Raw genomic sequence first — 69776 nt, 5'->3', positions numbered from 1 at the left:
TGTCACTTAAAAATTGACTAATGCATCACCACCAAATGCAAAAAAATAGACTAAATACATACTACTATTACAGAAACTCAAGACTAGAAGAAACTAAGAAAAAACTCTACACATCCTTCATTAGTAATTCACCCTCTACCTGCACACATCACAAGTTTCTTCACGCTACCACACGAAATTTACAAGAACTCATATCCCAATTCTTCTACACTCAACCGAATCAAATTAAATGTCAATGTCGCGGCCAAGAAAAAAAAAACTAAAAACTATAAGAATTAAGAAATCTTTTACAGCGAATCTAAAAGGTAAATAAAAACTTGAAAATGAAGTACTCCTACCTAGAAGATCAAGTGTAAACAACATAAAGCACAAGCACTGAACAATAAATTATGTAGACAAAAACGGTTATACTGTAGACTTTGAACAATTAACAGTAGCCAAATTCATGTATGTGAATAAAAATGGAGCAATATGGGGAGAGAAGTCACCGAGTAGGAGCAGACGGAGAGAAGAAGTGGATCGGTTGGAATTTGGAAAGAGAAAGATGAACTGCGTAGTTTGTCTCACTTATTGTAGAGTAACACGATAACACAGAGCGGTGGTGGAAAGATGAATTAATAGGGGCCCATTTATATATGTGTATTTTGTATTTAAAAATTCCAATTTCACTTTAAATAATTACTCAATTAGCTGCTGACTCGATTGACGTCATCTATTTAGTATAACTGATTGTTTCAATTAGGGTGTCCACTATAAGGTGGACACGCCCAATAGCCCCGCCCCAGTTTTTTGTCCATAGCCCCGGATTTTTGTCCATAGCCCCAAAATTCTATTTCCGCCACTATAGTGGACACCTCCAATAGCCCCCAAATTTTATAATCAATTTTCATTTTAAAAATAAAAAATTTTGCATGCGTCGACCGCCGCGCCGGAAGCTGCGGTCACTATGACCGCCGCGCCTATAGGCGCGCCTCACCCCCACCAGCCGCGTCCTCGCCCCGCACGCGGCGAAGCCGTTTCCGCCCCCCCCCCCCGTCCTCAGGCGCCGCGGCCACCCCAGCCACTATGACCGCCGCGCCTCCCGCCTCGCCCCACACCCCTCTTCGGCGACCGCCGAGCCGCTCCCATAGTGGACACCCTTACGATTTTAGTTATGTTTATTCTTTTTTTGACACTAACTGACAACTGTTTGATGTTAGATCGAATGACAAAGCGTTGTTTTAACTATTTAATTAAGTAGTGTTCACCTGATCAATTAAATTAAACTCACTCAGTTTGCCTTAAATGGACTAATCTGAACATAGTTTGAACCTCTTGAAACTCTAACATGCCCTCTCATCAAACGCCATCATTCTCGGACATCTCTCACATTAATTTGCACTATTTATTGTTTTAGTTGTGAAATTGAAATACAATACAAAAAAGACTTCTTTGAAAATTAAATAAAACTACAAATTCAAAAAATTACTAAAACATTAAAAATACTTTACAAAAATTTAATACTAAAAAGAATTCAGAAATACATTAAAAGATCTGCTCTTCGCGCATAGACGCATGACGGGCTGCGAGCTTGCGAAATTTTGGTAGCACCTTGAGTTTGGGATGCTTACCACAGTCGATCTATGGACACTCGATTCATCTTATAACACCATAACGATTTTTAAAAATAGTTATATAAATATTTTATTATTATTATTTGTTTGTTGGATCTCACCCTCACGATTTTATTTTCTGAATCCATCACTTCACGTCGGACGGGATATAGAAAAATTAGATATAACTGGATCTAAGATCCCATGAATTACAGAATTAAGAATTAAAAGTAGCTACTCTATGTTTATTTGATTATTAGGACTATTGTTTTGCTTCTGTAGGGGATCACACTTCCATTAGATTTTGAGTTGTTATATCCGGTGAGATTTTCAACTTTAGGTTTATCCTTAAGATATGATGATTAATCATACTATATGTTAGTACTACAACCTAAGCTAAGTTACATGCCAACCCCTGATCAAATACGACTAAATATGCAATTTTAAATCATGTTTCCCATTAATAAATTATATAATTATTTTTAATCGAGGATGACTAAGTTAACTTTGTTATGTAGAGTTGATATGACTCTTGAAAAATAGAATTATGCTCCCTATTTGGTCAGAGATTAATAAACGTAACAAATTGTAAGGTGGGACTAATTAAGGAGTACTAGTAATTACTACTTATATAGATTAAAGTGAAAGGTGTGTTGGCTGTGAGGAGCTTAAGTTAGTAGTAGTACTATGGTGTGGGGTACTAGAACATGTGCGAGCTTATCATGACAAAATCACATGCAATGGATCCCTAAAATCTTATACTCCAATATTATATAAAAAAAACCTAACAACTTAATTAAATCTGTAATCGGATTCAAAATTTCTAAATTGGGCTAGTTTGAAATTCCAAAATCGGATCAGCTGAAATCATAGACATTGATAATTATAAACAATATAAGTAATAAGATTTTGTAATCTAAATCGTCTTGTATTATCCTAGTGAAACAATAAGTAGAGCCATGATAAGTAAAAGGGAGTACTATATTATCTTAATGGTATGCGTAATTCTCAGCTACATCTCAGCCTTGATTTTTCGTTTAGTTGAATGAATCAAGTATGACTCTTGAGTGAGTCTTCAATCTTTAGTCTCTTTAACCAGACCAGAGATGGTTGGATTATCGACTTATTGTAGAACTCGTATTTTTTCATAACAATTGAGAACACTCATTGAATGTATTAAATAACCACATTGAACAAGAATGTTGAATATCGATGAGGATTTTCATACATTGACCTCTTTATAAGTGTTTTACTTCAAACTCTATAATTGAAGAAGCATTTAATTAACTGTATTGTTTGGATGTTTCTTCTCAACTACACTCACGCTGACTAAATTAATTCAATTTACTTTGTTTTGGATTTTTACTAAGTTCGTATACTTGACATTTGTTGTTAAAAAAGTCTATCACGGAATTCTTACAGGCGGTGATTTTTTAATATTATCAACTTTTATTCCTTACTAAATTTTGTCATACACCAACCAAGCTGATACCCTTAACCCAATTAGCAATTTTTTTCTTTCAATGTAAATGGGCTATATGTTTATTTGAAATTTTAGGCTTTGAAGATTCTTTTTCCTTTTAATTTAAACTTTTAATTATCGGATGGATGCGGCCGCCGAAATATGATGGTGTCGGTCGTGCATATAATTAGCAATTAGCATGGAGTAAAAGAGCATCCCCTCGCTGCTCGATGGGGCGGATCGTGTCCGTGCCGACGGCGCGACACACCCATGTCCGCCGCTGTGCCCGTGCCGCTGAGCAGAGCGACGTGACAACATTCTATTGGCCAACGGCAATGCCGTTGGCTTTTTCTATTTTGTTTAATTTGAATTTTTAATTATGTAATTTTTAATTTGTAGAATTTTAATTATGTAATTTTTATTTTTTAGGATTTTAAGTATGTAATTTTTATTTTTTAGGATTTAATTATGTAATTTTTATATTTTTTAAATTTGTAATAGTAGTTCGAGTATTTTTAATGTATTTTTGTGTTGTAGAAATATTTTTAGTAATTGAAGTATTTAAATTAAATAATAGAATGGTGGGACCCTTGAGCATGTTCTTGCGGAAAAGCATGGATGAGGGTGTTATGTTCTTGGGGAAGAGTAATGAGTAAAAAATTAATAAATGGTCTGGGCCCACATCCATGCTCTTTGTCAAGAGCATGAATGGGGATGCTCTAATATTATTTAGATAATTTGAATTTAATTAATACCCACTATAAAGATTATGAATAAAAATTTCAGTGATCTAACTAAATATATTGCTACATGGTGTGTTTAAATAGTGATAATTACTTAGGATTGTTCTTATAATTTCTAAACAAGATTCTCTAATGTCTCTAGTTCAGGATTAAATTTATTTTTTTCGGCGTAATTAGGGCAAACAAAAGACTAGAATCACACACTTTTACAAAAAAAATTAGGATTATTTTAGCCGTTTCAACAATTACACCACTAAAAACATCATCTCTGTGATATCTGCAGCAACGGGTTTACTCCTTCATTTTTTCCTAAAAATAGAAACTTTGAAAAACGACATGAATTTTAATGCAAAATTAGTAAAGTAAAAGAGATAAGAGATCAAATGGATAAAGTAAGAGAAATGAGAAAAAAATAGTGTAATTAGTGTCAGTGGATTGTGGTTCATTTCCTAAAATGAAGAGTTTCTATTTTAAAAAAACGGACCAAAAAGAAAAGAATTTACTTTTAAGAAACAGAGGAAATAGTAATACTCCGCATTATATATTTTCCATTCCATCATACAATACCATATAAGATCGAATTACGATAAGAATCGATGAGATGTTACAATTGTCAGTTTTGTATATTAGTTTGAAAGTACAAAAGTATATTCATGATATTAGAGCATCCACAATTGTACCCGATCGGGAGGACTGACTTGTTGCGGCGGGACAGGTTCCCGTTGCATGCCACCCGTCCCAGAGGGCAGCCCTCTGCGGAGATCACTTCCAGATCTGGCGGTACCACGCACCATCGCCACATGGCATGCCCTGAATGCGCGGTGACGCCCACACGCCCCAGCGAATGGGGATCGTTTTAATCGTTGAGATTTCTTTATTAAAAAAATTGAAAAAATATAAAAAAAAATATTCCCTCCGTCCCATAAAAATATGTGCACTTTCCGTTTTCATCCATCCCGCAAAAATATGTGCATTCCATTTTTAGAAAGTTGTATCATTATAATAGTGTAGGTCCTACTATCCACTAACACGACTTTAACTATCATTCTCCTCATTTCCCTTACTTTACCATACTCTTCTCTCCATTTATCTTACTTTACCAATTTTGTCATAATTCTCGTGTCATACTCATTGCTCATATTTTTATGGGACGCATGAAGTAAAATTTTCCACATTCCCAAATATTACTGTTTTTTTAAATTTTTTATTTTTGTTTCATTTTCTTAACCTCCATTTCATCCATAAATCATCTACATAAATCTTATTCATCACCCATTTTTTAATCATAACAAATTATCTAATCGAACACATTTGGACTTGGCAACGAATAGCCAATTCCATAAAAATTATGTATATTATAGCTTTTAATAAATTAAGTATAAATTTAGCATTTTAATTATGATACCTCGATTGTCATTTTCATTACATGTTTAATCAATTGTCAACTTTTAATATAAATATCTTTGTTTATAAATTTACTATAATGTTTGATTAAAATTAAATTAGTCTGAAAAAAAAAATGAGATAGTAAGATCCATGAATAATTAAGAGATGTGATGGATTATTACAGATGTTTTTCCTTATAGTTAAGGATTGAATAAATAATGGTTAAAGGTGGAGTGAGACTCATAAATACTACCTCCGTCCCATTAGAAATGAAACGTTTTCCTTTTTGGTCTGTCCCATTAAAAATGAAACGTTTCTAAAAATAGAAACAATAATCTCTCTACTTTTTCTTCTCTCTTACTTTACTCCCTCTTTATTAACTCATAAAACAACACTACATAAAATCCCGTGCCGAATAGCAAATGTAGCATATTTAATGGGACAGAGGGAGTACTAGTTAAGGGCCGACACTCCGCGGAGTGCACGATTGCTAATGCTCTTATGTGGTTTCATTATATTATTCCAAAACGCTGTAGATTTAATTAGATCATTGTCAAACGCTCAAACTTGTACAAAATTTCATTGTCAAGTTTGTAAAAATTAGATGATAATGGGTCAATTACAAATTATGTTTCAAGTCTAAAAATCCCTTAATTCAAATGTTCGAAAATGTTATTTTATGATCAAGATAAATTTTCAGCATTTACGTAACAATATTCTTGTAAGTTGTAACAATACGGAAATGGGTCGGTACAAAATTGATAGTGTCATGACTAGTGGTATAAACACACGAGAATATGAATAATTGTTGAAACGAGATGTATTAGAAACAAAGAATGAAAGAAACACGTAGTACGTGTGTGCGCGTGCGGTATAGTGCACCGTGACACGAACTTTAAAAATTTATGTTTATTTTTTAATAAAAAATAATGAAAGAATCTATTTTAAAATGTGGGTAAAAATAGTTAGTACATTATTGTACATACTCGGTCAACTTATCTTTTTATCTTATTGAGTTATTGAAAATAGCTAAATAAGTAAGGTCCATATAGGGGTGGGTAAAAATACTGAAATACCGAATAACGGTCTTATCGTACCAAAAAAATACTGAAAATACAGAATTTTTGGTATATCTAATTTTCGGTAAGGTATGACTATGATACCTGACCGTTTTATTTCGGTACGGTAGCGGTATGGATTTTCATATAATGTAGTTTTAGGTATATACCGAAAATTAAGATATATATTGCGTTTAAGGAATGTAATCAATTGCTAACTCACCCCTTAGTTGTCAACTACAACGACCATACGATTTTAGAAATCTAATGGTCTATAAATTGTCATGTATAATTTCATTTTTTAGTTTTAATACTAAAAATATAGGAATAATTACCAAATTAAGGGTTTTGAATGAGTGTCAATATACTCCCCCCGTCCCACAAGAATATGCACTCTTTCCTTTTTAGTCCGTCCCACAAGAATTTGCACTTTCTAATTTTGGAAAATCTCTTCACTCTAATGAGGTGAGACTCATTCTCCACTAACAATACTTTACTTACTTTTTCTCTCTACATCTCTCTTACGTTACCAATTTTACATTAAAACCTGTGCCGTTCCCAAAGTGCATATTCTTTGGGGACGGAGGGAGTAGTATATTAAACATATCAATACAATACCTTTCAGATGTCAATACAATTTAATATTGACATTATACACACTTTATATTGACATATTATGACATTTATAGTGATATTAATCTATTTGTCGAAAAATTCTAAAATTCACAATTTTTTTTATAAAATTTGACATCAGAACATATGCAATTGGGATCTCGTTATAATCCTTATAAATTTATCTTGAATATGATACATGTTGCATGGAAAATTAATTTAAATTGAGATAGTTATACGAATTTAAAGTTTTGAAATGTTTTTTTAAAAGTTAGTTACAACTAATTTATTTTTAAATGAAATTAATATCTAATTCACATTTTTTTGTTCACTGTATTATAAGCGAACTGAATGATCTTGGAACTTGATTTGCATATATAATGTCTATCATTTAGTTTTAGTTAACAATTTAATAGTGAGTTATAGTAATATAAGATAGTAATTCATATATTTACAAAAAAATAAATAAAATTTAAATGTAAAGATCTCAAATCTTTATCAAATGAATTATAGTTGACGTATATGTACGTACATGTTGATCTTATTAGGGTGCTTAAACGGATATCCGATTCTCGGTTAATCGAAACCGAAACAGGCCGGTTAATTGAAAAACTGGGAACCAGAAAATTTGTTCTGGTTCTGGTATTGGTTTCAACTTTTAAAATAAAACCGGTACCGGTTAACCGGTCAGTTCCTAACTGGGAACCGAACAATTCAATTCAATTTTTTTATAAATTAATATACGAATAAATCTAACTTAATTGAATTAATATTGAATTGAAATAAAATAATTTGAAACATTGAGTGATTTTTAGATTTAAGCAGTGTTAAATTTGCGAGCTATGTTTTTTGAAGTATTTAAAATGTTTAGACCGTGATACTTTGAATCTACAATTATTTCCCCAATCCATTTTCGATGAACTAACTACTATGAGTAGGAAATCATAAGTTTGTTTTTAATATCCAAAAGAACTTATACAAATACAATATCATTTCATATGATATAAATTTAACTTTATAACATATTTATGTAACAATTCATTTAACACACGATTTTAACATGTTTATGAATAATTTAATAACTGCTCCATTTTAAACCAAAAGTCACAACGAGGTCAATTAGTATTGAAAATTCCATTAAATATTTGTTTAGCCAAAAAAAGGAAAGGAATTCAATTTTAAAACTCCTTTTAAAAAGAAATTGCTAAATTTTAGAACTTCCTTTTTTATATAAAAGAATTTCCAACATAAACTAGTCCGACCTACTACACTTGGTATCACTTTTATCCATGCATGAATATTATTGTATTGCTGGTTTGTATTTTTTGTGTATTTATTTGAATTTTTAGGTATTATTTGTTATATTTCTAGATGTTGGATTATTATTTTTTTTAGTATTGAAATATTTAAAATTATAAAAATTCAGATTAAAATTGCAAATCCGTTCGAGTTTCTTGTCCGGCTCCAAACCGAAACCGGTCGATTTCGGTCCTAGAATTTATGAAAAATTAAAACCGGTTCTAACCGGAACCTGTCGAATAAGCAAGCCTAGATCTTATAATCTAAAAAATCAAAATAATTGAATCAGGAAACTTTGAGATAGTGGAATCGATCTGTTAAAAATAATTAGATTTGAGTTATTTTCATAATATTATATTTTTATTAATTTAGATGCTCTCTGAGTATTCTGAAATATATATGGATTACAATGTTTTTTATTTAAAATTATTTTCAAAACAATTGGATTTTGTTAAGTCGTACCGTTGTCCGATATGCAGTAAAAATCCAACAAGGTATATCGAATTTCAGTATGATATACCGCAAATGGGATACGTTATCGGTATTGATTATCTCCATACCGAAAATGCGGTATACCGAAAATTTTGGTAAGATAAATGTATAATTTTTTCGTATACGGCAAGGTATACCGTACCAACCCACCCCTAGGCCCATATCTCATTGACTTTCATTATATCCATATTATTAGTGTAATTTATTGTAGAGATAATTGACAAATTTTGGTCAAATTCTGGTTAATCTCATCCCTTTTAAAGTTGGATTATTAATTTATAAAGTTGTAATTTTTTCTTATCTATCTCATTCGTATACAAATTGACGCCTTTTGGTAAAATAACATTATTTCGATAGAACTAGAAAAGAAATAAGAGCATAAAAGAAAATAAAATAAAAAATATCCTTTTTAGTGAAATTCCTTGAATATCATCGCATGATAATATTTTGTGTATGGATGAAATAATTGAGAAAAAGTTGAAACATTATAATTTAATATTTTTTTAAAAAATTATGGTGTAGACTAGAATTTGACTAAATTTTATAATTTAAATGAAAAAAATCCTTTATTGCATATACACTTCTACTGTACTGTAAAATATTAAATCTAATAATTTAATTTTACACAACGTTACCTTCTTTTAGTTTTGAAATAATGAAAAATATCAATTTCAATTTACCAATTTCACTTTATTTATTGCCATTTTTATATTGCACTCAAGCGTGACACATTATCACCGTTGTACTTTAATACTACAGTCGTCCATAATTTATAGATTTGTTCAAATCGCGGACTTTTGAAATTGTTTGACCTTGTAGATAAGAGCGAAGAAAAAAAGAAAGTGAAACCCACGTTCAATATTTGCCGATTTCACTTTAATTATTGCCATTTCTACATTGCACTCAAGTGTGTCACAATATCACCATTGTATTTTCTACTATCCCCATTTATGATTTAAAGACTTATTTTGATCTGTCATGAATTTCGAAAAATTGTTTGACTTTGTGACAGAAAATGGTCGAAAAAAGTTTGTTGAACGTTGATACCACTTTATATAATATCATTAATTTGATAATATAACGTGAATATATTGATTTAGTTAAGTATATGATTCACTTAAATAAAAAATACTATAGTAAATAATTTTTTAAATCGTGAATATCCGATCATTATTTTGTGGACAAGAGAGTATGAAATTTAGATCCAAGGCATTAATATTTATAACAACATACGACTAGTACGGTGGCGGATCAAATAATGTTTCAAGAACCATTATATGCATATTATAGTATCACAATATAATATTTTACTCATCTCAATAATTTGATGAATTAATCTGTCATAATGGGTCTTTTTAATGAAATAGTAAAAATATCTCAGAATCGCGTGTTTGTCTTCTTTAATCCGCCCCGTGTTAAAGTTGGCGAATTACTATACATATAATCATTCATTTAAACCCAAATATATCATCATTCATCTTCTCTAGCTTTATTTTCTTTTATGTTCCACCTTAATTATTCAAAATTACACGAAAATCAGTCCTTACAAGTGAACTAACCACACACACACACAAACATATAAAGATAAATATAGGTTAGATATATGAAGAGATAGTATAGATACAAGAAATAGAAGGCACCAGATAGAAATGTTACACATGCATCTTGAAATGAAGACAAATGGCCAATCTTAGGTATATATCAGATCTGAAATGTTCCCACCTTAAAACTCTATCCCTTCATTTTCCTCATCAGATGAGATCCACCCCAACCTCTTGTGTTTGTGTATATCTCTTGTGTCTTCTTCCTACACACTAATCTACAAAATACTTTTGTCTCCCAAAGCTATATCTCCTGCATCCTCAAATCTCTTCTTTTTCCTTTTCAGGATTTTTCTTTCTTTTTAATTTTTTCTTTTTCTGTTTTTCCTTAAAGTCATTCATGCCCATAATAAATACCACTATTTTTCACTTGTATAAAAAGGGAAGCCCATTTGCTAATAAAAACCATGCTTTCCTTCCCTTCCCTTAAGTCTACAAACTTATTCTTAACAGCAACATATGCATACAAGAAATATAGATAGAAAAAAGAATTGATATATATTTATGGAAAATTATTAGTACTAGATTTTTATTTTAAAAATCACTACTACTACTAGGAAACAAGAATCAAGCAAGGTGGATCCAAGGCTTGGAAAGAGGCCTCTTCCAATGGAAGCGTCGGCGCAGAACGCCGTGATTTCAGGCCTTACTAGGATTTTGGGGGAAGACGCCGCCCCGCCGCCGGAGACTACTCATCAAGATCAAGATCAAGGTAATTTAACTGATCATATATATGTATGTAAATAGATGAATTTATGATGTAATTTTGTGAATGAGTAAAATTAACCTTGATTAACACTAGCAATAACTCCATGTTGCTTGTGGAGTTGATATTGAATGTGTGGTTTAATTATATATGAGGATTTTGAAGGGTAGTTGTCAACTTAATTAAGAGTTGAATAAGAATTGTGTCAGATTTTGTGATATGTCCAAGTTCATTGTATGTTACTTTCCGTAAAGTACTATCTCACTCTCTGAATGGCTCTATAATTCTCTCTCACATCAAACAAGGGTTCCACACTGCCAAATTTAATCAGTCACGTCTCTTGAATTATTACTTTGAAATGTGGGGATTTGAGTTCAGAGATGTGGAAACCCTCTCCACCTACCAACGATTTTTTTCATGTTTGGCATGCCTAGTAAGTAATGCTAGTCGTTTTCGATTCGTCTATCCCAATTTGTCTTTCCCATTTAGTGTAAGTCCTTTACCAAACTCCAACATTTTCATCTCAATCATTCTGATTTGGTGAAGTGCACTTCATTTTGGCCTAATCAAAACATTTCATAGTTAGATAGAGACAAGTTTTCTTTTGTATTAAATCATTTATACACATGGATTGAATTATATGAAGGGAGTGTGAAGAAGCACTATAGAGGAGTGAGGCAAAGGCCATGGGGGAAATGGGCGGCGGAGATACGCGATCCGAAGAAGGCAGCGCGTGTGTGGCTCGGAACATTCAGCACAGCTGAGGATGCTGCACTAGCATACGATGACGCTGCGCTCAAGTTCAAGGGCGCCAAGGCCAAGCTCAATTTCCCCGAGCGAGTCCAAGGCAAGACCGAGCTACGCTACCTCAGCAGCGGCGCCGCCTCCGGAGGATCCTCCGCCGCCGCCGTCGATCCCTTGCTGCACAACACCTTCCCTGGCCTTCAGCAGTATGCCCAGCTACTCTCCAGCAGCGACGCTGAATTCCCTTGCGCCTCCTCAGCTCTCTACAACAACAACAACAACCAGGAGTTAGGTTATGATTATTCCGCCTCCATGCCGGCGCCGGGTTATCCCGTCCCGCCGCCTCCGCCGCAGCCGGACTTTCAATCGAGTTTTGGGGCTCAGTATGGCGGGTTTTATGGTTCGGATTTTTACAACTATGGCAAGTACTATGATCCTAGCAACCCAAATGGATGATTAATTAGCTATCATTGATCATCAAAATGTGTTTTTATTAATGATGAGAAATTTTCAATAGTACTACTACTACTCTTGGATTTTGGCATGATCAGAATAAAAAAGCTTTTGCTGTGACATATTGCTTGTATTGCATATGATCATTGCATCAATTAATATGTATGCTTGTTTCTTTTTTTCTTTTTTTTTTCCATTGGAGATTTTGCTTTTTTCTGTTCGTTTTGTAAAACATTTATCCTCCAATGAGATAATAAATATAAATGCTTCTTTCTTTCTATTCCATTGGAGATTTTGCCTTTTTTTAGTTCGTTTTTATGAACATTTATCTTCCAATTAGATAATATTGAGATACAATATATGATAAGCAAAAATGAGATTGTCTGATTTTAAATTAGTCATAGGGGTGGAAGTGAGATGATTTATTGTGGAATGCAATATAATCTTAACATTGTGGAGATCTGACAAGATGCATTGTCACGGGCAGAACTTTTGTAGGAAAAACTGCAACTGACTAAGAGATAAAATTAGACATGGTCATTGGTCACAAGTAAACATGGCAATAGAAGTGGCCCTATATAAGGATTAGAGTATGTGTTGGTGTGTTCCATATGACCTTGTACCAAAAAACGTGCAATAGGTGACTAATTTGTTAATTTCACGAGTTGCTCGTTGTTAGCATGCGATTATACTAATTTAATGGATGCTGGTTTGGTTTTACAGCTAAGATCGAGAACATAAAATGTTTATATGCATTATCATATATAGTTCTCCTTCATGGTGTATTTAGTTTAGTTTTGGTGTATCGTATGATACTTTCACATTACAACACACACATAATTGACAGACACGCACATAACACATTCATACAATTCATAATTGACAACACACACATTCATGTGATTGAATGTGTGGTTAAAAACTTAAAATTACATCCATTACATAACATCTGTATATATATATATAGGGTCATGATAATCTACAAACCCTCTATAATACAAACTATACAAACTTTAGGCGTTGACATTGTTGACATTCCCCCAGTGACAGAATTTATATTATGCGTTGACATTGACATTCCCCCAGTGACAGAATTTGTATTAGGCGTTGACATTTGAAGTGGTGTAGCTGCATTGCAGTAAGGCTTGAAGAAACTGAGCCCAGGCCCACATCAGATTACTCTCTCTGGCCCAGCTCAGCCCAACTCAAGAAGAAGCTCGGGTTAGATAGACGGTTTTACCCAAATGCTAGTTCTGGAAACTGTGTATATATGTTGTATAACAGAAAGAGAGAGAGGGCGAGAGATACACACAATACACACAACACATAGCTGATCCAAGAAGCAATTCACTCGAGCAAGATAGTTTCGATTGAGAGAGATTAGTTTAGAGAGTTCAGTTGTAATTGTATCTCTGATTCTTAGTTGGTGATTGAATAAGAACAACTCCATTTTCGTCCGTGGATGTAGATCTCGAAAGAGATTGAACCACGTAATCTCCTCGCGTCGTCTACCATCATTTGTTCATTCGATTTGCACAACAAATTGGCGCCGTCTGTGGGAAGGATTCGATGACGACGCCGAGGATCGAAGCGGAGAAGTTCACAGGCCGGAATGATTTTGGGCTTTGGCGGATAAAGATGAAGGCCTTATTGATTCAGCAAGGGCTAGCTGAGGCGATCAAGTCCAAGACGCCAGAGGTCGCCGATGGAGAGGATCCGAAGCAGACTCTCAAGAAAAAGGAGATGTTTGAGAAGGCACATAGTGCCATTGTTCTGTGCTTGGGCGATAAAGTGCTCAGGGAAGTGTCAAAGGAGACTACAGCTGCTGGAATTTGGGATAAACTCGAGCATCTCTACATGGTGAAGTCTCTTGCCAACCGCCTCTATATGAAACAAAGATTGTACTCCTATAAATTCCAAGAAGGGAAAGCTATAGAGGAGCAGCTCGATGAATTCAATAAAGCGATCGATGACCTTGAAAACATCGATGTAATTCTTGATGCTGAAGATAAGGCCATCCTGCTTCTCAATGCGCTACCAAGATCATTCGATCACCTCAAAGACGCCATGTTGTATGGGAGGGAGAAAACAATTACCCTCGAGGAAGTGCAATGTGCCTTGAAGGCTAGGGAGTTGCAGAAGGTATCAAGCTCAGCAGCAAGCACGAGCCGTGACAGTGCAGCTGAGGCTCTGAATATTAAGAAGTACAAGGGAAAGAAGCAATCCAAGGGCAAGGATGGAGCTGGCAAACCCAAGATGCAGGGGCAAAAATCTCTTGACAGTGACAAAGAAACCAGGAAATGTCATTGGTGTGGCAAGCCTGGTCATCTCAAGAAGAATTGCTACGCATTCAAAAGAAAGCAAGCTGAAGAGAATGGGAATTCTAGCACTGCTGATTGTGCGGAGGAAATGGAGCCAGCTCAAGCTTTGAACGTGGTTGGCAAAGAAATAGCAGAATCTTGGATAATGGATTCCGGCTGCTCGTTTCACATTTGCTCACATAGGGCATGGTTTGAGAATCTTAAGGAAGCTACTGGCACAGTCCTTTTGGGGAATAATCAGGTATGCAAGGTACATGGAATTGGTAATATTAGATTCAAGATTCATGATAGTTCGGTTAAGCTTTTGACTGGAGTTAGATACATCCCTGATATAAAGAGAAACTTAATCTCTTTGGGAACGTTGGAATTAAAGGGGTATTCATTTGAGTCATCACATGGCTGTATGAAAGTACTGAACGGGAAGGACATCATCATGAGAGCTATAAGAAAAAATAGCTTGTATTATTTGGATGCTGAGACCATCCAAGGAAGCGCACTCGTGTCAGAGAGCAGTGATTATGAAACTTGGCATAACCGGCTTGGTCATGTGGGACAGAGAGGGATGAAGGAGTTAGCTCGCAAGGGGCTAATCCAAGGAGTCGATCCTGAATACTCGAAGATGTGCGAATCATGCCAGCTTGGAAAAGGAAAGAAGCTCCCATACCAAACAGGTAAACACACCTCGAGTAAGCCTCTTGATTATTGCCACAGTGATCTGTGGGGGCCATGTTCAACCAACTCGATAGGAGGGGGGAGGTATTTCTTGAGCATTATTGATGATTTCAGTAGGAAAGTTTGGGTGTATATTCTCAAGGAAAAATCAGAGGCATTTGAAAAGTTTAGGAGTTGGCATGAAGCTGTGAAGGTGGAAAAGGGGCATGGTCTGAGGTGCCTTAGAACGGACAACGGCTTGGAATTTTTATCAAGAGAGTTTGAGAACTATTGCAAGAAATATGGGATTAAAAGGCACAGGACCGCACCTGGGAATCCGCAGCAAAATGGGACAGCGGAACGAATGAACAGAACCTTGTTGGAAAGGGTTAGGTGTATGTTGATCACATCTGGTGTTCCAAAGAGGTTCTGGGCAGAGGCAGTTTCAACGGCTGCAAAGATGATAAATAAATGTCCTAGTTCAGCTATCAGCCATGATACTCCCGACAACAGATGGTATGGCAGTCATGGCAGTTACAGAAACTTGAAAACCTTTGGGTGCAGGGCATATGCACATATTAGGCAAGGGAAGCTGGAGCCGAGGGCCTTAAAGTGCATTTTTCTGGGATATCAAACTGGAGTCAAGGCCTACAGATTATGGAGTACAGAAAGTGGGAACCAAAAGATTATTATCAGCCGAGATGTTGTTTTCAATGAATTGGAGATGCCGTACAAAGATGCAGCTTCAGTCACGGAGTCACAAGGTCAGAGTGTGAAGTCTGACATAAACCATGATCTTGGTGATAAAAGTGATCAGGATGATCTTGGTGATAAGAGTGATCAGGATACCGTGATAGGTGCTGATTATGAACACAACTCAGCAGATTCAAGTGATCATGGCAGTTCATCAGGCCCACAACCTGAGTATCCTCCACCCTCAGTTGGTAACCAAGGTAATGATGATGGTTACTTGCTAGCAAGAGATAGAACTAGAAGGGAGGTCAGACCACCTGCAAGGTTCAGAGATGCAGATTTTGTATATTATGCTCTTTGCATTGCAGAAGAGCTGGAGTTGAATGAACCGAGCAACTACAAAGAGGCTATTGGAAGCAGGGATAGACAGAAATGGATTACTGCAATGAATGAGGAAATAGAGTCACTGCTAAAAAATAAAACTTGGGTTTTGGTTTTGAGATCCATGATCCAACAGAGGCCCATTAGTTGCAAGTGGATATACAAGAGGAAGGTGGAGGCCTCACAGAATGACTCTATTAGGTTCAAAGCAAGGCTTGTGGCAAGAGGTTTCACGCAAGAGGAGGGGATTGACTACAATGAGGTATTTTCCCCGGTTGTAAAGCATAGCTCTATCCGAATATTGTTGGCAATAGTGGCCCATCGGAATTGGGAATTGCAACAGCTAGACGTAAAAACTGCCTTCTTGCATGGGGAATTAGAGGAAGTTATATATATGGAACAGCCACAAGGCTTTGTCAAACCCGGAGATGAAGATAAAGTTTGTCTTCTTAAAAGGAGCATCTATGGGCTGAAGCAAAGCAGCCGACAGTGGTACCTTAAATTCGATGAGCAGATGATGAAGATGGGATTTAGGAAGTCATCATTCGACAGTTGTGTATATATCAGATACAAGGAAAGTAAACCAATCGCATACCTGCTACTATATGTAGATGATATGCTTGTGGCAGGACCAAGCAAATCAGAGATTGCTCAAGTCAAGGTGGAGCTTGAGGCAGCTTTTGAAATGAAAGACTTGGGAAATGCGAAGAGGATACTTGGGATGGACATCATAAGAGATAGAGCAAAAGGAAGCTTATGGCTGATACAACACAGCTATGTCAGAAAGATGTTGAGTAAGTTTCAGATGACTGACTCTAAACAAGTCTCAACTCCATCAAGTCAGCAATACAAACTGAGCTCTGAACAAAGCCCAAAAACTGATGCAGAAAGAAAGAGGATGTCTAAAGTGCCTTATGCAAGCATAGTAGGCAGTATAATGTATACTATGGTTTGCACCCGTCCTGATTTGGCCTATGCTATAAGCTTGACTAGTAGGTATATGAGTGATCATGGAGAGACTCACTGGCAGGCATTGAAATGGACTTTAAGGTACTTACTAGGTACTCAGAGTCATGGCTTGTTATACTCTAAGCAAGACGATGTAGAGACTGATGAGTTGATTGGGTATTGTGATGCTGATTATGCAGCACATTTGGATAGCAGAAAATCACAATCAGCATATATATTCAAGATTTATGGGACAGCAGTTAGTTGGAAGTCGAGTTTGCAATCGGTGGTTGCACTCTCAACAACGGAAGCTGAGTACATTGCTTTGGCTGAGGCAGTGAAAGAGGCAATTTGGTTAAAGGGGATCCTTGAAGATTTTGGAGTCCATCAAGATACAGTGACTATCCTCTGCGACAATAATAGTGCTATAAGTCTGTCAAGACATCAAGTTTTCCATGAAAAGAGTAAGCATATTGATGTCAAACTTCATTTTGTAAGAGATGAAGTAAGAAAAGGGGTAGTGTGTGTAAAGAAGGTGCATACTACAGAGAATGCAGCTGACATGCTCACCAAATCTCTACCAAGTTCTAAGTTTGAACATTGCTTGGACTTGGTTGGGCTTGTTCCTCGGAGATGAAGGTGGTTGATGAGGATGGAGGTGTTCCAACAATTCAGCTAAGGTGGAGATTTGAAGTGGTGTAGCTGCATTGCAGTAAGGCTTGAAGAAACTGAGCCCAGGCCCACATCAGATTACTCTCTCTGGCCCAGCTCAGCCCAACTCAAGAAGAAGCTCGGGTTAGATAGACGGTTTTACCCAAATGCTAGTTCTGGAAACTGTGTATATATGTTGTATAACAGAAAGAGAGAGAGGGCGAGAGATACACACAATACACACAACACATAGCTGATCCAAGAAGCAATTCACTCGAGCAAGATAGTTTCGATTGAGAGAGATTAGTTTAGAGAGTTCAGTTGTAATTGTATCTCTGATTCTTAGTTGGTGATTGAATAAGAACAACTCCATTTTCGTCCGTGGATGTAGATCTCGAAAGAGATTGAACCACGTAATCTCCTCGCGTCGTCTACCATCATTTGTTCATTCGATTTGCACAACAACATTGACATATGAATCTCATTGCTAACCGTTGATTACTTACAAGGAGTGTGTAGGATCAATGTCAACGCCTAATACAAATTCTGTCACTTGGGGGAATGTCAATATCAACGCATAATACAAATTCTGTCACTGAGGGAATGTCAACAATGTCAACGCCTAAAGTTTGTATAGTTTGTATTATAGAGGGTTTGTATTTGATCACACATCTCTCTATATATAAAATTCCATCCTTCAACTTCTTTAAAAAACATATTCCTTTCATATACTCATGTGTTGTTGACCTGCCAAAACACGTCGTAATGCTTGATTATCAAATACTTTGTCAGACAAATATTAAAATAAAAGTAAATCCTCCCCTCCCACAAATATACTACTCCAAATTAAACTAATTAGTCTTGTTAATCCAACAGTTGGAGTTGGTAGAGAGCCAAAAATACTGTTTGCTGACTCTTAGTATGTTTTTAAATTCGATTTAAGACTGATCTTAATATGATAGTACTGGCGAACGCAGTGTTTTCTAAATATTACTCCCTTCGAGGTTTTGAGAAGGTGATTTTGTTCCAATTCAATGTGATGATGGTGACTTTAATTTGTGTATTGATCATTACAAACCAATAGTTTGATAAAAAAAAATTAGTACTATAAAAGTATATATGTTGGACGGTATGCCACATTAATTCTAGAAGAAATTATGACTCTTCAATTTGGATAAATTCAAATATAATTATATAACAGTGGTATAATGTTACAAAAAAAAAGATGGAATAATAATAGTGTCTTCAAGTAGAAGCAAGCGGCTGATAATACAAAAGGTTTGGTCGACATCTTATTTTACTATATTTTTATTACTAATCTATTTACTTTGTTGAAGATTTTGGTATTGGACGGCTAAGGGTTTCCAAGTACTTGTTAGATATAGCATGCAAAAAGCCTAAAAGGAACAAAATCTTAGAATAATGAGAAGCCGAGTTTCATGAAAGTGAAAAGGGGCCTACAAAGTACTATTATTGAACCATGCGTGAGTTTAATTCAAAAATTATTCATTTGCTAATATTCCAACTTGCATGGAATCATTCTCTTGTTTACTAGTGGAGTTCAATCATATATAGAATAATTCATATTGGTCCCTCCCCATATCTATCCTCTTTATGCAATTCGGTTCATATTATCATAAATTATATTATTGGTGAAATATATACATATATATGTGACCGGATATCTTCGATTCATTGTACGTGTGATATTATATCAATGTAATGAAACATGATTTCTAAGGCCATCCACAATAGATCGCCCAGCGAACCGCCCAGCGGAGCATATATATATGACCGGATATCTTCGATTCATTGTACGTGTGATATTATATCAATGTAATGAAACATGATTTCTAAGGCCATCCACAATAGGCGCCCAGCGACCGCCCAGCCGAGCGCCGGCGCTGGGCGGTTCGCTGGGCGATCTATTGCAGCCGCCCAGCGGGCGATTGGAGAGAGAAACCGCGCAGCGTTGGGCGGTCGCGTGGCCCTGGGCGGTGCGCTGAATGGTCCGTTCGGCGCTATTGCAGCGCCCGGATCGCCCAGCGCACCGCCTAGCGTGAAAAAATAAATTTTTTTTTTTCGAAACACTATATATACGCGCTTTGTTCGTCATTTTCATTCGCACCACTTGTTTTAACGAGTACTCTCTCTATCTTAATTTCTGTTCAAGATCAACAACGCAAAATGAGTAATGCTGGTGGTAGTAGTGGTGGTAGCGGAGGGGATGCTGAGGAGTACGAACGTCGAATGGCCGAGGCGTTGGACGCCTATACGACCAACGCGATAAACCAATGGATGGAAATGGTCTTGCAGCCGGCGATACCTCGACCTCCCCCAGTGGTCCACCGCCGCAGTGTGATTGATCGGGATCACGTAGCTGCACATCAGCGCCTATACGAAGACTACTTCGCACAGGAGCCTCGGTTCAACGCCAACCTTTTCAGGCGTCGTTTTAGGATGACCAGGAACCTGTTTATGCGTATTGTCAACGCTTTGGAGTCTCGATATCTGTATTTCCGCTTCAGACACGATGCGTCTGGCAGACCCGGCCACACACCTATTCAAAAGTGCACTGCGGCAATCCGGCAGTTGGCCTACGGAGGCGCGGCAGACATGTGGGACGAGTATCTCCACATCGGTGAGACGACTGCCTTGCAATGTCTGAAGAATTTCTGTCTTGGAGTGATAAAAGTATTCGGTGATCAGTATCTGCGAAAGCCTACCCCCGAAGACTGCCAAGATCTGTTGCGGATGCACGGGAGTCAGCATGGGTTCTCGGGTATGTTAGGCAGCATAGATTGTATGCATTGGGACTGGAAGAACTGTCCCGCAGCCTGGAAGGGGTTCTACACGTCCGGCTACAAGGGAAAGAATCCCACGATGATCCTGGAGGCCGTAGCTGATTACCGGCTTTGGATTTGGCACGCGTATTTTGGGATAGCTGGTTCGAACAACGACCTCAACGTCCTCAACTCGTCGCCACTTTTCAACGAGCAGTGTCAGGGCGTCGGTCCGGCCATCAGTTTTGTCGCCAACGGCAACCAACATGATATGGGCTACTACTTGGCGGATGGGATATACCCTAGGTGGCCCGTCTTTGTGAAGACGATCCGATGCCCAGGAGATGCGAAGAAGGCCTACTTTGCGGCACGGCAGGAGTCGGCGCGCAAGGACGTGGAGCGCGCATTTGGTGTGCTCCAGTCTCGATGGGCGGCAATTAAGGGTCCAACGCGTTTGTGGGAAGTCCAATGCATTGCTGATATCATGTACGCATGTATTATCATGCACAACATGATTGTCGAAGATGAAGGTGGCGAACTGACCAATTGGGTCAACGACGATAATGAAGCCGGTCCAAGCCACGGCGTGGCCGCCCCCAACGTACGGAGTGGGGTACCTCACGATGAAGCCGGCCTCTTACAAGCACACGCCGACATGCGCCAAACGGCGGCTCATATTCGACTCCAAAAGGATTTAATTGAAGAGTTATGGGCACGGAGGATTGACCGCCGTTAGTTTTTTTAATTATGTAATTTTTTTTAATTAATGTACTTTTTATATTTTATTAATATTAGTGAATTTTCTCGTTTTTGTGTCGTAAATTTAATTCCGTATATTGTGTGATTTTTAATTATTTCATTTTGTATATATTTGTTAATAATGATGTGAATAGTATGTGGCTGGGCTATGGCTGGGCTATTGCTGGGCTATTTGCTTGTTTTGATGATGTGGCAGGAGGATTTTTAGTGCTGATGATGTGGCAGTGGCTGGGCTATGGCTGGGCTATTGCTGGGCTATTCCTATTGTGGATTCAATGCAATAGATCGAACACATGACATGCTGACATTGATATAGCTAAGTAAGATCTGTAGATTGTCCCTAAGCAGACAGGATCGAATGCTGGCAGCCGCAGTGTGGGAGTTTCACCACTGTGGTGGCTCCTTGTGTGCTGGTTACCAGTGTAAGTTCCTCCCACCTAATGGGCCACTGAGGTACCGTGTTTGAACCCCTCCATAGCGATGTCGGGCCGGGTTATGGGGGCGCCTGGGGTGAGCGAATCACCTTTTGTCCCTAAGCTAAGTAAGATCTGTAGTAGTATTCATAGTACTATATGTCAAATCCAATTATGTGTTATTGAAAGTGAATTAGGCCGAGGACCACTATGATCAAAAGTAGAATTCCTTCTACTTTTAACATATAGAGATTTTTATTAATGAATAACTAAAGTGATGCTTGGAAAGTTCTAATTGAAAAGATTGTTACCATGTCAAGAAAAGTTAGTCTTGTATGTAGTAATTAAAATTCAAGCGTGCTAAGCTTAGCTCATGACCTGGAAAGATTAAAGCTACAAATTAAAATAAAAGAAACTTTTCTGGAAAAAAGAAAATCTGAGGCGTGGAAACTTGGATACGGATGTGATATTTGAGTTTTATAAAATAGTTTTCTTTTATCCGTACATATCAATGTAATAGTAGTATGATTTATATGTATACTATTATTCAAAATTGTTTAGTTCTCAATGTAATTATATACTACAATTAGATGTGTAAGGTAAAGGTTAATGTGCGGATAAATACAAAGGAAGAGACAAAGAGGGAAAGGCTCTCCTCGTGAAGATTACGCATGTAAAAGAATGTGTTTAGTGGGCATTACAAAAAAACCAAATAAAATAAAGATCACATAGAAAGCCTAATAAATTAGATTTGGGCACGTCATTCATTAATTTGCGCTTACACATACACAACCAAAAAAAAATAGCTAGGGACATTTTTAATACAGTTAAAAATACTAACTTTGTTTGTAAATATATCATTAATATTTTTAAAAATATATTTATTGTTAGAGTTCTAATTAAAATTAAAAGATACAAATGGATATGCACTTTCTTTGCGTCCTAAATTGTATTTTTTCATAAATTTCCAACGCAAATAATTGTATCTCTAGTTTTGTATTGTTAAAGAGTGATAGCTACAACACACTCATTCCCAATATTGATTTATTGCCTTAGAGAGAGATGTATGTAAACCTTTTCACACTTAGTGTGCTTCAGCATTTAGGAATCCTTGAGAGCATTAGTAATGGGGCGCCCTGCGCGCTTTTCCTTTTCACACTTGGTGTGCTTCAGCATTTAGGAATCCATGAGAGCATTAGCAATGGGGCGCCATTAGGCGCGCCTTTCCTTTTCACACTTGGTGTGCTTCAGCATTTAGGAATCCATGAGAGCATTAGCAATGGGGCCCCCTTAGGCACGCCCTATGCACCGCCACGTCATCATTTTTATCCTCCTACCCTCCCACCTGCAATGGGGTGCCCTAAGGCGCCCCCTATGCATTTTCTTTTATTTGAATATTTAAATAACTACAAAATTGAGAAAAAACTTCATTTCATTTATAAAAATTAATAAATTACAATAGGAATTAAAAAAATACGCAAACTCAGCGACGACGGTTACGAGCCCACACTTCTTCAATCATGTCGTTCATGAGCTGAGCATGGTCTTGTTGGTTGCGCATTGAGGCCTGTCTAGATAGAACCTCATTGAAGCCCGTCGGTAATCCTCTAGCGGTGGGCGCGGTCGCCGTGCCGGACGAGCTAGATGCACCTTCATCATCGTTCCAGTCGGTGATGCCCCCACCTTCATGCTCGACTATCATGTTGTGCATGATTATGCACGCATGCATGACATCGGCGATGACTTCCTTGAACCAGAGACGAGCCGGCCCTTTCACTATTGCCCACCGTGCTTGGAGCACACCAAATGCCCGCTCGACATCCTTCCGCGCCGCCTCCTGCTTGTGCGCAAATAAAACCCTCTTCTCACCAATTGGGCAGCTGACCGTCTTCACAAAAACAGGCCACCGTGGGTATATGCCATCGGCCAAGTAGTACCCCATGTGGTATTGGCGCCTGTTGGCAGTGAACTCGATGGCCGAGCCGTTGCCATTGCATTGCTCGGTTAAGAGGGTGGATGAGTTGAGGACGTTGATGTCGTTGTTCGACCCGGCTACACCGAAGTAAGCATGCCAGATCCAGAGCCGATAGTCAGCGACGGCTTCGAGGATCATCGTCGAGTGGCTGCCCTTGTATCCACTAGTGAATTGGCCTCTCCACGCCTTTGGACAATTCTTCCACTCCCAGTGCATACAGTCGATGCTCCCTAGCATCCCAGGAAAGCCGTGCACCGTCTCGTGCATCTTCATCAGGCCCTGGCAATCAACAGGAGTCGGCCTGCGCAAATATGTGTCCCCCGTAGCCCTCTACAATTCTCATACAAAATCTCTTCAAGCACTCCCGGTCTGTTGTCTCCCCGACGTGGAGGTACTCGTCGAAAATGTCCGTCGTGGTGCCGTAGGCCAACTGACGGAGTGCAGCCGTGCACTTTTGCAACGGTGTAAGGCCGGGTCTGCCGACGCCATCTTCCCGATACGTCATGTATTCATCACATGACTCCAACGTCCGGAAAATGCTGAGAAAAAGGTAACGCAACATTCTAAACCTGCGGTGGAAAACAGTCGGGCCCCACGGTGGTTGCTCGGTAAAATAGTCTGCAACCAGACGTTGGTGAACTGCCGCGTGGTCGCGTCGGACAGCGATCGGACGTCGAATAGGCCTGTGGATCCGCTTCGCCGCCGCCGCCTCCTCGCGCTGCAGTTCGGCTAAACATTCCGCCATGGCCTCTTCAACGGCTGCATCTAAGGCATCCCCGGTCGGACTACCTTCCTCTGAGGAACTAGTGGTGTCGTCGTCGTGGTTCATTTTGGTATGTAAGAGAGGTAGAAATGTGAGAGATGAGAGAAATGAGAGAAGCGAGATGTTCGTATGAACAAGTGAATGAGAAACGAGGTTTAAATAGACAAGATTCGGAAAAAAAAATTTAAAAACGTGTGCCATCGTCCGTGCCTATCGTCCGCGGAGCCCACAATGGTGCCAGATGGCACGGACGATGGCGCGGACGATGACCTATCGTCTGCGCTTCTTCCGCGCCCGAAGCTTAGGGCGTGGGCATGGGCGTAGGGCATACCATCGTCCGGGCACCCATAATGCAGCAATCGGGCGCCCCATTATGGGTGCTCTGAGTTCGACTTGTCATTTCTAACTATAATAGTAATACATTTGTTTTCATCTAAACTATTATCGGGTGTGCGTTAGTCGTTACACAAAAGAATCTATTGTAAAGAAAATATAGAACATCTCAAGTGTGAAACGAGAAAAGCCAGCCTGCAATGAACTAGTTATTGTCTATGTTGACATGTCAGTAATTTATTGGAGCTAACCTATGTGTTCATCAGTGCATAACGTGGTTGCAGAGCTATGTGTTTCAGTTCATACTCATTATTTGGAATAATAAGTTTTCTTTTGGTCGAAGTTAAATCAACAGTAATTAGCTAGGGGGTTTATGCATTTTCTTGAAATTCATATGCAACGGTACAATATATCCTTGTGATTCTTTTAAGAGTCTGCTATAAATATGGTCCCTGAACTTTGACATTTGTACATATGCAGTCCCTAAAATATACAAATATTATGGATAGTCCATAGACTTTGATATCAGCACGTATTTTATTAGTACTTTGCAATTTTTTCAACTTAATACCTCCAAATCCATGGAAAACATTTTTGTGTAGTTTTATTTACCCCGTTTGCACATATTTTTAGCTTTGTTTCTATTTTTGGACTTTGATGATTGCGCGTTTTTTGTCCGTACACTTTTTCAGAGACAATGACAAAGACAAATTAAAGTGTGAATAGACCTAAAGCTGAAAATCTGTGCAAACAAAAATACTTATTGCAGCAAAAAGGCGATTCCGGCCCGACATCATGTGAGGGGGTTCAATCAGGGTACGCAGTAGCCCGTTAAGGGGGAGGCCTTAACCCACTGGCTGCCAGAAGCCCATCTCCCAAGGCCTCACACTTGTGCCTGAGAGATGGAAGCAACTACACGACAGTAGTGAGATTCGAACACAGACTCATTCCAGCAAGATCTGCCCCTCCGTTGCTAACTGCGCTACGCCCATGCGGGCACAAACAAAAATACTTATTAAAATACGTTAGGGGCATTTAAGTTTGAAATTTTTTTAAAAAATATACAAAGGGATTAAAAACGTAGGAGCATCTAAGTCCAGAAATCAGCAATGATATTTTGTCCAAGAAAATATTAGTGACAAAGGAATTTTGTTAGTGTTTTGTTTTTATGTTTGCAAAAGTAATGATTGGGAATGATAAATCATAAATTTTGGCTTAGGATTTTGCATGCGAGGAGGTTGGTAAGAGGGAGATGAACCATAGCTGATTTGACACCACTCTACTTTTGGCACCCCATCATCACTACCCTTAGTTTCGATGGTGGCTTCGGCGGTTTCGGCTCACTCACATTCTTTCACTCATATCTTTTCAAAACTATTCTAACGATGTTTATACTCTATTTTTAGATTATGCTATTTTTTAGAATCACGTAGGGTATATATGTATCATGTCAATTTAATCACACTACACTACACTGCACTACACATAAGTGCATGCCACACATAGGCGACACTATGCAAGCAAAGTTGAAAACGTTATCGGAATGTGTGTTCACTTTTTACATTAATTTTATGATAAAGTTTACATTGTTGAATGAAATATTTACTTATAGATTATTGTTAAATGAAATGAGATTCAACGTATGTCTTGTAAGATGTGAACAATTTACGTATGTCTTGTAAGATGTGTCTCTTTTATATGACTGGCAAATTGGTATGTGTGAGTGGTATGTTTTTTGTATTATAATATGGAACTTACCCCTTTTGTGAATAATTTACTTGTCATCAAATAAGAGGTGGACTAAAGTCCAAGGCTTTCTTTTTATAATGGGCTATTGGGCTAAGATAGGCCCATATATTTAAATTTTTCTATTCCATCTTCCATCATAGAATTACATACTGGGCTTTCCATATTTCATTCTGGCCTTTAAAATCAGTACAACCAAATTTACTAAAATGAACATACCACAAAATATCATCGTTAATGCAGAAACCATTATCAAATAGTGTATAAAATATTTATTTAAAAGAAAAAAAGGGAAGCATTCGTAACCAAAATTAGCGGTTAACTATATTCCCCAAAACCATGACTTCAACAAACTTCATTCTTCATCTCTATCCAAAGCCCTCACCTCACTCTCTCCTCCTCCGCCCTACTCAATCCCCGATCAATACCCGCCGCATCGCCCGCTCCCCACTCTCCGTCAAATGCCAAGCCGTCGGAGAACAGCCGGAATCAACCGCCGTCTATCCAGGTGTCTACGGCCCCTGGAAAGTCGAATCTTCCGATGTCAAGGAAGTGGTTCTCTACAGATCGGGGCTGGTCGCGGCTGCCTCCTCGTTTGTGGCTGCGTCGTCGTCGGCGTTCCTGCGCAACACTGATTCGGGCTTGTCTGAGTTGATCGGGAGGAATTTGGATTTGTTCTACGGCGTAGGAGCTTGTGGATTGGGGCTGTCGCTCTACTTGATTCACATATACGTTACGGAGATCAAGCGCACTCTCCAGGCGCTGTGGGCGGCCGGTGCCCTTGGTTCGTTAGCAGCATACGCCGCCTTAGCTCAGCCGGCGGGGAAGAGTTTGGTGGAGTACGTCGTTGAGAATCCTACGGCTGTGTGGTTTGTTGGTCCCCTGTTTGCTGCTCTGACTGGTCTCGTCTTCAAGGAAGGTGTGGTTTTTTAATTTTATTGCGATCTTAGTTGCAAATTCAACTGAAATTGTAGCAAATTATTAGTCGTTTGGCTATGTAACTTGAAGCTGTACTTGTAAACTGGAGTGTCAGTAGTGGTGAATCAAGTGAAGTTCATGTCTAATGCTTACTTTGCCAGTATGATTTGGATATCAAGTTTGAGCTTAACTTCAGCATTTTTAGTTCAATTTGCAACAAAACTGAATTAGGTTAGATGAAACTCAATAGAGTAGTTTCTCTATATAAGATATGTTTATCACTGATTTGCTTTTGGACTTAGCTTTCAATAAGCGAGTGAAATTTAAAGTTCATTACGAAATTAAGTATAATTGCAATTAATTTAATTTGTATGCATTTGCAAACAGGCCTTTGCTATGGCAAATTGGAAGCTGGTATATTGACATTTATCATTCCATCTGTTCTACTTGGGCATCTGGTATAGATTACACTTGGATCCTTATTCTTTAATATCCTGTCTAAGGTTCCAATTTCTCTGCAAAATATCAAACTGATGTTTCTCACACTATTTAACATTTAGTGTCCGGATGTTTAATTGGTGTACAGACTGGTTTGATGGATGAAGGAACAAAACTCACTCTGTTGGGCGTGTGGATGGCACTCTTTGTGGTTTTCGCGGGAAGAAAGTTCACCCAGCCTATCAAGGTAGCATCACTTTGTTTGCTGCTAAGTCAATGTGTCACCAACTCACCATTTGTAATACTCCATATTACAGCTGCATGAAGAATTCCTGTATTTGAGCATTGCTTGAATATTTGCTTGTCCTGCAGGACGATATAGGAGATAAATCAGTCTTCATTTTCAATGCATTGCCAGAAGAGGAGAAGGAAGCTCTGATTAGAAGGCTTAAGGAGCAGGACAATCAGCTGGATCTCGATTAGGTAGGCGACTAATATTGTCAAAATAGGAAACTACACTCTGTAAACAAATTTGATAAACATATTATCTGAAATTAGAAATCCTGTTGATATATGTTTGGATTTGCTTTCTATGCAGTGGTTTTATGTCTTTTGATGTTGCCACAATTTTAGCAATATCTATGTTGAGGGTTTTATGTCTTTTGATGTTGCCACAATTTTAGAAATCCTGTTGATATATGTTTTGGATTTGCTTTCTATCCAGTGGTTTTATCACTTTATGTCTTTTGATGTTGCCACAATTTTAGCAATATATATGGTTGAGTTACACATAATACACAGATTATATCTACATACTAGTCATAGACTAGTCCCCCACAGATAATGTCACTCCATAAAAGAAATGCCATGATTGAAGACAGTACATAGACAGCTTAGAAACATAAAGCCCAGCATATATTCCTCTGCATAGCCTTAAAAAGAACTGAAAGATTTATACAAATACAGGATTAATTTGAAAAGGATGAGCTTACGATGGATTAAACATGATAAACGCCATCACATCCACTGATCCACAGGTAGTTCCAAAAGTTCTCTTTGAAATTATACCAAGAGAAACTGAACCCATGGAATCACAAAAAATGTAGTTCATATAAACTATTTCTCATTCGCCTAAGCCCCCAACCCACACCTAGCAAGTAAAAAGTAATGAGAAAAATAAGTCCAAAGATAACTACAAAGGAGAAGAGACTATATACAAAGTCAAACTTGAGCGCCATCAGCAGAAACGCACTCTCTTAGTCCTACCAAGTTGTGATGTTTCACGACCTTCCATGCCTCCTGAATCTCCAGCTTCAGCACCAGCATTACGATGTTTCTTTTGCTGAAAAACACAACAATCTTTTGTCATTTGAAGGTTTATCGGTCTTGTTCTCTTTTGTGATTACAGCATTCACATGATTGTCTGGTGTTTCATTCTTGCTGTCAGGCATTTTCTTGCACATTCACTTCTGTGCTCTCACTATCAGCAAGCCTGCCATGTTTGGCTATCTCATGATCTTCTGTGCCTCCTGATTCTCCAGCTTTAGCACCATCATCACTAAGTTTCCTTCGCTTTGAATCATGAAGAGCTCTTGAGTCATTTAAAGGTTTATCAGTCTGGTCCTCTTTTGAGATTTCAGCGTTCGCATCAAAGTTCTCTTTATTTTCTGCAACAGAATCTGGTGTTTCATCCATGCTGATAGCATCTTCTTGCTCTTCCATTTCTGAGCTCTCACTATCGGCATTCTCACTGGAATTCACACTTTGGCCATCCTCAGTTTCCCTAGCCTTCGAGCTCTCATCCTTCATCTGGTTCTGTAAAGTTTCTATCACATTCATCAACTCCCTGTTGACCTGTACGGATAATCACAGTCAAGCTGGATCATTAATGCAACCATTTTAAGTCCTATCTAGCATCTGAGAATAAGCCAGATGAAAATCAGAAACAGAAATAAAGCAAAATATAACGCTTGTACCTGAGGATTTTGAAGGAACTCGGCAATATCTTGTTTGCAAGATGGACATTTCATAACATTTTTCTGTGCTCGAAGAGTCCTTCCTCCAGATTTTCTCTCTTTCACGTGAGATTGACCGGCAAAGGCACCCTCCAAGCACGCCTTGCAGAAGTTATGAGCACATGGAGTAGTGAGTGGCAGTTCCATCACTTTCCGGCATATTAGGCAACTAAATTCTGCATTACATTTGCCATGCCACAGTTAAACATCAATCAAAAGTATTAAAGTACAAGAACCACAAACAAATTGCCAATGAAAACAAAATATGGTGTTTCGTCCACAATTTAAAGAAAACACACAATAATCTAAGCAGTGTTGAAAAGGAAAGGGAAAGCTACCCTTCAAAAGCCTTTCTTTTACAGATCCAGTTCCACTCTGATTTTTTCTTATCTTTTTAGTCTTTCCATTATCACCATCACATGATGTTTTTCTACTGGGTGGTTGAGGTCTCATCCACGTCCAGAGGCCTTTTTGCTCCTATACAGAAAATTTTAGACAGAGGAGTCTCAAAGTAATGTTATCCTAAGAATTTTAAAGTCCTGGACCCATGCAAGCCTCAAGATACAATCACAAATACGACACAAGAAAAAACATCAAAATGACTTGGTCAGAGTAGGTGCTCACATCAAAATTCCAGGCAGGACTCTTTGTCCTTTCAGTAATATCAGTAGCGTGCATCAACTCTGGAATGCTAGGTAGAGGTCTTGGTCGATCTCCTTGGTTGTCACTACAAGCCAAAAGGATTAGTTTCACAAAGAGTTTAAGCATATATTAGGAAGTACAGATTGTGGACTGGGCATGCAAGAATAAATAAAACAACTCACGTGGTCCATGATGCTGGATCATTATCACAACGAACAAAGAGATAACGACAGACCACAAATCCCTATAATAATTCAAAAATAATTCCATAAGAGGGCATAAACAAAATTGCAGATGAAAATCTTTATTTTGGCGAGGTTTTACTTGTTGCCCGGCTTTGCGCCAACACTTTTCAACCCTGTAAACCCCATCATAACGCACACCTTCCTGTGGTGCATAAGACGATCGCTTTTCTTTAGCAGACCTACAACAAAGTAAGAGAAAGCTGTATTAGAAGCCAAAACAATAAAGTGAAATATGACAGGAAACAACTTAGTATATACTGTCTAGAGTTTTTGTTAGACAGCTTTCAAGATTTTCTCAACTAGTAAAAGAAGTGTTAAGATTTTAGTAAATATTCAAAGTGTCCATACCACTGCAAGAGCACAAAAGCCACTAGAAGATAGTAATTCAAGTATTGAACTTAGCTATCCTCAACATCCCTCATTTACAAAGCAATACTTACATTAGAAATTTTAGCTTACCTCACAACTCGTACAGGATAACCCTCACGGCAACTAACTCGCAAAGCTTCATTGTAACTTTTAAACCTTTGGTCAAATGACTGTTTCTTGTTTGTCCTTTTATTCCCGGAAAGATCACGTCCACCACTGTAACCAGCAATAAAGTAGAGTTAATGACAGGCATTATCAGTGATTCAGTACGCAATACAACAACGCTAAACAAGAAAACATTTGGCGCACAAAAATTATCTCCAGTTTCTCAATAATTGTTTCCAATAAAAGCTATTCAAAGTAGTGCCCTGACAATCAACTTCAATCTCATTATAATGTTATAAATAGTTTCCCTCATAACCCTTGATTGTCACACAAATTTTGTTAGCTGAATCCAAGAAAGCGTAATACAGTCAGATGTATTGAGAAGACAATGTTTGCATGTTCACACAAAACAGGTGGAAGGTATGGCTGATGCTAGGCATTGCTGGAAATGCCATACCCTCTGTCTATTGCACAAACAACAGTATATCTTGCTAATCCAATAACCGTGCCTGATTGTGACTATAGACCAATTTACCTCACATAATTATCACTACACCAAATTACTGATGATACTTGACCACTTCAAATTGCATTTACTAATTAAAGAGTATTGGACAAGGACAAAAAGGAAAGGTGTTCACCATATATCAGCTAAAATTAATGGAAATTGTCTCCACATGGTATATGGCATTAACAATGTTGTTAATGGCATATGGCGGTCGATTTAAAAAACCGCCACAAGGTTATGGAAGTCAGCACGGCTGGCGGGACATGGCGGTGGATAAATAACTAAAGTTATTATTAATATATAATATTATGAAATATAAAATGCAAATATTTTGAAAACAATAAAAACAAAATATTTTGAATCTTGGAATAACAACTAAACATAAAGTCGTAAACTAAAACCGGCACAAGGTTATGGCAGTCAGTAAGGCTGGCGGGACATGGCGGTCGATAAATAAATAAAGATATTATTAAGTAATAATAGCATGAAATATAAAATGCAAATATTTTGAATCTTGGAATAACAACTAAAACATAAAGTCGTAAACTATTACTGCATAATCCGCCTAATAATTTAAGCCGTTACCAGTAGACAGTATTGCAATTACTGGATATAACAATGAAAACGAAAATGCATGTAAATATGTAGGGTATAAAAAACAAATGTGACACTAATAGAATCATGAAATGAATATTAATTGTATATTGAATGCATGATATTGTTTTACAAAGTTATGAGTCCAATTTATTAAGCAAACTTATAAGTGCAGTTTGCTAAGTATATCAAATAAGTTTGAACATTCTTTCTTGTTTGAAGTTACACTGTTACAGAATTTTTTTATGCTACTTGAGAGAGAGAGAAAGAGGTATGGTTGAGGTAGTGGATTCTGATAAATATGGAGGGGGTTGAATTAAGCTAAAAACCCCTATTTAAAATTGATAAATATGTTGGGTTTTGGATAAACGGGTCGTTGTTTTGGGTTAATGGGTTAAATGTGAGGAAACAGCCACGATAACAGCCATGGCGGCACCACTGGTATGGCGGCCGCTATATGCTGCCACATAAAACTGACACACCATGACGCGGCACTGGTCATTAATAAACCTTTACAAAGTAAATATTGTGACTATACACATCCAGTTTCACATTAAATTCAGACAGATTTCATTGGTAACAATATTTAAGTAATTAAAGCCTAATAGAAGCTGCATCCAATACCTTCCTGTGTAGAGAAACCATTCTCCATGATCCTCATCATCTTCGTAACCCCCCGAGAGTGCAACGGACTGAGCCCCATGATCAGACTGACCACCGATGCCCCCAACATGGGGAAAGTGAGCACCCCACTGCCTGCATTCCATCCTATCTGCCCAAGTTTCTCCAACCATGACACCTAAGTTCCTTGTCGGATCATACTCTGCCGTAATTGGACCAAGAAAATCTGAAGGGATTGTAACAAAAATCTTCCCGCTGCATGCATTAGCCTTTCCAGTTTTTTTTGCTCGCTCTGTGGTAAATGCCTTGTCAGGACGATCTTGGTTGTGGATAAAATGGTATATCTTGGAATTGCCTCCAGAGTAATTAGGCTCAGAAGCTTTTGCCATTCTTATAGCCATAACTATAGTAGAGTTGATTCGAGGCTCCTTTGCCATCTTTGCTGGAATCATCTTGCGACAAATAGCACAAGTCTTCATGCGTTGTTGCCCAGTCCATTTCTGAAAGCATTTCAAGCAGAAGTTGTGCCCACACGGCGTCTGAAAACAGTATGAAGACCACAAGGATGAGGTTTAGAAGCTTCTTCCACATGTTTACATGGAAAATACACTTATATCACAGAAGCATAGTATACAATCTCTAATTGTTCTTTCATTTCAATATAAAACAAATGGAGCCATTTATAGCACAGCTGACTCATTGAATAGCAACAGAAACATTACAAATATTCAACTTCAAGCAGATCAAAACCGAGCCATACTTCATAATGGTAGTTTTGAGAGATTGCATCGCATTAGAACATAACTCCGAAATAATAAGAAAAGTCCATGCAAAACATAAATTAGGCTCATGTAAACGGGACACTACAAAGAAATTTCCACCACAACCAACAAAAAAAATGAAAACCAAATATGTATAAGAGTACAAACAGGGCTTGACGTTTATGGGAGTACAAAACAGAGAAAAACCAAAGAACCTACACACACAAGTAGAAACGACGCCGTGTAATAGAACTACCAAATTATTCATCATTTTCAGCCGTAACCAAAGTCAAATCCCTCAAAAAATCCCAAATCAGCCACAGATCGAAATTTCAAAAGGAAGAAAACCGTACAGAGACAGGCCTATCGAGAAGCTGCATGCAAATAGAGCAGTTGAACCGGTCCCCCAAAATCCCCAAAACACCCCCAGAATTCATCTCCGTCTCCTTCTCTTCCTCCGTGGCCCCGCCGAGCAACTCCTGGCGGCGCTTGGCCTTCTCACGATCAGTGAGCGACGCATCGGACTCAATCGCGCGAATCTTCTCCACGAGCCCCCCTCCGGAGACGGCCGGCATGGCGCCGGAGAGATCGGAACAGTCGGGGCAGTCCCAGTGGGCCGCGTCCGCTAGGGTTTGGGGGCGGGTGGCGAGGCAGGCCACGTGCCATGGCGTGGCGCACGTCTTGCACGTGAGGATCTCCCCCTCGGCCGGCCTCTGCTTGCAGACCATGCACACACCCTCGCCATCGCATGGAAGGTTGCTAACTTGCGCCATTCGACGATCGCCTTTGAAAAATTTTAGAACTTTGATTTTTTAAAATTGATTAGAATAATTAGTCAAGAGAAGGAAAGTGGAGAGTGGAGTGATGAGTGGTTTGTTATGATTTTCGTCGTTACTGGAGTGAAATAAGGGGGTGTTTGGCGCCGACTTGAGGAGATAAGAGATTATTTTTTCAGGAATCATTTTGAATTTTCATTTTCATTTTCATTTTCATTTTCTGCCCGTTTCCCTCTGTCTTCCTATTTTAAACACCATTTTAGAGCATCCGTACTTGGACGGACGATAGGGCGCTCGATACCTTGGGCGCGCCATCGTCCGCCCACTATGGGTGCGCGGATGATGCATCGTGCATCATCCGCGCCCTATAGATCGTCCGCGAACGATGCAATGCGTTTTTGTGTTTTTTTTTATTTTTTAATTCCGAAAAATTTATTTATGTAAATACCCCCAACCCAACCTGCATTTGTAACCTTTCCATTCACTTTTCCACACTCAAATTACACTATAAAATGGATTCTGGTGAATACCCAAGTCCGAATAGTCCGATGTTTGAGATTTGTCGTTTTTAATTAACCGTGGATTTGCCGTTTTTAATTAATTGTTGTATTTTTTAATTATTTTGCATTGACATATTTGAAAATATTTAAATTAATTTACAAAACAATAGTAAAACATATAGGGCGGCCTTTGGGACGGCTTATAGGGCGCCCCGCTGTAGGTGGAAGAGTAGGAGAATAAAATGTTGTCATGACGGTGCATAGAGCGGCTTTAGGGCGTCTCTTAGAGCATCTGTAACGCCATGGGCCGGGCCGCAAATCGTGAGTCCCGGCCCGTCCCATGCATTACACGGAAGGGCGGCACGGCTCAGGCCCGTCCCGGGGCCGCGTTCCCGGCCTGGGGATCGTCCCGCGTCCCGGCCCGGGACGGGGTTGCACGGTGGCGGGCCGCATGTCCCGCGTCCCGGCCCAGCGTTACACGCTCTTCGGGCCGGGCCGCAAATCCAATTTTTTTTAATTCGATGTCTATAAATACGAGCTTGCGTTCCATCCATTTCAATCCCGCGTTCCATTTCAATACTCTATTATACCCTTTGTTTCGGCGCCAATGGATTGGTTCAACGGCGATCAACGTGAGATGGAGGAGTTCGTTAACTCGAACAATTGGTACATACCGTCGTCGCAACCATCGCAGACACAACCTAGTTCGAGAGTCGGTAGCAACGTCGACATTACATCGCCGGTCAACACCGAAGAGTTCGAGCTCAGTGAGATGGAGCCCGCTCAAGAGCGGTGAAATGAGAAGGTCGGGGAGGAGGATGGGCCGAAGAAGTACACTCCGCACGAGACATTGTGGCTTGCGAGGAACTACATCGATGTCGCCGAGGATCCTATCATCGGCAACCAGCAGACCGGCAAGGCTTTTTGGGAGCGGATTGCGCAGAAATATAACGCTGGCCGACCGGAATGGTCGATCGAGCGTAGCTACGTGAAGCTGCGCAAGCATTGGGGCCGGGTCCAGGCGGATATGAGCAAGTGGAACGGAAAGTGGGCCAACGTAGTCTGTATGTGGCCGAGCGGGCACAGCGAGGCGAACCTCGTCGAGAAGGCGAAGGATGCGTTCTTCACTGACGGGAAGAAGACCTTCAAGTACTTCGAAGTTTGGAAGCTCGTCGAGAAGAGCCCGAAGTACACCAGCGGTGCCGAGCCGGCGGCAACAGGTGCGGCGAAGAGAACCAAAGTTTCCACCTCCGGAAACTACTCTTCGAGCGAATGAGGTCCATCGATCGACCTCAACGTGACGGACGACGATGTCTTCTGCTCCTCTCCTAACATTCAGAGCCGCCCGATAGGAACAAAGGCGGCCAAGAGGAAAGCAAAGGGGAAGGCAGCTGCGAGCAACTCCGCTATGGTGCCACCGCCGACCAATCCGTCTCTGGATAAGATGGCCGACACTTTGTCGGAGATGAATATTACATGGCGGATGAGCCAGCTGACGGAGTTGACATCGAGGGATACATCGAAGATGTCGGACGAGGAGATCGAGTTGCACCGTGAGATGATCTCCTACCTTCGCGCCCAAATGAAGAAGTAGTAGTCGTGGCCCGGGTTTCTTGTATTTCAAATTTGCTTCGTCTAGTAATGTAATGTTAATTTCCAATGAACAATGCATTTTCCCGGTTTCAATTGTTCAACGAATTGCGTTTACGAGTTAAATAGGTTGGAGTTGTGAATAGTGCCATTTATTAGTTGCGGCCCGGGCCACAACCTGCAGGGTTACAACAGTTGGGGCCTGGGCTGCAACTGTAGAGGAATGATGACGTGGAGGGGACTTGGGGCCGGAAATGGGGACGGGTTAATGATGCCCTTATGACGCCCCACTGGTAACGCTCTTAGTACATTGAATCTTTTACTTATTAGACTTTAATTTTGCTGAGCTGTGCTGAACTGTAGCATTGAAAGTTGTTAAATTTGATGCGACTTTTATTTAATAACACTAAAAAATGAAAGAAATACAAATAGAAAGAATCCAATCTTAAATTGGACAAATTTGGGCTTAGTAAAATTGAAAGCCCGTTTAAATATCTCCCGAAATCAGCCCAGCATCTGAGTAAAATTGAAAGTCCGTTCAAATTTTGTCATTCGACGTCGTTTCTTTCGCCATAGCGAATTTGTATAGGGAGTATTTCCAAATTTTTGTATTTGCACACTATTTTCCCTTGTGATATAGAGAGAGATCCTGCGTAGGGCTCGAGAATCCGTCGTGATTATTCAATCGATAGGGGAAAGATCTCCATTAACCGGATATGCTGAGGGTAGCGGGGAGGAGGTTGTCGTCTCTCTCATGGCGGTCGGGTCAAGCTCCATCCGCCGCATTCGCCACCAGAAACCCATTTGTCGGCGGCGATTCGTCATCGGAAAGACGTACTTCTTCGCCCGTTGAATCAATTTCTGTTTTTGATCAGATCAGAGGTTCCTTGCTTCTCTATTGGCCCCGCTTGCATTGATTATTTATGTCTTATTGTTGCGAAGATCCAATTAGTTAAGAAATATATGTGGAATTTTTGAAATCTCGGGCTATGTGGAATTGTGTATTCTTTTCCTTTCCTGGATGCTTCAAAGTGCTGCCTGGATTCTCTATCGGTATTGACTGAATTGATCCTGTTATAAAATGTTTTTTTTAAATTGTTTTGTGATTGACTGGCCATAAAAATGGCATCTTTTGTTTCCACTAAGATGATAAGTTCGAAAGAGCCTCTTCATGGAGCTGTCGGATTAGTTTTCCCCTGACCTTATATAGATTAGTTGTATATTCGGTTCTATATTCATTGAGTTTGTTAGTTTAGCCAATATGTATATGTTGGTTGTGAAATTATTAATTTAAAGATGCTTCCACTATTACTGATAGATCATTAGGCCAAAGACATCACGAGCCTCTGTTATGTTGATTTTTTCAGATATTAATTCACATATCATAATATTTGAAGCAAGTAACTACATTGATGCTTGCATTTTCTGTTACAGTTTTTTTCGCTCACAGCCCAATGTTTTAAACGTTCTGTCACAATATCCTAGATGCAAATTAACAGCATACTGGTCTTGCTTCTAAATACAACCATACTTTGGCAGTTTGGCTATGTTTTTCTTGCTTCCTTTATCTTACATAGAGAAACCTCCAATTGTATTCATATATTATGAAAATTGGAATTGTTTCAAATAATAACTCTGATACTGTTACTTTGATGCATGATATATATTTATCCTTTTTTAATACTCCACTAGACCACTACCTTGTTAGCCTTTTTTACTACAGTCTGTGGTCTCTGAATGTTCTGATTCTTGACTGTGACTGTTATTGAGTAATCTATACTAGATTCTAGAACACCCCCATGGCCCCACTCCCCTCAAACAAAAACAAGAAAATATAAAAAAAACCCAACCTCAACCTTCTTTCTAGTATTATTGTGGTGGATATGTATTTCTACTTCCAGATAGTTAAATGTGTGCAGACTGAATTGATTTGTTGTGATTATATGTTTACGTGCATTCATATAGTTGGTTGTTTCTCATCTAACTGTATGCTGAAAGTTTTTTATTGGAAGTTAGAACACTAGGTATGTGGTAAAGGCTCTCCAGGAACCAACTAACCAATCAGATTCTTCGTGATATGTGTACAGTTGTTTTGTTGGATAGTTGGTCATTTTTCATCTAACTGTATGCTGTGATTTTTCTTTCACTTTTGCCGCTTAATATTTGTTTTTCTTTGCACACTAAAAATTTCTTATCAGGAAAATACTTTTCTGTTGTTTCATTTTGGCTTTACCTTGCTCTGTGTGTGTCTGTATGATTAACTCTTACATCTCAGTTGATTCATCTTGTTATCTGTTTTTCTTCATCCTCTTATCATATGCATTGGTAATCAGTTCAGTACTTTAGTTTAGGTGCGTGGTTTAGTCTACTATACTTGTGTTTATTCCGTCTTATGTGGCTGAGCTTCTCCGGCATTCCAAATTTCCAATACTCCATCCGTCCCATGCTACTCGTATTTTTCACTTTGACAGCTTAAATTTGAACATGATTAATTAGTGTAATTAAATTAAAATTTTAAGTGCAATAAGGCAACAGTTGATAAAGGAAACATGAACTAACTCTAGTATCTTAATTAAATACCATAATTTTTATCTAAAATATAAATAGTGCAAATAGTTTGGGACCGACCGAAAATGAAATGTGCAAGTAGCATGGGACGGAGGGAGTATATTATTGTACCATTACTCCTTCAACTGTGACAGCTGCTTCTAGGTGAACTTATTACCATTTTCAGCCGTTCCACATGTATAATTTAGAAAGCCACAGATATTGAATAATATTTTTCTAACCTCTATGCATGTTGTAGGGTTCTCTTCTGGTTCACTGGCAACAGGACAGAACTCAGGCCTGGTTCCAGAAGTCCCTGCTACAGTGGCGGCAATCAAGAATCCCAGCTCAAAGATTGTCTACGACGAGCACAACCATGAGCGTTATCCACCAGGCGATCCCAGCAAGCGTGCATTTGCGTACTTTGTCTTAACTGGAGGCAGGTTTGTATATGCATCACTGGCTCGACTCCTTGTGCTCAAATTTGTTCTGAGCATGTCTGCTAGTAAAGATGTCCTCGCTCTCGCTTCCCTGGAGGTGAATCTGTCTAGTATTGAACCTGGGACAACTGTCACCGTGAAGTGGCGTGGGAAGCCTGTCTTCATCAGGCGCCGAACTGAAGAAGACATCAAGCTGGCAAACAGTGTTGATGTTGCCTCCCTTCGTGATCCACAAGAGGATGCTGTGAGGGTCAAGAATCCGGAATGGCTGGTGGTTATCGGGGTTTGCACCCATCTGGGGTGCATCCCCTTGCCGAATGCAGGTGATTACGGGGGCTGGTTTTGCCCATGCCACGGATCCCATTATGACATCTCTGGTCGGATTCGCAAAGGGCCTGCACCGTTTAACCTGGAGGTTCCCACCTACACCTTTTTAGATGAGAACAAGCTGATGGTTGGGTGAGAGAGAAGCCGGTCTTGAAATGAAGGATGTGGTAGGGCGAAATATTTGGTAAATCCATTATGGTGACGAATAATTTTATACTGATTTGTATTAGTTAGTTTTGGTGTTTCAAGGATTCCTTGATTGATAGGCCTGCAGTCTGAAAGGGCATTGCTGGTTTGAATAATGCTGGCTACTTATCTCTATTTTCTCCTTCAGTTAAAAGATTTTGTATTGAGATTCATATTTGTTGGGAGTAAACACTGCACTGATGAGAAATTACTTGAACTAATTAAAATGGTTAAAGTGAGAAAAGTTATACTCCGAGAAGACGCTGAAATCATTGGTGCAATGCAATAGACGGATCCATATCCTTTCATGTTTATAGACTATAATCAAAACAAACTTCTCTCGTCCACTTGGAATTCTGATCATCACATCACACAACATATGCATACATTAATATCGCATGATAAATGAATTAATAGCTAAACTTTAATAATTTACATACCTTGAACAAGAGCGTAAACAATGTAGCCTGAGACAACCAATGATTATAATAAATGAAAGTAGCACGAGAACGATGTTCATATAAAGTGAGTAGCATACGTTGTAAGTCGTTGATATTAGGCACGGGCCGATGGTTGCCTAGGAGAGCGACTAGGATTGGGTGCCCAATCTTATCACCCTTCTATAAATAACATCAAACCTTCTAAAATACCCATTTGGGACAAACTCTCTCCTCCACTTGAGATACTTGAGCAGCATCAACTATCCATTCTCCACGTCTTACATTCCAAGCACTCAAAAATCGACCTATTTTCTCGTCGCTCACCTCCTATCATCTCCCATTCATAATCAAAATCATTCATGAATAAAATTACTGGCCTAATATGAGCATGTCACAATTAAAATAAAACAAAATTATGTATGGTGACCTTGGCGGAGGGATCTCGTGCTACGACAAGAGCCCTCGTTGTTTCGGCTTTTCCATCTTCATCTTGATAATCGCTTAGATATAATAAATTAACACTGTTACAAATCATACAATAACAATATAAAGAGAACTTTCTGCAAAAGTACACAAAAATTAGTTAATCCAACTAATTTTCCCAACCATAAGTGAAATATACATTTTGTTTTTCGTATTTTTAAGTTCATCAAATACTATTTTGACAATATTAATAATTTCAAATGGGCTTTGTGTTGAGGCCGGTTATAGAATTTCAATATAGCCGAAGCTTCAAGTGAATGTTAGTAATAGTGTTAGAATTGAGACGACCATCGTCGTCGAGAAGTGGACGGGCCATCCTACAGGCAAAGCAAATGCAGCTGTCATTCGCCATTGAAGCACATCACGCAACAATCAGAATTCATGTACCATACACTATTAAAAAAATGTGCAGTATTTTCATTCAATTTCTGATTATTTTTTCCTCCTTAGTGCTGTCTTAAATGGCAAGAAAAGCAAAGACACCGAAGAAGGTAACTCTTCACCTACATTCTAGTACGACTGCTCAACTGCATCAAATGCCTGCTCTTTTTCCTTAATACCACTATATAATATTACTGTCTAGTTTCGGAAGATGTGAGATATGGAGTTTTCGATGTGGGGTCTGCTTCTCGCTCTGTTTACGGCCAGCATCGGCGTCGAGGGGATTGACCGCCGTGGCGCGCGTACGGAGAGAATTTCAGGTCTTCTGTTTTATAATTTCGTTGATTTGATCAGCCTGCCATTCGGCTTAGGAAAATCGAATCTTCACTGATCACTGAGCAGATGAATTATGATAATCATATAAATAGGTTTTGATTGAATTTTCTGTGCAATACTGAGCTTGTATAAGTTGGGTGATTTGCAATCAAATTCAGAACGGGGTGCAACTGTATGTTTTGTGTTTCTGTAGGCGGTTAATTGGAAGAAACGTATTACACTCTATAAAATCAAGAAATTTGGGGGGAAATTTAGGGTTTGGGGACATGGCATTTAATGCTCAGCAACATGGTTTCAGGATAGATCATCTTTAACCATATCATTTCTTACCTATGTATGCTTTCATATTGTTTGAATTCATTTTTCAGAATTATTTATTTGATATAATCAAGCATCCACTCCCACAAATGCATGAACTTACTTTTACAGTGTGGAAAAATTTATGTGAAAACGTGTTTGGTGATCTTGATTTTTGTCAATATGTAACGTAGGAAGTGCTGGTGATGTTCTTGATGATAATCCTGTGGGAAAATTGAAAGTTTATGTATATGAGCTTCCGAGCAAATACAACAAGAAGATCCTGCAGAAAGATCCGCGTTGTCTTACGCACATGTTTGCTGCTGAGATATTTATGCACCAGTTTCTCTTAACCAGTGCTGTTAGAACTCTGAATCCGAATGAAGCAGATTGGTTCTACACACCTGTTTACTCAACTTGTGACCTGGCACCCAATGGATTGCCACTGCCTTTCAAATCTCCAAGAATGATGAGGAGTGCGATACAGCTCATCTCGGCTAGATGGCCTTACTGGAATCGAACTGAAGGAGCTGATCATTTCTTTCTTGTTCCCCATGATTTTGGTGCCTGCTTTCATTATCAAGTAAGCTTTTAATCTCTAGTATCCTGCTTTTTCATTTCTACGGAATTGGACTCTTGACTAAGAAGTGAGAACAAACTAAAATATTCATTTTGCATTAGTTGATTATTCTCTGGTAAATATTGTACATTCTGTTTTTATAAGGCTAGATATTAAATGTGAAGTTTTCAGAACATTACAATTTGGTAGATCCTTGCTTACTGAGGGAACTTCATGATATTGCAATGTTTTCTCCAACTATAGGAAGAGAAAGCTATAAAGAGGGGGATCCTTCCGTTACTTCAACGATCTACCTTGGTTCAAACTTTTGGACAACAAAACCATGTCTGCTTAAATGATGGTTCGATAACTATACCGCCATATGCGCCTCCAGAGAAAATTATGTCCCACTTGATTCCCCCCGACACGCCAAGATCCATCTTCGTCTATTTCCGTGGTTTGTTCTATGATCTAAACAACGACCCTGAAGGTGGTTACTACGCGAGGTATGTTTCAACATTGCTGTCGTGTTTTTGAGCATCTTCAACACACTCACATCCCAAAGTTATCTGCAATATCGTTCATTCTAACACATTAAAGCTGATGGCATTAGTTCTTGATCTATGTGCAGAGGTGCTCGGGCGTCCATGTGGGAGAACTTCAAGAACAATCCACTGTTTGACATCTCCACAGACCACCCAACCACATACTACGAGGACATGCAGCGGGCCGTATTCTGTTTATGCCCTCTGGGTTGGGCTCCATGGAGCCCCAGACTTGTGGAAGCTGTGATCTTTGGTTGCATTCCGGTGATCATAGCAGACGACATCGTGCTGCCATTTGCAGATGCTATTCCTTGGGAGGAAATAGGCGTGTTCGTAGCAGAGAAGGATGTCCCATACTTGGACACTATCCTCACATCTATCCCGGCTGATGTGATTCTACGGAAGCAGAGGCTACTTGCTAATCCTTCCATGAAACAGGCGATGTTGTTCCCTCAGCCAGCACAACCGGGAGATGCTTTCCACCAAATCTTAAACGGGCTGGCCCGGAAGCTGCCTCACGACAAGAAAATATACTTGAAGCCTGGCGAGAAGGTTTTGAACTGGACTGCAGGACCAGTTGGGGACCGCAAGCCTTGGTGAAGATGCGATCGAGTTTCTTGCCCGCCCAGAAAGTAATGGTCTGTCAAGTTCCTAATTTTTGTTTATGGCTTACTCTGTGCGTGATTGCTGGAGGAATTGCTAATTTTTGTGTACATGAGTTGAAGAATGAAACTTTTGAATGAAATCCGATTCGTTGGATCATTAGCATAGTAAGTGGAAATTATCCTATTTGGAGGCAGGGTTTTTGGCTAAGCATTCTCCCAATAGCTCAGGAGTTCATCTTAGGAGTATTTTGATAATCGTAATTAGCATTCTCAATTTTTTTTTGTATTCAGGATTACACTGTAAATAAAGTAAAATAAATATAATTTTGAATATTTCCAACTGAAAATCTAATCGCCACAGGTTTGACTACCTGACAAGCTGCGTCAGTGGAGATCTGGAACTAGAGGTGCCCACGGTTCGTAAACCGCCGGTTCCGGTTCGGAGAAAGGCGGAACCGGAACCGAACCGTGAGGCTATTTCACGGTTCTGGTTCCGAACCGCCGGTTTTCGGACGGTTCTCACGGTTCCGGTTCGGTTTTGGCTGTTTTTTTATTTGCTATGTAATTTGAAATTTGGACTTATACAATAAATTGGAACAAGACCATAGATAATTTAAATTGAAATAAGACGAATAAGGTGAAAATCATATCAATTTTATTGAATTTGAGTTGTAACGGACAACGATACATTACAATTTACAATATATATACAAGTATACAATAATGTGATATAATTTACAAGTGTCGTCGGAACATAAATAAAAAAACATGAAATGGGGGAAAAAGGAAAAAATTGAAAAGGGCTTGAGCTCAACTTAAACTTTCAAAGTTAAACTTTTCAAATTTAAGTTTAGTTGCCTACGTATCCATAATTTTATTAAGGAATCAAAGCCGACGTAGTTCTCTTACCTTGCTTACCTTTTTGGTCGGTCGTGCTCGCCATTCACCCCCCCCGTCATTGATATTGTTGAGCGCCCTCGCTTCCGACCTCGTCATCGGTAGAAAAGTCTTCACATCACTCTCTACACGGGAGTCGAAATCCGGCTCTTGTGCTCTCATGTCCGCCTTTGCCCAATCATCAAGTAACATAATGGCTTCCATGTTTTTGGCGGAGAGATTGCTCCTTTTGTCGTCTAGGACACAACCGCTGACACTAAAAGCTTGCTCAACGGCGACGGTGGAAGCAGGAACGGTGAAAATCTACTTAGCCATTATCGAGAGTATCGGAAACTCTCGATAGCCGATCAGTTCCCAAGAATAGATACGTAAGGTTGCTTTTACGTTTTACCAGTGTTGTCTTGTCTCATAAATCCAAATCAAATAGTCAATCCAAACCGCAGGTTCCGGTTATAACCGCATGTTAAATTGATTTTTTTTAATCAACGGTCATTTTAAAAATGTACATTACCGATTCCCCTCTCATCTCTCTCACCATAAATACAGTCGTTTCATTACTTAAATTCAGCCGATTTTGAATTACACTCACCTTCTTCACTTTTTCAAACCACCATTCCCTTCACAATCCTTCTTTTATTTGCTCAATCTTAGTTATATACAGTGTAGGAAGTGAGAAGAGAAAATGCAAGAGGCTACAGGCGGCGCCACCACCCAAAGGCGACACTCAATTCGAAAAGCTAGTAGATCCGATAGCCGGAGATCTCAAAAATGGGGGGAAAATGGATCAATTTGAATTCAAAATCAGAATTAAAAAAAAATTTGAAAATCGGCCGAAACCAGCGGTTTTGGGGTAAAACCGGCGGAACCGTCGAAAAACCGCCGGTTCCGGTCAAAAAACCGCATGAAAAAGCTGCCAACGGCTGACGCCTAGGATACCTTGCTGGAACCGTGAAACCTCCGGTTAACCGGCGGTTCAAAACCGTCCGGAATCGGCGGTTCGGTGACGGTTTCGGTTCGTAAAATCTTGAACCGGAACTGGCCCGCGGTTCCAAATACGACGATTCCGGTTTGTAAAAAATATTTTATTCATAAAAAAATATTAAAATATTATATTTATTTTATATAAAATAATAGCTTGTTTGTAACAGCACCCCTGCTGTGTGGCTTTGAGCACAGCAGGGGATTTGAATTAAAAAAAAGATATAAAATCTATGTGATTTTCAAAGAGTTAATTTTTGCACTATCTGAACTATTCAAAGAGGCCTAATTTCCTTTTTAGGTCCATCAAAAACGGCTACGATAAATACTTTACAAATTGTCACAATTAATTTGTAATAACTCTTTATAACAATACCCGTTGAACAAGATTTGTTTTTCATTTACGATACAAACAACAGAATGAAATATTTTACTTATAATACAGATAAAATTTCGTAAAATATGTGGCCAGAGATCTGAAGGTTTTAAGGTTCAACACATTCTCTTGAAGAGTTGAAGTTTAAGTTCAACATTGTAAATTCATAAACGAGGTAGGGAGAAGGGTGGGTATGAAAAAGTTGATGCTATGGCAACATACGGTGACGCGATTTTGTTGAGTAGGTCAATAATATTAGCTTAATAAAAATAATTTTTTATTAAGATTTGAATCTCCTCCACAATTCATCTTATAATTCTAGTCTACTTGGTAATTAAATATACTACACGGTCATATCTAAGAATGGTAAACTCAATCAAACGTTTTATGTAAATTCATTTGTACAGAGAAAGTTAAGTAAGATAGATTCTATTATAAAAAGAAAATAAAATACATGTTTTATATACTTAGTTCATGTTTTTGGCAGGGTTGATAATAACTGATATGTAAAGACAAACAAGCTAATAGATTTTGCCCACTTTTAATTTTGGAGATGCTATCCATTGTGTATTTGTGTATTGTACTCGATAGAATTATGAAATGTGATTACGAGGAGTATGTCTTAAATGGATTAATTGTGCAAAAGTTCGAGTGCTAGCAAGCTAGGATAGGTTGACAATGTAAATTAATCTATTCTTTTCATTATAGACGTGTCATTTTTTTTGTTTTAGCATAAGTGACTTTAGTTAATATTAGTATTTCTTCTTCTTGTTATTACTTTTTCATATTTTATTCTTTTTTTCAGTTTATTTTATTTTATTTTATTTTTATACTTATTTTATTCTCTTCCTACTAAGTTAATTTTGTGCTGAAAAATATGTCTCAATTAATTTAGAATGAAGAAAGTACCGAGTTCAGAATCATGTGCATTCGAATAAAGTAATACTCCATACTTTAGATAGTATATTTATCATAATCAAATAGTATTAAATTCATTAACATATGTCACACATATTTCACATGTAGAAGTGTACGCTGGAAAGAGTAATTATGACGAGATATACTATAGAGTATTTAATTTCCAAATTAACCCGTTTCAAGTGAACCAGCTGTACAAATTGCGACAATACTCTCTACTAATATTTGAATTTACCTACTCGTAGCAAATTAGTAATTTTAATTATAAATATCAATCTAAGACGTCTTTAGATCATCATCAACAGCACTATGCAATCCAAAAATTACTTCTTCTAACACTCCCTGTGAAAATGTGAATTATGCACAAACAAATTTTTAAAATTCTACTAACATACATCGAATAAAGAAACAAAAATGTTTATATTGCAGTGCGCAAAACAACACAGTTCGCATTAGAATTATTTATTTATAGCCAGCCACTACAGTGAGTAAAGTATAGGCCAGTCATAATATAGTTAGTCAATCTTTATATTTGAAATCATTGGAAAATTATGTTTTGTATTTGCAGAAATTTTAAGCCTATAATAACCGCTAATACTGAATGGCGACATTGACTAATAAATTAACTGCAAAACATCAATATATTTCGTTTCCTCCTCCAAAAATGAACAGCATCGAATGTAGTACCATACTTTTTTTCACCAGGCATGTAACGTGTGAGGACTTACTTAAAGCTAGAAGATGGACGGAGCATAATTACATAAGCAATTCTGATAAACATAAAGGTGCAATATAGCTCGCCTTGTTTCATAGTCAGTTTTTTGCTTGGTGGCTTTAGTTAATGGTTGTTTAGTTTTTGTTTTCTTTGTTCTGCTTGGAGGGTGTTTTTCCTTTGCTTGGCTTGCTCTTTTTTTAGTTTGTGGTTTTTTTACTTGTTTTTTTTGGATTAGTTTGTTGATACTGAACTTTGATTCCTTTGCTCACCGATATATAAGTGGTTTGAGCCTTTTCTCTCTTATTAAAAAAATACTTTTTTTTTTCAATTTTCTTTAACAATCATTATGAATTACTACTACCTCTATATGTTGCATTCAGGGCCGGACCTGAGGGGGGGCAAGTGGAGCGGCCGCCCTGGGCCCCCAAATTTGCAGGGCCCCTCCCTAGCCTCGGGTATATATATATATATATATATATATATATGTAAACCCATATATCATTTTCTACCTTTCTCTCTCTACAATTCGCTCCTCAACTAATTTTATGCTTTGGAATATCTCTCGCTCAAGAGTCATGTCGCCATGTCGGTATGCAATTGAAATTCGATTTTTTCTTCATTCGATTCTCTTTTGATTTATTTGAGCTCGTTTGTGGAATTGTGGTCCTTTCCCCCGTTATTTGCACCGGCAAAACTCTTCTTTTTTGTTGTATTTTGATTTGTTTGATCATCGCCTGGCTTTGGGGTATATTTTCACAGGATTGGGCGTAGTCGACTGTTTATTTCTTCGATTGTTTGTTTATAACTGTTTATTTGTTTTCTACAAATAAAGAAATTGACACCAATGAAGAAATTCTACAAGCTGAGAAGGCTTTTGAGGTCAATTACTTCTTGGTCGTGGTTGATATGGCAAACACCTCATTGAAAAGTAGATTTGAAGAACTACAAACATTCAAAAGTATATTTGGGTTTTTACTTAGCTCAACAACTTTGAAGTCACTAAATGATACTGAATTAGAAGATTGTTGCACCAAATTTGCGAAAACATTCTCTTCGCATGACACATCTGATGTGGAGGTAAATGATCTAATATCTGAGTTGAAGGTTTTGAAGCTAAGTTTGCCGGAAAGCCAATGTCTTCTATGGACATTTTTTAGTATGTTAGAAAAATTGATTCTTATCCAAATATCTCAATTGCTTATCGCATATTATTTACTGTGCCTGTGACTGTGGCATCGGCAGAAAGAAGCTTTTCAAAGTTGAAACTGTTGAAGAATTATTTAAGATCTACGATGTCTCAACAACGGCTGAACGGCCTTGCCACTTTATGTATTGAGAAGAAATTATTAGACGAGGTTGACAGCAACACCATCATCAACGACTTCGCATCAAGAAATGTTAGAAGAAAATTTTGAAGGTAATATGCAATAATTATTTGAAGTGAATTTCTTTTGATATGCTATTAGTTTTTTGCTGGATGAAACTTATTATAAAATGGAAGGAAAAAATATATAAATAGGGCCTCAACTTTTAGTCTCGCCCCGGGTCTTTGGAACCTCAGGACCGGCGCTGGTTGCATTAAATCCAAAAATAGTTACAAATCACCTACCAACATCCACCCCACCAAACAATCATACTGACTTCCGAAATTTGCCCTTTACTTACCACCACCTTTTTATTAGCTTCAACCCATGACTTGATTAAATTAAATTAACCCTAATCCCTAAAATTAAATAGACCCCTCTTCCACCTTCCTTTGTATCGCTCCACCAACCCAATAAATACAGCATACCAACCTACCTACACACTTCATTTTACTCCATTTCCTTCACCTGCAACCTGATTCAATCGGCCATGGCCTCCATTTCCAAGCTCTCCGCCTCAGCTTTTGCTAATTCTGCAGCTAGCTTCCGCGGATCTTCGCAGCAGCAGCCTATGTGCTGTGGTGTTGATCCTCGCAAAAGAATCGAGAAATCCATTTCATCCTCCAAGCTGAGTGTGCGCGCTTCCCAAAGAATCGCCGGTTCATTGGTGTAAGCTTACATATTCAATTATTCATCTTCAGCTTATTTCTCCTCCCTCGTGTTGGTGTTGAGTGGGATTTTTTTTGTCTTCGTAAAGATTCGTTTTTTTTGCTGTATGTTTCACGGAAATGAATGAACTTAGCTTATTTTGGGGATAGCGTAATATGAGTATTCTTTCCGTGAATGTGCTTACTAGGGCGCCTTGAAGGGATTAATTCGTTTATAGAGATTTGAGTTTATTTGCGATCGATCAGTAATTTATGTACCTTGTTGATTTATTTGGGCAGTGTGAGATGCTCTCAAGTTGATGGCAATGGGAGTAGTGTGAAGAGAACCACACTCCATGATCTTTATGAGAAGGAAGGACAGAGCCCGTGGTACGATAATCTATGCCGTCCAGTTACCGATCTTATCCCGTTGATCGAGAGTGGAGTTCGAGGGGTGACCAGCAACCCAGCGGTAAATTGCCCCCCCTCTCTCTTCATCAATCAATGCAAGGGATATAAATTTATGTATCATCCTCATTTGATTTAAATTCCCTCAAGATCTGATCTATACATAAAATGATTACAATGCAATGCTATTATTAAAAAAAATCCCTTTTTTGGCTTCTTTTAATTATCTAGTGTTTATGATTGCAGATTTTCCAGAAAGCAATTTCGACTTCGAGTGCATACAATGATCAGTTCAAGTAAGACATGATTGAATTTGTTTTCAAATTTGTTGGAGTTGCTTCAAATGTCTAGAATCTATTGCTGTAGCTGATCCTTGAAAAATATTTCCTTCTCCACTTGTTATTATTGGGCCAAGATACCAGCAGAGGAATTGAATTTATCTGAGGCTTATGCGATAAAGTTTAAGCTTAGACTCTATTTTAGGTTGCTGAAGGCACTATGTGAAGTTGGCCTAATGTAAACAAATGATAATTTGGTAGTTGGTACTGACTTTACTTGTGGAAGTTGTTCTATCCTTGTTACTGTTAGCCCCTTTCACCTAATCCTGTATTTTTCATATGCATTCAAAAAGTTGTTCTTTCTTTCTTTCTTATTTAGGCCTTTAATGTTTTCATCTTGATTCCCTGGCAATGAAATTGCCATGGACTTTTAGTTTGAGAATGATACCTGAATGACTTCTCCTTCGCAATTGAATTTATATTCATATATAACTGCAGAACACTTGTACAATCTGGACTAGACATCGAAACTTCATACTGGGAGCTTGTCGTGAAAGATATCCAAGATGCATGCAAGCTTTTTGAGTCAATCTACGATGATACAGATGGTGGAGATGGATATGTGTCTGTTGAAGTTTCACCCCTACTTGCAGAGGATACTGAGAATACAATAGAGTCTGCAAAATGGCTTCATCAGTGGGTTAATTGTCGTAATGTCTACATAAAGATTCCTGCTACAGCTCCATGCATTCCTTCGATTAAGGAAGTTATTGCAAACGGAATAAGCGTCAATGTTACGGTGAGTTGGTTATTACATTCTTTCAAGGGACTAATGATATTGAATTGGTAAAATTTGGGCAACAGTGATTGTCGTGTATTCTGTTTAACTTAATACACCTTATTAAAGGTGACATTTCGTTGGTAGTCCATGTGATCTACTTAATATGCGGTTTTCAAAGTTTTAGTTAGTCTTTTCATGTTTAGAAAGATGGTTCAGCCTCTTATGCAATCATGCTATCTGTAGTTTGTGTGGCCTTTTTAATGCTGAGAATTGCCTAAATATATATGCAACAGCACATGATGGGGCCCATCTTTTCATAGTAAACTTCCTTTTTCATATTTGAACTGTCGATACTGATAGTGAAACTGTGGATATGTGCAGCTTATTTTCTCTCTTGCAAGATATGAAGCTGTTATTGATGCTTACCTCGATGGCCTTGAAGCGTCTGGGCTCAGTGATCTCTCCCGAGTCACAAGTGTCGCTTCTTTCTTTGTTAGCCGAGTGGACTCCCTTGTTGACAAGATGCTTGAGAAGATTGGGACACCAGAAGCACTTAATCTGCGGGGGAAGGTAGTTCAGATATACTAGTGCACCGCGCAAAAAATTGGTCAAGAGTTAGTTTTGATTGTGATCTTATTTTGTTCAACAGGCTGCAAATGCTCAGGCAGCTCTGGCTTTCCAACTGTACCAGAAGAAATTCTCGGGGCCAAGATGGGAGGCACTGGTGAAGAAAGGTGCTAAGAAGCAAAGGCTTCTATGGGCCTCGACCAGCGTGAAGAATCCAGCTTATCCAGACACTTTATATGTGGCTCCTCTTGTTGGACCTGATACAGTGAGAATCATCTTATCCTCAATTAGTGGCCCAGGGAAATGTGCTGTCTTCTTCTTGACCTTAACTTTTGCCCCTTGTTTCTAATTATCTATAGGTCTCGACCATGCCTGATCAAGCACTCCTAGCATTCATCGATCATGGGACTGTTTCAAGGACCATAGACGCAAATGTGTCTGAAGCTGAAGGCATTTACAACGCTCTTGAGAAGTTGGGAATCGACTGGGGTTACGTTGGGTCACAACTAGAGCTGGAAGGAGTGGACTCGTTCAAGAAGAGCTTCGATAGCTTGCTCGACAGCCTGCAAGAGAAGGCGAATTCCCTGAAGCTAGTCAGCCTGTAAGCTGTTTTCATTGCTTGAATAAAGAAAGCCACTGGCTGAGTGAGAGTATTATGTAAGACAATGAGAGTTTTATTGAGTTTTGTTGGATACATTTGGTTGCAACGGTTTTTCTTAAGCAAGATAAGTGCCAAATCGAATAGGCTGCCTATTTATGACAATTTGAATGGTTATATGGTTAATTGTGATACACAATTTAACCATATGACTCACAGCCTCAAATGAAGCAAATTAAGAGGAGAAAGCACATACATAAGTAGATCTGAAAAAACAAACAAACAAGAAAGCAGTCTGGCTATAGGTAGAAATAGAATCAGTTGATGGGAAGGCGTTTGCGTTTGTAGCGCACCATGACTTTCCCTTTGACACCAACAACCATGGCATTCCAATCAATCTCCGGGAAGGGAGAGACAAGTTCCATCTCGAAGTTCCTGAGCAAGTGGCTCCAGATGGCTTTGATATACGCGAACGGCTCCCCCAGACAACCGTGCCTCCCACCACCGAAGGATACGTATGAGAAAGCTCCCGCCGCCTTGTCCTCCTCTCTCCCCGTACCAAACCTGTCGGGGTCATAAGTGTCGGGATCCTTGTAAATGTGCGGGAGTCGATTCGCAAAGGCAGGCGATGTAGCCACGATATGCCCCTTGGGGATATCGTACTCCACTCCTTCCTTGCTCTTCACACTGAAATCAGCGTGTGAGCTTCTCAGAAGCATGATCAATGGTGGAGGGAGCCTCAGGGCTTCCTTGATGCACCTGTAGAGAACCTCCATCTCCGACAACACATCGTAGTCGACCTTGTCTCCGTGCTTCTCCATCAGCCTCATCTGCTCCTCCACCGCAGCTGACATGTGCTTCCCGCTAGTGAGGAGGTGAGCTCCGGACCAGGTGGAGGTGATGGAGCTCGTGTGCTGGCCGGCAAAGAGAGCGGCGATGAGGAGTCCGGTGACCTCTGCTTCTGTCGTCGGCCGATCGTTTTTATACTTGGAATCTATGAAGTGAAAAGAAACTAGAGAGCTCATGAAGAAGAAAGTAAAGCTTGAGAATTCCATAAATGTCGAGCTGAAGATTTTCACTGTTTTATTACTTGAAATGTAATATCAATACAAACTGATTATATAGCTAGACTGAGAAGGATCTAGAATCCATTCCTAATCTAGAATTCCATTATCTTTCTTCTTCATTATTCCTCTCAATGCCACGTCTCTCCACAAGTCCTTGTGGTCCTCAATCTTATCTGGTGAAAGAGCAGCAAATCCTTTATCCATGCTAGCTGGCATATGTACTGACCCGACCATCTCTCGTGCTCCAGTTGACCTCACGTGATCACCAGCTGCATCCAGTTCATGCATTTGAACGTTGCATGAAACTTTAGCAACATCTTTGGTTTCTTCTTTGCAAGCTCCTCTAACATCTCGCCTCAATCCGAGTGAGGCTAAGGAAACCATCCCAAGTTTGTTCCTGAGCTTCACAAAGGATTGCCTACTTAGAGGTTTTGTGAATATGTCGGCTATCTGATCTGCAGTTGGAATATGCCTTAAATCCAATTCCTTTGCAAGTACTTTATCTCTCACAAAATGAATATCCAACTCTATGTGCTTGGTTCTTGCATGTAAAATAGGATTTGAGGCTAAGGCAATGGCACTCAAATTATCCACCCAAATCACTGGACTATCATTTCTCTTGATCTTCAACTCATCAAGTAATGAACTCAACCATGCCAATTCTGAAGCAGCCAATGCAAGGCTTCTGTACTCGGCCTCAGTGTTTGATCTCGCTACCACACCTTGCTTTTTGACACACCAAGAGATCAGATTATTTCCATAATATGTGCAGATTCCACTGACAGATCTTCTGTCATCTAAGTCTGAGGCCCAATCTGAATTAGAAAAACTAGAAACAAAACCATTGGACTTATGAATTTGGATTCCAAAATCAATTGTTCCAGAGAGGTATCTCAAAATTCTTTTGACTGCCTTCCAGTGTGTATCCAGTGGGGAAGCCATGTATTGACTAACTTTGTTGACAACAAAGTTGATATCAGGTCTTGTTATAGTGGCATACTGCAGAGCCCCTACAACACTCCTATACAGCTTGGGATTAGAAACTGGTTCTCTAATGCTCTTTCTTAACTCACATCCAGAAGCCATTGGAGTTGGGCATCCCTTTGCCCCTGTCATATTAGCTTTCTTTAGAAGATCTTTGATGTAGTTTGACTGACATAGATGTAATCCACCTTGATCAATCCTCACAACTTGAATTCCAACAAACAAACTCACATCCCCAAGATCTTTTAAAGAAAAGTGAGAGTTTAATTGAGAGATCACCTTCTGGATGGAAAAAGTAGAATTTCCAGTGACTAGCATGTCATCAACATAGATCAATAGATAAATTGCCTCATCTCCTCTCTGCATGTAAAACATTGAAGTATGTGGGCCACCTTGACTGAGAGAAACCCAGAGAAAGAATACCTGAATGGATAGTGTAGAACCAGGCCCGAGATGCCTGCTTTAGGCCATAAATAGCTTTCTTTAACTTGCAAACCATATGTGGGCCACCTTGTTCAAAGGCAAGAGGTTGCTTCATGTAGATATCTTCCTCTAAATCACCATTTAGGAAGGCATTATTCACATCTAGGTGAGTGATGGACCATCCAAAACTGACTGCTAAGCTTAAGATCAGTCTGATGGTAGTTGGCTTGGCAACAAGACTGATGGTCTCATTGAAGTCAAAACCAGGCTGCTGAGAGAAGCCTTGAGCCACCAATCTAGCCTTGTGTCTAGCAATGGCGCCAAAAAGGTGGAACGTGAGTTTAAAAATCCAGGTGCTGCCAATCAGATTTTTGCCAGGTGGTAGAGTAGTCAAGATCCACGTTCTGTTCTTGAGAAGAGCCAAAAATTCAGACAGCATAGCAGCCTTCCAAATAGGTATGAGCAATGCTTCAAGAGCAGACCCGGGAAGAAGAGATGGAGAAATGGCTAGAGAAAAAATTCTTGGTTTGAAAATCCCAGATTTTGATCTGGTGGTCATATGATGTGAAGGCTGGCTGGGCAGAATCTTAGGTGTTTGAGGGAGCTGGAGTTGTAGATGAAGAGCTGGAGGGAGATTAAGTGGAAAGTTGAGTATTATCTGGGAGTTCAGTATTATCTGGGGACTGGGATGGGGATGGTGGGGCAAAAACAGCAGAATCAGGCATGGTTGGTGGTTCTGGAGGTGGAGAAGAATCATTTTGAAGTAAAACAGCAAGAGAATGTGAAGGAAATGTAGGAGGAAGGCTAGTAGATGGTGAAATCTGTACAGCATGAGGGACACTTTGAAAAGGAAAAACAGATTCATCAAAGAAAATATTTCTTTGTATCCCTTGTGAGATGAACTGTAGCCCAAAAAGGTAGCCTTGGCTTATCTGAAGTCAAGCTTATGCTTATTATAGGGACGAGTGAGGGGATAACATAGACACCCAAAGACCTTAAGATAAGAATAATCTGGTTATGGCAATGGAATTTCTCAAAAGGTGAAATGTTGTTGATGGTTTTTGAGGGCATGTGGTTTATCAGATAAGTAGCAGTAAGGAAAGCATCATCCCATAATTTTTGAGGGAGAGAGGCCTGGGCCAGAAGAGTAAAACCAGTTTCCACAATGTGTCTATGCTTCCTTTTCAGCTAGACCATTCTGTTGTGGAGTGTAGGGACAAGAAACTCTGTGGGAAATTCCACACTCTTTCAAGAATGGAGTTAAACCTTGAAATTTACCTCCCCAGACAGATTGAAGACTTTTAATTTTTGAATTAAAAAAGTTTTCACTCTGGGCCTTAAACTGCTTGAAGGCAGAATAGGCACCAGTTTTATTCTTCAGAAGATAAATCCAAGAGTATCAGGAGTAGTGATCAACAAAGGAGATATAATAGGAGAATCCATTTTTGGAAACTACAGGAAACGGTCCCCATAAGTCACTGTGTATTAATTCAAGAGGAGAACTGAACTCAGATTTTGACGAGGAATAAGGAAGTCTATGAGCCTTTGAGACACAGCAAGAATGACAAAGGGGTTGATTTTTCATTGAAACAAAGGGGATATTACAACTGTGCAAAGCATGCTTCACAACATCTAGTGTAGGTTGTCCTAGTCTATTATGCCACAAGGCTAAATTTAGACTAGAAGAAGTACTGGAACTACTACTAGAAGCATCATTGGGAAGACTAACTGTGTGAACTACTGGCACTTCTTGAACAGGAAGGAGATTGGAGCTATGACTTCTCTTGATTGGGGAATGGCCTACTAGAAAGTGATAAAGCCCTATGTCAAGTGTTCGGAGATTGGAGTTATGGCTTCTCTTGATTGGGTAATGGTCTACTAGGAAGTGATAAAGCCCTTTGTCAAGTGTTCCATTGAGCACGATTTCCTTGGTGCAAAGATCCTTGACAAAACAAAAGGAAGGATGAAACTCAAAGAAAACCGAATTATCCTTGGCAAATTGTGAGACACTGAGGAGATTTTTGGTAATATTAGGCACATGTAAGAGATTCTTAAGATTAAGTTGAGTTCCAGCCGAGAAATTGACAGTAGATGATCTTGGCACAGACTGAGTCAGATGAGCAGATGGGTAGTTTTGCTGCTGCTGTGCAGCATTCCCTCTAAACTGCAGCTGAGGAGGAGTATAGTTCTGTTCGAATTTATGCCAGCATTTAGCTGCTGTGTGTCCTGGCTTTTCACACAATTGGCAAATGATTTTGTTGCTCCTCTGCCTCATCTCTGATTTCTGGACCCACCTCTTTCTCCTCCATTATCAAACTTGTTGTAATATGGAGATGAATCCTTTCTCTGCCCTGACTATTGCTGCACCAACAAGTTCAATGTAGGCTGAGATCCATCCACACTAGTGAAGTGTGACCTTGTAGTCTCCATTCCGGACTCAAAGCTGAGGAAAAATGAGCTGACATCTCCAATGGTCCAGGGCTCAGATCTGGAAGTGATAGCACATACTGCTGGATCATATTCTTGGCCCAATCCTCTAAGAATGTGCATGATTTGTTCCCCATCAGAGATCCTGCAACCAATAGACCCAAGAAGGTCAAAGAAATTTCTCATCTTACCCAAATATTCATTCGTAGTGAGACCATCCTTCTTGAGGTTCTGCATCTGCTGTCTATACTGCATGACTTTGGCAGTAGAGCTACAGACAAAATTTGTCTCCAACGCTCTCCAAATATCCTTAGCGGATCTGAGCCCAACAACAAGGGAAATAGCTCCTTCTGACAGTGAAGAGAGCAGCCAACCAGCTACCCTTCTATCTTGTCTTTGCCATGCCACAAAGGCTGGATTGAGTATCATGAAACCTTCATCTGGATCTGCAATGGTTTGCGGTGGTGGGATTGCTTCTCCAGTGAGGAATGCTTCAAGGCTGTAGCCACACACATCAACATCTACCTGTTGCTGCCATATCAGGAAGTTCCCTTCAGTGAGCTTCACTGAGATAGGAGGAATATGAGAAAAGAGAGGCAACGCAGACAAGGGAATAGTTGAGGTATTTGAATCGTTTGATTATGTCATTTTAGGTAAATAACAAAATAAGGATAAAAAGGGGTAAGAGAGACAGGATCAAAAAGATCCTGCTCTTATACCATGAAAAGAAACTAGAGAGCTCATGAAGAAGAAAGTAAAGCTTGAGAATTCCATAAATGTCGAGCTGAAGATTTTCACTGTTTTATTACTTGAAATGTAATATCAATGCAAACTGATTATATAGCTAGACTAAGAAGGGTCTAGAATCCATTTCAAATATGTCGTACAATCATATTACAACTCTTAATCATAACATAATTCATTAATCTTTTTTCTTCATTATTCCTCTCAATGCCACGTCTCTCCACGAGTCCTTCTGGTCCTCAATCTTGTCTGGTGAAAGAGCAGCGTATCCTTTATCCATGCTAGCTGGCATATGTATAGAGCCGACCATCTCTCGTGCTCTAGTTGACCTCACGTGATCACCAGCTACATCCAGTTCATGCATTTGAATGTTGCATGAAACTTTAGCAACATCTTTGGTTTCTTCTTTGCAAGCTCCCCTAACATGAAGCACTGTAGCAGATCATTCTGCGGCTTGCCTGTTTGTTTTCGGGAAGCTATGATGATTGCGAATATGTCGGCCAACTTCTTGCGAGCTCGATCGCGGCGATGTGCCGGGATGGGAAGGTAGGGGAAGATGATGCTGATGGGAAGCATACCATTGTCGAGGTCGTGGAAGAGAGCAGAAACATCGTCCATCAGCTTGTTTCGAACATCCTCTCCTAATAAACACCTACTCGCTTTTAGTATGATTAGTTGCTCCAACTCTTGTTTTAGGTCCACTTCACCACTCTCTCCCCATTTTGAGAAATATTCCTGCCATTTGCGAAGAAAAACTAAGAGCATCCACATCCGTGCTCTTGCCAACGAGCACGGATGTGGACCCGGACCCACTTTTATTACTTCTTTACTCCCTGCTCTTAGGCAAAAGCACAACACCCACATCTGTGCTCTTCCGCAAGGACAAGCTCAACGGTCCCACCATTCTATTATTCAATTTAAATAAAAACATTTCCACAAAATTAAAATGCATTAAAAATACCCAGAATAATATTACAAATTACAAAAAAAATTAAAAATTACATAATTAAAATTCTAAAAATTAAAAATTACATAATTAAAATCCTAAAAATAAAAAATTACATAATTAAACACCTAAAAAATAAAAATTACATAATTAAACTCCTAAAAAATAAAATTTACATAACTAAATGCTAAAAATACCCCTGTGGAAGACTATTCATCCGGCTCTACCCCCAATGTCTTTGGAGACCCCGTATCATTGTCATATGCGATCGAAGTTGTTCGGGGGTCATAGTTGACCTATCGGCCAAATTGAGTTGGGCCGAAACCCCCCACAACGAGTTGGTGGGGGGTTGAGGGGGCACAAAGGGAGCTGGAGCGGGAGCGGGATCGGGGGCGGATGGAGTCGCGGCGCGACGGCAGTTGGCCGTCGACTTCTTCCTTCCTTGCTACCGGCGTTGGGAATTACTCGGGCCGGCATCGGGGCTACCCAAGTTAGCTCCGTCGAGTTGGGTGGACACCTCATCGGAGCCGGCGTAGGATAGGGAGCTAGAGGAGGATGATACACCTCCCCTATACTTCGGATGCGCACGCACCTCCTGCCAAACATTGAGGTACTTGAACGGTTTGTAATGTTGGGATTGGTAGATCGCCAAAGCGGCACTGATGATGTCGACCTCGCTTCTGCCGCTCCCCACCGACTGCTCTTCCTGGAGGTAATACCCCTGGAACTTTTGGATTTCTTTGTTGGCTCTGTATATGACATTGCGCACCATACTCTCGTTGCGCTCGATTGTTCCAGCCGTCCGATTTTCATTGTATGCCGAACTTGTAGTTTTGTCTAGTTTTATTTTACCATACCTCACCATTTCTGTCTTTCTTGAATCAAATTTCTCAGTGTGAAATATGCAGATATCTGTTTCCACAGGTAAGTTAATTTTAAAATAGTAATTGCTAAAGTGACTTTGGTTATTTTGGTTGACTCACTATATGGTCTTGTGCGTATGAAAGCATAGAACAACATTTTTACAACAATGGTGACATTGAGGAGCTTGAAGATAAAGACATTGACATGCAATGATGCAAGAGAACAATAAAAGAGCTCCACTCCTATGACTCTATGAGAAAGAGGTCGAAAGAGAGTCTGCTAAAATTGCTGATATGAAGGCAAAAGCCTCTGATTTATATGATCTCAAACAAAAGGTTCATCATGCCCTATTTCTCTCCCAATTTCACTAATCATCACTTGATCCTGTCTTACTCTTTCTCCAAATGAAACTTAATGTGGGATTTGTTTTTTGCTTTTTAACATAAGAGCATCCACAACCGTGCTCTTGCCACCGGCACGGTTGTGGGCCCGGCCCCACTTTTTCTGCCTGCTCTCTGACAAGAGCACAACACCCACAGTTGTGCTCTTCCGCAAGGACGAGCACAATTAATTTAAAATTCAATTAAACAAAAGTATTTCCAGAATACTAAAATTCATTAAAAAACCACAATAAATATTACAAATTACAAATAAAATAAAAAAGACATAATTAAAATCCTAAAAATTAAAATTATATAATTAAAATACTAAAAATTAAAAATTACATAATTAAACTCCTAAAAATTAAAAATTACATAATTATTGGCTAATATTACCCGAGGAAGACTACTCATCCGGCGGCACTAACCCCAATTGTTTTTGGAGACCCAATATCATGGTCTCGTGCGTTTGAAGTTGCGTGGGGGTCATAGTTGACCTATCGGTCATATTGAGTTGGTGTAAGAGCATCCACAACGAGTTGTTCGGGGGTGGAGGTGGCACATAGGGAGCGGGGGCAGATGGAGTAGCGGCGCAACGGCGGTCGGCCGCCGCCTTCTTCCTTCCTTGTGGTCGGCGTCGGGAACCGCTTGGTTCGGCGTCGGGGCTACCCAAGTTAGCTCCGGCGAGTTGGCTAGCCACTTCTTCGGAGCCAGCGTCGGATAGGGATACCGACCTTAATAGTTTGGAGGAGCCCCTAGAGGAGGATGTTACGTCTCCCATATACTTCGGGTGGAACCGCGTTTCCTGCCAGACGTTGAGGTACTTGAACGAATTGTCGTTCATGGATTGGTAGGTGCTCAGCGCGGCAGTGATGATGTCGACCTCGCTCTGGCCGCTCTCGGCATTCCGCGTCTCCTGGAGGAAATAGCCATTGAACTTGCCAATTTCTTCGTTGGCTCGGCCGATGCAGTTGCGTACCATACTCTCGTTGCGCTCGATCGTTCCCGGCGGCCGGTTTGCATTGTACCGGCGAGAGATGCGCCACCAAAAGTGATTGCCGGATTGGTTCGTGCAAACCGCCGCATCTTCGGAGATTTCGAAGTACGCCTTGAACAATTTATCCATCTCCGCTGGAGTGTACGGTGTCCGGACACCGCTACGAGTAGGAGCCGGCGGAGTTTGGGAGGGGGCGGTCGGCCTAGGCTCCGGTGTCCACCCGTATCGCCCTTGGGAGGCACCTTGGTCGTCGATAGGGTATGGCCGGTAGCCACCCGGAACGGCCAAATCTTGGGTTTGAGGAGGGGCCGAATATTCTGTTTCCGGACTAGGAAACGGTTGTCCACCAAACCATTCGGGGTTCCAACCGTGAGAGGGAGGGTGGTCATCGCCTTGACCGGACATTGTTATGTTGTAGGGTATGAGAGAATGAAGATGAAAATGGATATGGGAAAATGGAGATGAGAATGGATATTGGAGAATGAAGATGAGAATTGTGTAGTTTGATGTTAATTTTTTGGTGTGAAAGTGGGGGTATTTATAGATGAAAGTGTATATTTTGGGGGGAAAAAAATTTAAAAATGTGTAAAAAACGGTAATAAACGGATATATTTTTTTTGGGAAGTGAAATTTTTTTTTTAATTTTTATCGGTTTTTTTAATTAAAAACCAATTTTAAATAAAAAAACATTTAAAGGCAACGGCTATGCCGTTGCCCAATCGCCCAACGCCACGTGTCCTGCTCGCTGGCGCGGTGCGGACGGACGCCGGCTCTTCCGCCACCGTTGTGGATGCTCTAAATACATGCTAGATTCTGTATTTGGAACTATCCTATTCATAAAATTTGTGATGGATTCTCAGTCACAGGGTATAACTCTAAATCTAATATAATGCTAGATTTTGCAAACCTAAAGCTTTCTAATTGAGAAATATATAGTACCAAGTTTGTCATGATCATGCCTGGATTTTCATTTCCTTGTTGAAATTTAATTGCTAGAAGCATCTTCATTGAATAAAATATGTACTTATTTCTTTCTTGCATTTGTATGACTTGTTTTTTACTAAAAATATTTCCATCAGGAAAATGTGCTTGGTGAATCTAGGATGATGATTCCTGACTGCTGCAAGTTCCTAGAGGCTGCTCTAAGTGATCTTAAAGGCACTTTGGTAATCTATTAAGCTCAAGTGCTGGCACAACTTATCTGCTGATGGAATTTTATCTTGGTGCTAATAAATCTATTACCCTATCTATATAGGATATTAGATCTGTCATGGAAGGTGTTCTTCAATGTGTATAAATGTAAGTGATGTAGTTCCATGAGATGTAACATGGGTAAACCGTAAATAGGAAGTGGTTTGAGTAAACATTTCTTATTGCAAAACTTGTGAGAACTCTTGCATTGAATCCATACGTAATTGCACTGCACCTGTACTAAGGAATCACGAGGATGCTTAAATTGAATCTAACCGTTGCAGGTTGAAGTGGAGTCGTCTGGCCAAAAGGAAGGTCCAGAGATTGATGATGCTTGGAGCACCATTACAGATGCTGAGCAGATATTTCAATCTACGACGCTTAGCTGGAAACACTGGTGTCTATTCTCTTTGAATTGTGGTTTATGTATTAGCTTTGATGTGGTGATTGGTGAGCTGAAAATTTGGGAATTGGCATGATTGTGAATTTGTGATCATGTCTTAGTTAATATGAAAACAATCTGCTCCTCATCGCCAATTTTGTGTACTCATATATGAGTGTTGATGTCTACTTTGTTGACCATACATCTCATTCATCAAACTATAAAGACTATTCTCTGTGGTGAAAAAAACAAGTATTTATATTGAGTGGTTTATAACAAGTATAATTATTATTTGCAGTTGAATGCTTGTTATCAACTATATATGCCACTACTACATAGATATTCAATACTAGTATATTTTTAGGTGTCCACTCTTGAGCTCACGTGCACACATTTTAGTTAATACTATAGCATTTGTCTTTTCTTTTGCTGGTCTTAATTTTTTTTCTGGGGAAGAGGGGAAAACGAAAACCATAGTCAACAAATGTGCCAATTTCATAGCCGCAAAATCATTTACATTTACACAAAAGTTAAGTCACTAATAGTCTTACCCACGTTTTAGTAGGACAGCATTTGCGCCTTTTAACACTTTAAGTTTTTTTGGCCCCATTTTCCCCAACTCTTACTCCTTACTCCAACTTCTTGAAAATATAGTAGTATAAAAAATTCTGAAATATTGGTTTCTTTTAATCTTTGGCCTGTGTAACAATATGACAAATGCTATACAAAAAAATCATCAAATGAAGTAAGTTGCAAGGTTTGCCACCACCTCACTAATCACAAATGGTATCAAGAGTCATTGACAATATCTGAAAATGAGTTGCAGAACAATAGGGAAAAATAGAGTAAAATTTAATTAGAAATAAATGAAGTGTCTAGATAATTGAAAGTAGACAAAGATTGCGTACAGTATCCTAGAATTGATTGAATAAGATGGTCAATCCATCATGGGTGTCTATAGTGATTATGCTACTAAGTAGGTGCATCTTCCTAGTTAATGCTTGCATTCCACTTTCTTTGCAAGCACATGCAGACATTTTAAAAATTGAGGAGTCAATTTTTAGATTCGATAGCTCCATCACACATTTTAATATTGAAATTTTGGTCTTAATCTAGTTTGAATATCTTGGTAATCACCAAAAAGAATTAGTGCTATATTATCCACAAATGAGTAAATCCTATCAGCATAGAGTAAGAACATTGTCTAATACAGTTTGCTTCTCTTGTATGTATGATTCAGGCTATTGACCACAATAACATTTGCATCTTTAATTTCTTTTTTATAAGAAAAAAAACCAACATTCAAAATTGAGCTCGGACATAGTACATCTTAATAGATGATTCAAAACTGGATATTACTGTTTGTTGACAGACGTAAGCTGGATAGCAACGAAACATTGTCCCTCAAATTTGGGAGTTTGCATCATGTTTCTACTTTAAAACAACATTAAAATGAATCTTTTCGAGCATTTTTGGGCAGGAAATTCACACTTTTGAGACCACATGCTGGTGAATTTTTTGGCTAGACCACCATAATTTAATCTTTGCCAAATTGATTGCTTTGACTGAGTAATCACTTGAGCTCAAAATCAAGAATCAACAAAGACAAAAAAACAGCCGGAATTTTCAAATTTTCTACTTTTATATATTCCTTCAAAATGGAAAAATAGTTTTGCTGTTTGATGGGGTACGTACTAAACAAGCCCAATAGCAGTGACGGCCCATCAGCCCAAAGCCCAAGGAAGAGTATCAGTTCGGCATTACCAAAGAGTTCGGCCCCAGCCCACAGCTCGGTAAAAGCCGACCAATCAAGCTCCACTCTCAGATCGGCAAAAGCTACTCGGCAATAGTTCAGCAGTTCGGTCTCAGTATTCGACCGAACTGGAAGATAGTCAACTCATGCAGGATCACATGCAGGATAGTGGACCAAGCACAGAGATAGTGGACTCATGCAGGATCTCATGCAGGATAGTGGACCCATGCAGGATCTCCATGACCTCCACGACATTCACAACCATCATTAGTGGTGATGCAAGCCACGATCTTAGTTCAATGTATAAATAGAACTCAGATCAGATAAAGAAGGGTTAAGTTCGCTAGAGATCAAATATCAAATAGCAAGTCTGTATTGTAAGCTGTAGAAAATAGATCAAGCAATACAACTCTGCCCTCTTTTCTTCCCGTGGACGTAGATTTACCTCAGTAAATCGAACCACGTAAATCTCTGTATCGTGATCTGTATTTTCCTGCATTCATCACCATCAAAAATTCGCCAAACCATCACTGGCGCCGTCTGTGGGAAACAGAGAACCAAATTTGTGATAAAGCGAATTTTGACCCTTTTTCCACCCCAAAAAAATGCATACCAGATCACATACTACCCGTAATACCGTTCGTGAAAACCATGAGGAAGCTAGTCCAGCCCGCAGGTCCGGAAAACAGCCTCGGGAGACATCTACTTCCAGTTTTCACGATGAAGGAACAAGCCGCTCAAAAGGTCCACACACCGAGTCTTCCCAGCAGCCTGATTTGAATGAGGCTGTCAAGCTGTTCTTGGCTGAGAAGCAGGATGAGTTCTTAGCCTTCCTGCAAAAGAGCCAAGAGCCGAAGACGAAAACGGTGGATTCTCCTTCCTCATCCAGACATGAAAGTCACTACCGCAGTAGTGCCGTGTCTTCCAGGAAGAAGAATCCTCAACCCCGACATGTTCCTGTTCCTCCTCGGTACCGGAATCACAGGAGATCTCCATCTCCTCCATACCGAAGAGATGTCGGGTTCGCCATGTACGGAGCATTGAAGACTCCGTTCTCGGACGATATCACCCGAACTCCCTTGCCACAGAACTACCGAACTCCGTCGATGACTTATGACGGGTTAGTGGATCCTCATGATTTCTTGGGACGCTATCAGTATAACATGGCGAACCAGGGTCTCAATGAGGTCCATATGTGCAAGCTGTTTCCCGAGCTGCTTATCGGGAACGCAAGAAGGTGGTTCGATAGCCTCCCCCAAGGCAGCATTAGATCTTACCGAGATCTAATGGATGCTTTCCACAGGAGGTTCTTTCAGAAAGCGGAAGCCCGAATCACTTCGGCTCAGCTGCTTTCTACACGTCAAGGTCGCGACGAAAAGATCAGCGACTTTATGACAAGGTTCCACAAGGAATGCCTACAAGTAGATTATCTCAATGATCTACTTGTCATTTCGGCATTCCAAAATGGAATCCTGCCCGGAGCTCTCTACAGAAAGCTCGTGGAATGCAGTCCGCAAACAGCTCAAGAGATGTGGGACATTGCGGACCAGTTTTCTCGTGCCGATGAGGCAGACCGTCGAAAACGGTCTTTAGACAGCTCATCTAGAGAAGACAAAAAGAAGCCCGGTCATAGCGATCAGAGGCATCCTCGCCGAACACCTTCCCCACTATAGGAGGGATAGCGGTCATCCGAGGTGATCAAAAAAGAGCAAGAGTTTGCAGATTGCGCTTAAAAGTGCCGAGCAATCAGCTCGGCACCATCAAGCATAGCAATCACAGCAGCCGGAGTCAGAGGCAGGCGAAATGACCGAAGTCACACCGGAGCCGAACTCGATGGTGTACGGCACTGAAGCCGTGATTCCGGTTGAGATCGGCGTACCCAGTCCCCGAACTCTAAATTTCTCCTCAGAAATGAATGATGACGGACTGAGAGCCGAACTAGATCTGGCCGAAGAAAGAAGAGAATTGGCCTGCATAAAAGCAGCCAAGTACAAGGAGCAAGTAGCCCGGTATTATAACCAAAGGGTGAAAAAGCTGCAATTTCAAGTGGGAGATCTCGTCTTGAGAAACAACGAAGTAAGCCGAGCAGAAAAGCTGGGCGAACTCGAACCCACATGGGAAGGTCCATATCGGGTGCCAGAAGTCCTCGGCAAAGGGTCTTATAAATTGACTCACATGTCAGGAGAACAAGCACCCCGAACATGGTACGTTTCCAACCTCAAGAAGTTCCATTTGTAAGAGACAGTCCGGTCAGTCAGTCTTGTGTCTAGTTCGGTCCTAGGGGTATGTGCTTTCTTTGTTTTTTACTTGCGTTTTGTTTGTCTATATGCGTTGTGTCTGTCTATGTGCGTGTCGTCTCTTACAAATGTTACTGAGGTATCTTGTTCTTCAAAGGCTGATCCCCTTTTTAGAACATATATAAGCCAACGATTGTGAGTCCAAGCTTCTAAGGAGGATACAAGACCACAATTCAGCTTAAAAAACAAGCAGTTCGTCTGAAACGAACTGCAACAATAAGCCAACGATTGTGAGTCCAAGCTTCTAAGGAGGATACAAGACCACAATTCAGCTTAAAAAACAAGCAGTTCGTCTGAAACGAACTGCAACAATAAGCCAACGATTGTGAGTCCAAGCTTCTAAGGAGGATACAAGACCACAATTCGGCTTAAGAAACAAGCAGTTCGTCTGAAACGAACTGCAACAAAGGGAAAGTCCGATCCACGCGATAAAACTCGCCAAATTAGGACAAGGGAAAGTCCGATCCGAGCGATAAAACTCGCCAAATTAGGACACAAGCTTAGTCCGGTCAAAGAAGTTTATTTCATAAGACCGAGGACTAAGTCCGGTCAAAGAAGTTTACTTCATAAGACCAAAGACGAGTCCGGTCAAAGAAGCTTACTTCATAAGACCGAGGACGAGTCCGGTCAAAGAAGTTTACTTCATAAGACCGAGGACGAGCACGATGAAATTTTTTCGCTGAGCTGTAAATACGCAGTGATAGAAGCGAAATGAAGATTTCATTTATTAAAACTTGTTCGGCATACAATTCTGCTGCCCTACGAGAAGGCGTTACGCCATTACAAAGGACTATTCTACTGTCCCTGGTTGCTAAAGTTGAGCCATCTATTCACAAAATCCTCGTGAAGCCGAGTTCGGGCGTTCTCGGCAGCTGAAGAATAAGCAGGTCGACGAGATCCTCTAATCGACCTACCGCCTCTTCCCTGAGCCCGGGAAGCTCTAGCACCTCGGCGGCGAAGAGTCTCTTCACGAAGCATTTGTTGATCTTGCTCACTCATAATCACAGCTCCTCTACGAACTTCAGTCCGTCCTTGTCTTGACGTTTCCGGTTGCTCCTGAGTCCGTTCTCGTCTTGACGTTTCCGGCTGTTCCTGAGTTCGTTGCTGACTTGGAGTAGGGTTTTGAGCAAGTGAATCAGGGGTTTGAGCTGAAGTGTGACCATCTGTTGGCGGGAAATGCCTAAGGAATCTCTCGATTGAGGGACGCCGGGAAAGAATGATGTCGTACCGAGAAGCCCAGCGCCGCAATGATTTCACGACTTGTTGGCAAGCCGAGCTCTCCAGCGCATTGTTCCTCCGGAGTACATGATATTCCTCCCACAGTTCGTCAACTCGTTCCTGAACTTCAGAGATGGTCATTCTTCACCTGGTCAGCTATGGCTCTTTTCTCAGCTTCGTCTAAAGCCGAAGAGTACAGCCGCTTCCAGTGAAGTACCTCCAGCTCCTTAAGAGTTCAGAATATAGAGCAGCTATGTCAGTTCGGCATTTCAGATTACTGAGCAGGTAGTAAACCACAACAGGAGTAAAAGAGAGTACGAAAGGCTATACGAAGACACAAGAGCAGAAAGAAGAATTTTTTCATTCATAAGAAAAAATTTTTTCTACACAAGGGCTTCAAGGCCGTTTTACAAGAAGGAAGAAACTAAACTAAGAGAAGGGAGACGAAATCATACTCCGCCAGCTTCGTCTCCGCCTTCTCGGTGAGGTTCAGCTTCCTTCTCCTTGTCTGCTTCAGCTTCAGCCTCGGCCTCCCTGCTCTCCCCAGCCTGCTCGGCGCCACCGTAGCCGATCTGCTGCGCCTCCTGCTCGGCCTGCTCATCGCCGGTCTGCCGCTCATGCTGCTCGGTCTCACCCTCTCCATGGAAAATTGGAGCGGGTGAAACTGACCCTATGGAGGCAAAGATAGCCTCCATGTTCTCATCGCGGTCAGCTCGGCAACTACGAACTTGGTCTGCAGAAAGCAGGACCGAGGACGAAGCAAGCTCCTCAAGCACCGGCAGACTCTGAAGCCGAGCTGCTATCTCTCGGCCGTACAGCGGCAGGATGACTTCGGGACCCTGCTCGGCTTTATCGGTCATCAGTTTCAGCAGATCACCGACAAAGGCTGAAAATTGGTTGCTCAGAAAGAGTTTCTCCGCGAAAGCACGGAGAACCTCTCCTTGGGCAACCACGGCGGCAGCATCCCTCCGTTTCGTCTGCTCTCGCTGGATGACGAGCTGGTTTTTGGCAAACTGAGCTTCATCCTGGGCCGAAATCCTAGCAGCTCTGGCTTTCTCAAAGTTTGCCTCAGCCTGCTCGGCCCGGTGACAAGCAGCCGCCAACTTCCTCTGCATCTCAGCATAGTCATTGGACGCTTTGGAGAGTTCAACGGCGACGAGCTTGGAGAGCATATCGTTCCTCTGAAGATGGAAAAAGCAAAAAGTCAACAGAGGGGCCACAAAAAATACAGGAAAAAAGCAAGGCCAGAAAATCAAGAAGAGAATTCACCTCGGCGAAGTCCGTGGGCCATAAAAAGGGCTCACAGATATGTTCCGAAGGAGGCGCCAAGACCACGTCTTTCTCTGGCGCTCTCGGGGGCTTCTGGGTCTTCCCCTTCCTACTTGCCGAAGTCGACTCCGGCTTCTTTGGATCCGAAGAGGTCTTTTGCCTCTTCGGATTCTTCTCGGCATCAGGCGCCGAGCTGGTAGCCTTCTCTTTCTCCGGCTCCTTAAGCTCGGAGGATTTGCGGCTAATCTTATTCAGCATGTACACTGCCAAAAAGCAAGAAAGCAAGGTTAGTTTTCGCTGCTAAAGCAGTAAAGCATAAAAAAGAAATCCTCACCCTCAGTTTCTTCGTCCGAAGACGAGATATTGAACACGAGGTCGCCCTTGACGAGCTCAGTTTCCGAGTACTGTTTCCTAATCATAGGAATCTTATTGAGCTCGCCCTCGAGCTCGGCCAACGGTTCTAACCGAGGATGAGGAATCACGGACTTCGGCCCTCTCCAGGGAAAGTCCGAAG

At 39.9% G+C, this 69776-nt stretch overlaps 8 protein-coding genes and 1 pseudogene across 13 annotated transcripts in view; 6 read left to right on the top strand and 3 right to left on the bottom strand.

Moving 5' to 3' along the window:
• LOC121794550 (OVARIAN TUMOR DOMAIN-containing deubiquitinating enzyme 1-like) overlaps positions 1–626 on the bottom strand; it is a 3713-nt gene extending 3087 nt beyond the window's left edge. Inside the window, exon 1 of one of the 4 annotated variants that reach the window (XM_042192756.1) lies at positions 489–626. The gene's annotated coding sequence lies outside the window, so the exon portion shown is untranslated. The other 3 variants (XM_042192757.1, XM_042192754.1, XM_042192755.1) reach the window with 3 other exon arrangements.
• Positions 627–10304: 9678 nt separating this feature from the next.
• Positions 10305–12428, top strand: LOC121793538 (ethylene-responsive transcription factor ERF113-like). 2 transcript variants are annotated; one of them, XM_042191562.1, is made up of 2 exons: positions 10305–10957; positions 11598–12428. In XM_042191562.1, exons 1-2 carry the CDS (start codon positions 10855–10857, stop codon positions 12149–12151), a joined length of 657 nt encoding a protein of 218 aa, XP_042047496.1. In that variant the 5' UTR covers positions 10305–10854; the 3' UTR covers positions 12152–12428. The 2 variants fall into 2 exon arrangements, with proteins under 2 accessions (XP_042047496.1, XP_042047497.1); XM_042191563.1 differs by lacking the exon at positions 10305–10957 and adding an exon at positions 10994–11384.
• A 14424-nt stretch (positions 12429–26852) lies between these two features.
• Positions 26853–28581, top strand: LOC121794545. The gene is made up of 4 exons (XM_042192750.1): positions 26853–27484; positions 27871–27941; positions 28070–28168; positions 28294–28581. The coding sequence occupies exons 1-4, from the start codon at positions 26905–26907 to the stop codon at positions 28402–28404; spliced, it is 861 nt and encodes a 286-aa protein (XP_042048684.1). The 5' UTR covers positions 26853–26904; the 3' UTR covers positions 28405–28581.
• A 238-nt stretch (positions 28582–28819) lies between these two features.
• On the bottom strand, positions 28820–34707 carry LOC121794544 (E3 ubiquitin-protein ligase ORTHRUS 2-like). Its single transcript, XM_042192749.1, has 9 exons — positions 34135–34707; positions 33024–33559; positions 31283–31408; positions 30903–31002; positions 30761–30822; positions 30561–30663; positions 30275–30413; positions 29898–30112; positions 28820–29775 (listed from the first exon to the last, which is right to left on the bottom strand). The coding sequence occupies exons 1-9, from the start codon at positions 34552–34554 to the stop codon at positions 29365–29367; spliced, it is 2112 nt and encodes a 703-aa protein (XP_042048683.1). The 5' UTR covers positions 34555–34707; the 3' UTR covers positions 28820–29364.
• Positions 34708–37231: 2524 nt separating this feature from the next.
• On the top strand, positions 37232–40320 carry LOC121794543 (cytochrome b-c1 complex subunit Rieske-4, mitochondrial-like). Its single transcript, XM_042192747.1, has 2 exons — positions 37232–37529; positions 39454–40320. The coding sequence occupies exons 1-2, from the start codon at positions 37364–37366 to the stop codon at positions 40095–40097; spliced, it is 810 nt and encodes a 269-aa protein (XP_042048681.1). The 5' UTR covers positions 37232–37363; the 3' UTR covers positions 40098–40320.
• Positions 40321–41354: 1034 nt separating this feature from the next.
• On the top strand, positions 41355–43953 carry LOC121797132 (probable beta-1,4-xylosyltransferase IRX10). 2 transcript variants are annotated; one of them, XM_042195864.1, is made up of 5 exons: positions 41355–41561; positions 41654–41771; positions 42279–42667; positions 42908–43149; positions 43275–43953. In XM_042195864.1, the coding sequence occupies exons 2-5, from the start codon at positions 41672–41674 to the stop codon at positions 43786–43788; spliced, it is 1245 nt and encodes a 414-aa protein (XP_042051798.1). In that variant the 5' UTR covers positions 41355–41561; positions 41654–41671; the 3' UTR covers positions 43789–43953. The 2 variants fall into 2 exon arrangements, with proteins under 2 accessions (XP_042051798.1, XP_042051799.1); XM_042195865.1 differs by lacking the exon at positions 41355–41561 and having other exon boundaries at positions 41601–41771.
• A 5444-nt stretch (positions 43954–49397) lies between these two features.
• On the top strand, positions 49398–52416 carry LOC121794542 (transaldolase-like). Its single transcript, XM_042192746.1, has 7 exons — positions 49398–49710; positions 49989–50160; positions 50343–50392; positions 50873–51173; positions 51537–51725; positions 51805–51987; positions 52082–52416. The coding sequence occupies exons 1-7, from the start codon at positions 49532–49534 to the stop codon at positions 52325–52327; spliced, it is 1320 nt and encodes a 439-aa protein (XP_042048680.1). The 5' UTR covers positions 49398–49531; the 3' UTR covers positions 52328–52416.
• A 221-nt stretch (positions 52417–52637) lies between these two features.
• LOC121796468 (obtusifoliol 14-alpha demethylase-like) lies at positions 52638–53375 on the bottom strand. The gene has a single exon (XM_042195313.1). It carries the CDS (start codon positions 53373–53375, stop codon positions 52638–52640), a length of 738 nt encoding a protein of 245 aa, XP_042051247.1.
• A 6566-nt stretch (positions 53376–59941) lies between these two features.
• LOC121796467 lies at positions 59942–62822 on the top strand (annotated as a pseudogene).
• The last annotated feature ends 6954 nt before the right edge of the window (positions 62823–69776 follow it).

The sequence above is a fragment of the Salvia splendens genome, chromosome 3 (genome assembly GCF_004379255.2).
Source record: "Salvia splendens isolate huo1 chromosome 3, SspV2, whole genome shotgun sequence".
Lineage (NCBI taxonomy): Eukaryota > Viridiplantae > Streptophyta > Magnoliopsida > Lamiales > Lamiaceae > Salvia > Salvia splendens.
This window is presented reverse-complemented; position numbering and strand designations above follow the sequence as displayed.

Bases quoted from the DNA above. Each gene is read 5' to 3' on its own strand.
- LOC121796468 (XM_042195313.1), bottom strand. From the start codon at position 53,375: ATGGAATTCTCAAGCTTTACTTTCTTCTTCATGAGCTCTCTAGTTTCT.
- LOC121793538 (XM_042191562.1), top strand. From the start codon at position 10,855: ATGGAAGCGTCGGCGCAGAACGCCGTGATTTCAGGCCTTACTAGGATT. The intron at 10,958-11,597 runs GTAATTTAACTG...AATTATATGAAG, and splicing joins TCATCAAGATCAAGATCAAG to GGAGTGTGAAGAAGCACTAT.
- LOC121794542 (XM_042192746.1), top strand. From the start codon at position 49,532: ATGGCCTCCATTTCCAAGCTCTCCGCCTCAGCTTTTGCTAATTCTGCA. The intron at 50,161-50,342 runs GTAAATTGCCCC...TTATGATTGCAG, and splicing joins GGGTGACCAGCAACCCAGCG to ATTTTCCAGAAAGCAATTTC. The intron at 51,726-51,804 runs GTAGTTCAGATA...TTTGTTCAACAG, and splicing joins CACTTAATCTGCGGGGGAAG to GCTGCAAATGCTCAGGCAGC.
- LOC121794545 (XM_042192750.1), top strand. From the start codon at position 26,905: ATGACTTCAACAAACTTCATTCTTCATCTCTATCCAAAGCCCTCACCT. The intron at 27,485-27,870 runs GTGTGGTTTTTT...ATTTGCAAACAG, and splicing joins TGGTCTCGTCTTCAAGGAAG to GCCTTTGCTATGGCAAATTG. The intron at 28,169-28,293 runs GTAGCATCACTT...CTTGTCCTGCAG, and splicing joins AGTTCACCCAGCCTATCAAG to GACGATATAGGAGATAAATC.
- LOC121794544 (XM_042192749.1), bottom strand. From the start codon at position 34,554: ATGGCGCAAGTTAGCAACCTTCCATGCGATGGCGAGGGTGTGTGCATG. The intron at 31,409-33,023 runs GTATTGGATGCA...TGCTGGTTACAG, and splicing joins TGGTTTCTCTACACAGGAAG to TGGTGGACGTGATCTTTCCG. The intron at 30,113-30,274 runs GTAGCTTTCCCT...AATGTAATGCAG, and splicing joins AAAAGAAAGGCTTTTGAAGG to AATTTAGTTGCCTAATATGC.
- LOC121797132 (XM_042195864.1), top strand. From the start codon at position 41,672: ATGGAGTTTTCGATGTGGGGTCTGCTTCTCGCTCTGTTTACGGCCAGC. The intron at 41,772-42,278 runs GTCTTCTGTTTT...TATGTAACGTAG, and splicing joins GCGTACGGAGAGAATTTCAG to GAAGTGCTGGTGATGTTCTT. The intron at 42,668-42,907 runs GTAAGCTTTTAA...CTCCAACTATAG, and splicing joins GTGCCTGCTTTCATTATCAA to GAAGAGAAAGCTATAAAGAG.
- LOC121794543 (XM_042192747.1), top strand. From the start codon at position 37,364: ATGCTGAGGGTAGCGGGGAGGAGGTTGTCGTCTCTCTCATGGCGGTCG. The intron at 37,530-39,453 runs GTTCCTTGCTTC...TGCATGTTGTAG, and splicing joins TGTTTTTGATCAGATCAGAG to GGTTCTCTTCTGGTTCACTG.